This window comes from Melopsittacus undulatus, chromosome 5, assembly GCF_012275295.1.
Source record: "Melopsittacus undulatus isolate bMelUnd1 chromosome 5, bMelUnd1.mat.Z, whole genome shotgun sequence".
Classification (NCBI taxonomy): Eukaryota; Metazoa; Chordata; class Aves; order Psittaciformes; family Psittaculidae; genus Melopsittacus; species Melopsittacus undulatus.
Window position 1 is genome coordinate 9,951,223 of NC_047531.1, and position 72,089 is coordinate 10,023,311.

At 41.7% G+C, this 72,089-nt stretch overlaps 1 protein-coding gene across 1 annotated transcript; it reads left to right on the forward strand.

The window, feature by feature from the left end:
* The first annotated feature begins 21,574 nt into the window (after positions 1-21,574).
* On the forward strand, positions 21,575-43,386 carry SLC38A4 (solute carrier family 38 member 4). The gene is made up of 16 exons (XM_005148052.4): positions 21,575-21,616; positions 23,030-23,260; positions 24,132-24,222; positions 25,682-25,797; positions 28,819-28,892; positions 29,025-29,117; positions 32,113-32,194; positions 32,288-32,370; positions 32,467-32,525; positions 32,889-33,167; positions 33,286-33,365; positions 34,469-34,569; positions 35,539-35,663; positions 38,258-38,402; positions 39,375-39,472; positions 40,888-43,386. Exons 2-16 carry the CDS (start codon positions 23,142-23,144, stop codon positions 40,987-40,989), a joined length of 1,647 nt encoding a protein of 548 aa, XP_005148109.2. The 5' UTR covers positions 21,575-21,616; positions 23,030-23,141; the 3' UTR covers positions 40,990-43,386.
* Positions 43,387-72,089: the final 28,703 nt, after the last annotated feature.

Consider the following 72,089-nt stretch of genomic DNA (forward strand, 5'->3'; position numbering starts at 1 on the left):
AAATGATCTTAATTACGATATAAGTAATGCTAGATATACTAAGGATCAGGCCTCCAAAGGAAAACTGTCAAAATTAAATTCAATGCAAGAAATGCAGGTGATGGACTGAAAGGGAAAAACACTTAAGTAAACAAACAACCAGTAACTTTGTAAATATAGTTTATTTTGTTAATTCAAAAGAACAGCCAATCTAAGTAAAGACAAATTGAAGGGACACATATTAATGGATAAAGTTCAGGATGAAACTAAAAGCAGAATGATAATGAAGAAAAAACAGTCATGCACCTAAAAGTGGACTACAAAATCATTCAGGAGCAAACCTCCTTCCAACCTTTACTGAGTTTACATGATTTTACTGCACATCTTATGGTGAACAATAGCATTTTAGCAAGATCTCAGACCATCAGCAGGATGTGGCCCAAGAAGGATATGTGAGTCTCCCGACCTAGCAGGGAGCATAAGCATCTACAGTGACATTTTGGAGGATCTCAGTAATGTCTTTGTCACTAATTTTTCCATAGTGAGTTTGGAAGTTATCTAAACTTCCATTTTGAGTCAATAATGATAACATAATGAAAATAATGTCCGGTAAAAAAATAATAATTTACACAGCATCAAGATATGCTGGTTTTTGCTATATTGTGTGTCAAAGCATTTTTGAAACACAATTTGAAATTGATAGATGCTTACCTAATATTCATGTGTATTTCTGCAGATGACATCCAGAGGGACCTCGACACACTTGAGAGGTGGGCCAATGCCAACCTCATGAAGTTCAGCAATTGCAAGGTCTTATGAGTGGGTCCGGGCACCATTTACAGGTTGGGCAGAGAAGAGATTCAGAGCAGCCCTGTGGAGAAAGACTTGGGTGTGTTGGTAGATGAGAAAATGAACATGAGCTGGCTTCAATGTGCACTCACAGCCCAGAAAGCAACCGTATCCTGGGCTGCATCAAAAGGAACATGACCAGCAGGTCAAAGGAGGTGATCCTGCCCCTCTGCTCTTGTGAGACCTCACTTGGAGTATTGTGTGCAGTTCTGGTGTCCTCAACATAAAAAGGACATGGAACGGTTGGAACAAGTCCAGAGGAGGCCACGAGGATGATCAGGGGACTGGAACACCTCCTGTATGAAGACAGGCTGAGAAAGTTGGGGCTGTTCAGCCTGAAGAAGAGACTTCAGAGCAGCCTTCCAATATCTGAAGGTGGGCTATAGGGATGCTGGAGAGGGACTATTCTTTAGGGACTGTAGTGAAAGGACAAGGGGTAATGGGCTAAAACTTAAACAGGGGAAGTTTAGATTGGATATAAGGAAGAAGTTCTTTACTGTGAGGGTGGTGAGGCATTGGAATGGGCTGCCCAAAGAAGTGGTAAATGCTCTATCCCTGGCAGTATTGAAGGCCAGGTTGGACAGAGCCTTGGGTGATATGGCTTAGTGTGAGGTGTCCCTGCCCAGTGCAGGGGGTTTGGAAATAGATGATCTTAAGGTCCTTTTCAACCCTGACGATTCTGTGATTCTATGATTCTATGAAATGTTTGCCGTATCTTAGAAGCAGCATATCTGCAATGTGATGCAAGGGTTGCTATGGTGACTTCACATCTCTTATTTAATCATGTACCTGAGTAAATACACATTATATCAATCTCTGTTAGAGCTGCTATTAGTAAAGTTATGTCAGCATTTCTATCAAAAATACTTGTTTTCCTGTTGCAACTTAACCAAAAGACAAAGAAATCTATTCCTAGACCAAACTCACAAAAGTCTTTGCACTGTTCTAGTGTACTTTTTTTTTCATAGCTTTAATCACTTTCTCAAGCCCTCTGTTATAAAAATGAAGTTAAAAGTCTGGATTTATTTCTATTCTTGAGTAACTAGTCTTTTTGACTAAAACAATTATTGAACTTTTCAGCTGGAAACATCTTTAGAAAGATTTCAGTTAGTATTTATTTCACTGTTCCAGTTGGTGCCAGTGGGCACTCAGTGGGGAAATAATTGCATTACTTCTCTTATAGCCCTTCTCTACTGCCAGAGTGGCATAAAGACACTATTGTGTAAAGGAAAACCTTAGATTGTTAGTTCTTGTATTCAATGATGCAGTTTAACTAAATGGAATGAGAAATTTAATTTGTAGACGCCAGTGCATTCTTCTTGAGCAATTATTTTAGTCACTCCCCAGGATAACACATAAGAAGGGAGTGTGCTGCTGGAAGTAATCAAATACTTTTATCTGTTTGACACCTATTTATTTTTCTAATCAATTACTTTGAAAAAGAGTGGGTAGCTTTCTGAGAATATTTTTCTCTATGAGTTCCCCTGTGTATGTCAGGATAACTCTTGCATTATGCATCTGTATAAATTTGTCAGTTGACCTGATTAAAGGTTTTCCTTCTGTGAGCTGTTTTTTCTTTTTAACTAAAATAACATTTGTAGGAAATATCTATATTTGGCAAAATCCCTTACAACAGATAATTATATTTTTGAAACAAAACCTATACAAAATAATTTCTAACTATATACATTTTTACTCAAAATATGGATTTTTAAGGACATGGGTGAAAAAGTCACAATTTACAGAAAATTATGCTGGAACTTGCATATGTGCTTGCGTGTTGACCTTATGAACGCTAAGCCTTTAAGTGGAACAGTTTCTTCTGTACTTCATGTCAGCTAGTAAGAGTGGATACTCATTACTAAATTGGCTGAATAGTGTGGCTGAACAAACACATCTTTCCCGAAAGTCAGTAAGAGCATGGTTGGATGGAGAAACTCAAACATATCCTAAATGTACATTATTAACTGGTAATGAGAAGGGAAGGTTATTTTTTGAGAATTTACTCCTATAGTAAGACAGAGAGAGATGTGATGCATTTCAGATGCTGCCCTGGCACAAACTATAGAACGTGGGGTTTCACACAACACAAATCAAGGCCTTCATATTAAATAGAGTCAAAGAGATCATTGAAATAATTCTGAATGTGTTTGAAGGGGTGGCTCCAATTTTAAGTGCTACAGTATTTGGATTACTGCCTAAATTGTTGCTCAGTTTCTGCAGCACCATATAGGACATATCTAAAGCTCCAAAAAGTCAAGTATTATAGCTCTAGAAGATGAGAAATAGATCATGCACTTTCAACCTTCTGCTGTAAGGCCTTCTTTAGAAATCCAAGCCAGTACTGAAGGGTTAGGGTCACAAGCAGCAACACTAAAAAGTTTAAAAAACAGTGTCTGGTGATATAAACAAAGGAACAATAGAACATAATGAATTCCGCATGTCTTGTGGCACCCACCTATGACTAAAATATGACTAGAGTACAAACCTACCCATTGTTCAAAAGAATTATCATCACAAAGCAGTAGTAATACATCTTTTTTTCCCATTAAGATCCTATATGCATATTTTCCATACCAGTTGTCTTCAGTCATATACATCAACGTGCAAAGAAATCTTTCTAAAACAGCTAGTCAGCATATTCTTTCTTTCTTTTTCTATCTCTCTCTTTTCTTCACTTATATAGAAAAAAAATGAGCAAAGAGGACTTAGAATGAGAGGTCTAAGTTCTGCATTTAAGGGTCTTTATTGGAAAACATTTTTCAGACCCCAAAGGGGAATACCTATGTAATACCAGCAAAGCATGGCAGCTCTGTCAATCTCATTCATAATAAGGCACACATGAGTTTTTCAGATATGTGGATCCTAGAAAGTAGTAGCTGAGCTATCTTGAAAGAAGCAGCAGAAAACAGTAAGATACACCAGTGTGATGTGCTAAGGACAACTGCCCTCTGTACCTTAGGAGGTCAGTGCCTACATGTTGAAACAGTTGACACTTCGATTTCTCTATGGACAGTACCAACCAGAATGCTTTCGAAGTATATATAACCTTGAGATGACAAACGTGTGGACTAGAAGACCTACAAGGGATGGGAAAAATCTTGGTCCAATGTGATATCATTTATTGTGTGCGCAACTTATCTGAGACACAATAGATCATTTTGAAGTTAACTATACATTTTCACTGGTTTTGTTTTGTGATAAAATTAGCTCTTCTTAGTGAAACTCACCGGTGGCTAAGACTTCTTACTATTACCTTTTTTATTTTCTGATAAAAAATCTATCATGTAAATATGGAAATATGATCTTGTGTGTTACGCCTTTACCAAAATTCTTACGAACCACCAGTAAGCCACAGATTCCAGATCTTGAAAATCATGAAACAGACACCCTTAGTACATAATTTGTCATTAGTTTAGTCAATTGGTGTAAATATCAGCACCAGAAAGCAAAAATTCAGAACTGTGGTATGATGTTTCATTGCTAAAATATCATAGTGTTATCCAAGTGTGTAAAGTTCAAAGAAGGGGAAGATTCATCATCTTGTCAGTATTTTGAATTTCACTTTCAAATCATGGAAGGCCCATCCTTGTGTTAAATGTCAGATACTAAACCTGATAGCTAAAGAGTTCAGAGGTTGAAGTAATAAAAAATATGTTATTAAGGAATACATTAAGAATATTTAAGAATATTACACTGAGGTCAAATGTCTGCATTAGCTGAATTTCAGAAAATCATTGTGAAATAGGGAGCTAATTATTATTACACTTTTAGGACCTGAAAAATGTGTCATTTGTCACTGCCACTGGTGAGTGTTACAAGCAGTATTAGCCTAGATTAACATCAGGTCTTAGAATCATAGAATCACAGAATCGTCAGGATTGGAAAGGACCTTAAGAACATCTATTTCCAAACCCCCTGCATTGGACAGGGACACCTCTTTAGCTTGGAGGAGACTGAGGGGTGACCTCATCAATGTTTACAAATATGTAAAGGGTGGGTGTCAGGATGATGGAGCTAGGCTTTTTTCAGTGATATCCAGTGATAGGACAAGGGGCAATGGGTGTAAACTGGAGCACAGGAGGTTCCACGTTAACATCAGGAAGAATTTCTTTACTGTGAGAGTGACAGAGCACTGGAACAGGTTGCCCAGGGGGGTTGTGGAGTCTCCTACGTTGGAGATATTCAAGGCCCACCTGGACAAGTTCCTGTGTGATGTACTCTAGGTTACCCTGCTCTTGCAGGGGGGTTGGACTAGATGATCTTTCAAGGTCCCTTCCAACCCCTGGGATTCTATGATTCTGTGATTCTATGACCATGTCACCCAAGGCTCTGTCCAACCTGGCCTTGAACACTGTCAGGGACTGAGCATTCACAACTTCCCTGGGCAACCCATTCCAGAACCTCACCACCATTACACTAATCAACTTCTTCCTTCTATCCAATCTAAGCTTCCCCTGTTTAAGTTTTAACCCATTACCCCCTGTCCTTTCACTACAGTCCCTAATGAAGAATCCCTCCAGCATCCCTATAGGCCCCCTTCAGATACTGGAAGGCTGCTATGAGGTCTCCACGCAGCCTTCTCTTCTCCAGGCTCAACAGCCCCAACTTTCTCAGCCTGTCTTCATACAGGAGGTGCTCCAGTCCCCTGATCATCCTCGTGGCCCTCCTCTGGACTTGTTCCAACAGTCTTGATGATACGGATTTCATAAATACTATGAACGTTATGATATGGATTTCATAAACACTATAAACACAATTTCTCTATGCACTGTTAAATATGGTAGAGTTATCCCATTTTACATCAAGATAAAGTTTGCTTCTAAGTAAAAAAACAATTCATAACATTGCAAGAAAAAGCATAACAGCTTCCTGCTTACCTAGCACTCTATGACCTTAATTTACAGAGCACTTCTGATTCCTAATATAGCTCATTTTCTCTTTTTTTTTTCTTTAATTAATCCAACCATTAGATCTGAAAATTTAAAATTCATGTTCCAGAAATTAGTGTTAAAAACACTGAAGTGGAGGATAAAAGGCAACGTAAATTAATAAGAATCAGAAAACTCCACTATGAAAACAAAGACTGATATTTAAGGAAAAACTCTTTGCTCCTCAAGCCCACTACAAGTCTAGTTAGGAAGCATGATTTCACCCTTCTGCTGTCAAACCAGATTAGTGAGTAATGTTGCCATTATTGTAACGGAGGGGAGCAAAGTTTCTGGATGCTGCAGGAATAAGATTTTTTAGCATTTCATTCCTTTTACAGTGAAATAAACAGCAGATAACGTTACTCGAACAGATCTTCCTTTGCCAGTAATAAGATTTTAGCCTGAATAAATAGCTCAGGGTTTAGTCCATGTTTCTAGTTTATGGTTTATTGCCCACACATACCAATGTAAGTGAAAACACAAAGCAAATGAAAGAATAAGTGGCTGATGGACATTGTCAATTTTGTTAAAAAAGGTGTCACAGAACTCACACATCTTAAAAGCATGGTTCACCTTGTGCTTTTTGGCTTCTATTTTACTTTGGAAAATGTTCTTTTCTGCTCTGAGAAAGCTTGGTTTTGTGGCACTTATAGTACAGTTAAATTAATTCAGATCTTCCTCCATGTAAGAGCAAAGTTGGTCACATGCATAAACACATGTGACCAACTTCATGAAGGAGTAGAAGAGATAATGGATCAAGTCCTTTCTGAAAACTTACATTGTTGGTCAGTGGTGGAGGCCCACTGATGACCTGCCTTGTGTCACTCCCAATTCCTTTCTTTTTTTAAGCTAGAATGATTGCAGAAACATCTCCAAGTGAGAAGGAGCACTTTGAGAAATTCCTTCAGCTAATTAAAGTTAGGTGTTGACAGGCTGAAGGGATTCCAATCCAGACATTGGCAGAAGAAAGGTTAAAACACAGCCCAGAATGGAAGTGTGAAGTTTGGCTCAGAAGAAACAAACTTTCCCCTCTAGGTCAAAACATTGAACTTAGCCAGGGGCAATCTCTGTTGTCACTCTTGCAGTTCAGGATGCTCCATAAAATTTAGCTATAGCTAGTCCAGTTGCACATGTAATAAAACCCTTGTAATCGTTTCAGTTGTTCGCAGTTTAACGTGAATCAGAACCAGATCTGAAACAAGTCATATATCTTGAACTGGAGTGATATTAGCTATACAGTCATTCTTGTTTCCCTCTTGCCAAAGTGGTGAAGCTAGAGCAGTCTGATCTTTCATATCAAGCCAAATATGGATAAGAAAGAGCTCTACACACGAACACTTCTAGAAATAGTAATATATTAATTTGCAAATAGAAATGTCACTGAACAGTACACACAGACATTGCATCTGTACAAGAATATGGAAGTTTTCCACTTTTATAATTAAATATGACTATAGAAAGTAATTTTCTCACTTACCACATAGCACTGCTTGCAATAGCAAAACAAACTTTATCTTCTGAGTCTCCTTGTTTTGCTGGAATGGAGGTGGGGAGAAATTCAGCTCAGTTCATCAACATGTTTAAATAGTGCCTTTGAGAAAGGATTCAGAAGCAAATATGTACTGTTGCACCGGGCAGCTGCTCTTGCGGGTTTCCAGTTAAATAAACATCTATTGCAAGGTACGTCTCGTAATGAGGTTGTTTTCTCTAGACTTTTTCTAGGGTCATGGTCATCACCTGGGAATTGTGGTTTTCAGATTTACGAAATTACTAATCAATATTTGTGTAGAATTACACAACGGTATAAGAAACAATAGTGGTGTATGAATGTGCAGCACCTAAAATGTTAATTTCCTATGAGAACTGTTGATTTCCAGATTTTACTTCAATCTGTTCTTAGCAGATTCAAGTAGTACAAGTGAAAAAAACTTATGCTAAATATTTTTTAACATTTGCAAAAAAAAAAGACATGAAAGAAAAATACATGGAAATTAATGATGGCAAAATATAAATATTAATGCAGCTCTTTTAATAGTACTTGTATATGTAACTTCTGTTACTTTCAATAGGCATGAGCAAAGTGGAGAAGCATGAGCCTTTGCAGGAATGGACACTGCTCACTGCAGTGTGCTCACACTTGCCTCTGCTGCTCAGTCTGCTGAACCAGGAAAACGCTTTACTGATAGGATTTAACGAAATACTAATGGCTTATTGGAAGTGAAGAATGCTTTTCCTTTAGTACTTCATTTTTTTTATTTATTCTTTTTTTAAGTTAATATACGAGTAGAATTTTTCCTTATTAGCTACCATTTTAACCAGAATGGCAAGTATATTATTTTTCAGCTTCAGGAAGACAAAAATCTCCAATTTGAACTTCTTTTCTGAGTGCTTTTACAACTGTACAGAGTTACAACAGCGTCTCAGCTACTGCCAAGACTCTGTACTCACTTCAGAGTTAGGTTTTCAAACTGCAGTGGTGTCTGGCTTCATCTGTCAGATTTTTAGCAGCTGTGTTTGAATTGAGAACTTGATTGACAATTATCTCATCTTGACAGGAGCTTGATTACTTGGGCTATGAAAAGATTCTTTATTCTATTTCTTGATAAACAGCTACCTTTTTATCCCACTTTTTGGTGCTGACTTTTACTTGTTCCTGAGCAGCCACAGCTACAGTTTTTAAAACTAAGCCAAAACCATTAGGTGGTTGTGGCTGGCATGAAGCTTCAGTGTCTAGTAGTATTACTTCTTGGACTTGCTGATGTTGATGAAGTTTTAACATGGATAAAATTCAAAACCAATTTTTCTCCAACAGTTTTACCGGGCAAAGGCTGTGATAAACTCTTGTTAATTTAGGATTGAAGAGAGAATGAAAAGCCAGCAATAAAGGCCCTTTGATAGCAGTGGGGAATGAGTAATGGAAAATGTTCTTGCTGCAGAGCAGCAGAGTGTAATTTCTAAAGGAACCAGTCTTTCATTAACTGGAAAAGCAGTAAACTCACTCAGTCACAGTGCCAAAATGTTGCAGTTCAGTTGAGGAATTTTATTGAACTAATTGATGTAATTGTTTTAAGTAATGCTGTTATAAAAGTCATTATTAAGAAACATTATTTTCAATATAATTTTCTGAAACATAAAAACTTCTTATGAAGCAAGTGGTTTCCATTAAAAAAAAAAAAGGAGACAACTGTTTTGACTGAAAAGAACAACTTGACTAGGTTGTGTTTCATTAGGAATTATCAGTAGTTGATTTTGGATGTCCTCATGGATAATGCAAGGCACTTACTTTGAAAGTGAAGGGTGCTTTAGCTATGTTTTGACTAGCTTAAATATTTCTAATGTAATTTTCTTAGCATCGAAAATTGATTTCATTTTATCTGCCTAATCTAGACATAATGGACCAGGGAAGTCTGCCTCCCCTTCTTGCACACCCACCCTCCATTCCTCATTAACCTTTTGCAACGTTTTTCAACTGCTGCAGGTTACTCACTAGCTCCACAATCAGTTTAAACTGGAATAAGCAGTCCTGCCTTACCTTTCAGTCCTCTGCCTGGTTACTGCCATTTCTCTGCCTTCTTTCTGCCACATATTCATACAGCCACATAGTGAGTGGGAACAGGGCAATGCTCTGGTTTAAAACTAGCCCCTTCCTCTCCTTTCTTTTTCTCCTGTATGTATTTATATGACTATTTGCAGTCACTGGGAAAGCAAGGAGAGTGAAAACAGTGATTGGGTCAGTGGGAGTTGGCACTGCCTCTTTAAGCATCAGCATTTGCTTATGTTGACTTAAGGGAGTTGTGGGACTATAGCCTTAGCATCGCTCCTCCAGGGTTCAAACACAGCTCGGGTCTCTGGAGCAAGAATCAGGAGCCCAGATATATCAGTCACTTGTTCCCTTCCTTTCCCAACAGTGTTTGAATCGTTTGAAAAACCTGTCTCATTGGCGTCAGTTCTGATGCAATATCTCTTAAATTCAAAAGCAGAGTGCTGTAAGTAACTCTATGGGAATTGCAAGCATGGCGTCCTGACCATATCTGTATAAACTTTCTGGTTCTGTGACAGTCACAATAAATACTGACATCACTGCAAACCAAGGAAACTGGAAGGTTTTCATGCCACAGCAAATCTTTAGTGCATTTCTAGCAACATCCCATTGTTTACCAAAGGGGAAAGTAATGTAATTCGTTAGATCTAATGGCAGAATTCAGGAGGGAACATTCACTTTTCCAAATGCCGGGTCCAAAAGGTAGAGCTTTTTGGTCTTTCAGATAAGCTCCACAATCAAGGAGATATCAACAGTGACTGAGTTCCCACAAGGTGACTTTCGTTGATTGTTATTTGCACTCAGAAAGTCACTTGGCAGACTCATTGCCATCAGGCTGTGGAGTCAGCATGGCTCAGGGTTCCAAAAGGCTCAGTTCAGTGCCTGAAAAGCCCCCTGGCCAAGGTTCTGCACAAACCCATTGCATCTGCAACATGAAAATGGGATTGTCATTACTATTGCTTTATCACTGTTATTTTTACCTGTTACATATGTCTGCTTGAGCTTCTCTTGTTCGAATGCTGTTACAGAAACAATCATGCAGACAGGCAGCACACGACCATTTCTAACATATTTTAGGAAAAGAATAGAGCTTGAAACTCAGGAAATCTCATTAATTAGGACCAGAATTGATGAAGACATCTTCCCCATGGAGTGCCTCTCAGGATTAGGTGTGGTACTGAAAGCGGAGGACAATCTGCTGGGTCAGATACTGGCTGCCATCACGTGAGGCTGTTGAACTCAGCAGATCAATGGCTAGATGAGAAAGGGCAAAACCTTGCAGAATTTTCAGTTTGGTCAGAGCAAAAGTATGCTTTGCACAAGGTAGCAGGAGGGATATAAAAACATGACAGTGTAATAAACATGATTCAGCTAGTATAATAAACGGAATGTGAAGCCTTCAGAGCTGAGCCAGAGTTCTCTTTTAAAAGAGAAAAAATGCCCAACAAGGTATCGTCTCATATGACAAATGATAATAATGAGCAATAACAATAACATGAATCATTGTTAGAAGTCATCTGATGAATTTATTTATTTATTTATTTGTTAAACTATAAAGCATGACAAAAAGTCACTACCATGGGGTTAAGGAGCACCAAGAAGAGAAATATGTGGAACTGACAGAGAGACAAAGCTTTGCTAAAGACAAAGTTTCATCAGAAAAGAAGTAACAATAAGAAACTTTCACTTAGAGTATATTTTTAATCTTTTTAACCCTTTTTGCATCTTGTCTGGTTTTAAGTGGCTTTTGTGTATCGTTCATTCATTAAATACTTTATAAATTGCAGCCAGTTTGCCTTGAGGACCTTCATGCTCCTTTGCTGCTTAACCTTGAATGTACTTACCCCTATGTTGTCCAAGTGAAATAGGGACATACTACATTTCCAGTTTGGCAGATGGAGAACTAGGGTGAGAGAACTGAAGAAGATGGAGATATCTTATGCTGAGCTGCTGTGAGTTTGTCTACAAGAGTTTCTGTGAGTTTGTCTACAAGATGTGTTTTGGGCAGACATGCACTGGCACTGCCAATGCATAAAGTCAGCTGAACCCATGGAATGCTTAAGATCACAGCAGAGATGAGCTGAAGCTTTGTTAGGTTGCCACATCTCATACTGATAGGTTTGTGCTTGGTGTATCTTGAACAGACTGGGCAGACTGAACAGCAAAGAAACCGACTTTGCAGAATCTGAGCTGCACAGGTGCTGAGCTGCTCAGCCTTGCCTGAGCAGTCATTGCCAGACAAGACTCTGTGCACCTTGGGGACCTCCCTAGGGGAAAGTGTCAAGTGTCTAACACACTGGTGTGAGCTCTGACTGCCACACTGGTGCCAGGCACACACTCTACTGGACCAGGAATGTATTGGTTTCACCTCTTTTTTATTGATTTTAATAAATGGGGAATCCTTGTAAGTTGTTAACAGCCATAGGTCTCCAGACCTCCCTGTTTTTCTCTTCTTGTAAATATAAACCTTTGTAAGAGTGGTGTTTCATCCTGATTCCTTCTAAAGAGCTGACTCTGCTCCCAAGGTCTAAGTAATGTTGTTAAGTGCTGCAAAGTGTTATACACTGCTCAGACAGGACAAATAACGGTCTTGCTCTCCTGCAGAGTCTGCTAATGAAAGGGGGATCTAATTGTTTTCACAGCCTGATTTTAATCACATCTAGTTTACATGAACACATTATTTTTATAAACAGAAACATAGTCATGGGACCCTAAAGTTTACTTGTGAAACTGAGTTATCAGTGGCTTTTTTTGCACATTTAATAGAAGCTTTTTACTCCTAATGTAACAGTGACCAAAATGCAAATGATCAAACAATGTTTAACACAAACATAGTGAAGGACAGACCAGACAAATTGTAGGAAGAGCTTGCTCACTTTTTCCAGCTAGGTCAGTGGTCTGATAAAAGTTGTGCCTTATCCCCTTGCCCACCTCTTTTCCTTAGCTCACCATGGGAGCTACAGCTGTGCTTGTGGTCTCAGTCAGGAAGTATCCAGGTGTTGCTAACCCTACTGTGCATCAGCTGTGTTCTGTGTCTCTCTGCCTGCAAGGAGAGCCTGGCTCTCTCTTCTCGTATCCCCGTTAGGCTGTTGTAGACAGCAATAGCATAGAACCATAGAATCTACTAGGTTGGAATAGACATGTAAGATCATCGGGTCCAAGCATTATCTCTCCTTAGCATTCTTTTCTGTGGGCTGATCGACCCTGGCTCCCTCAACTTCTCTTTGTATCCTTTGTGCTTCACCAGCATCTTGCTGTACCCTTTTGGTGGAGGACAAAACTCAAAACTGCCTCTTGGAGGGGAATAATGTCTTCTTCCCTGCCTTTGACCTGCTGGCTGCACTTTAGCTAATATAATCCAGATGGTTTCATGAGACCTTCCAGGCCTTTTTTCTGTGACTCCGAGGTGGGGAGTAGTTATAGACAGGTCTTTTGTCCCAGCACCTCATGCTGGCATATACTGAGGAATTTGAGAGCAGTACACTACTGAACAAATATGGGACTCTCTGGCTTACTAGACATGAACAACACTGTATGTATGTGTTCTCAATGAAATGATGAATAGTGAGGTCTCCCCAGCCAGTGTGACTGGAAGAGTATCTCATAGTAGATAGCCATGGACATATGCCACGGTGGACACACATATCATAAAAAGGCACGAGCATTGGGCCTTAGGAGAGAGAAAGCCACAAGCAGGCTAACCTAGCGAGTAGTCCTGCTAGAAACCTTTCCTTACTCACATCTGAAAAGCCTCCACAGGAGGTAGCAGCAGAGATCAGGACTACCTGGATGAAATGTTCTGACAGGCTGGGTCTGAGCTGGGCTATTTCTGATGAACTGTTTGGGATGCAGGGGACATCAAAGCTGCTGCAAAAGCTAGCCTCTTCAAACAAGGATGGAGACCAAAATATCAAACCAGGCTTAACTCCTTTTCACCTAACAGATCTGGATCTGCCTGTTTTCCAAGTCTTGAAAGAGGTAAAGGTCCCAAAGACATGCCTAACGTGTAGTTTCGGATGCTCCCAGGCACCCCGAACCTCAACACCTCCTACCCATACTTGGGCAGAACATGACAGCATCTATAAGAAATCACAAGAACTCTGTTAATCACTAGAAAAGGCAGTTCTCTACACCTAGTAAACAGCACAGTGTAAAGAGGTTGGATAAATTGCAATATCTAAATCCAAACAGTTAGGTATATTGAGACTTCTTATATATATATCAGTGTAGAAAGGGGCTAGGCTAACGTGATCTAACACCCCAATATTCCTCAGTGAGCTATTATATTAAAAACTTCTGAAACCACGGTATGCATGTTATCCAGCAGTGGCTATTCACTACCCAGTGAATTCATCATTCCTCTGCCCTGCAGCTTTGTTTGCTCAGTCTCATTCCATGTAGAGCATGGACAATATGTTCTTTCTAGCACACGTGGACACTTGCAGAGCAAACAATAGATACAGGCTTGCAGTGAAAATCTCCAGGAAGTCCCTGCTTTAACTCAGACAAGGCATGAAACCAGGAATTGTCCTGACAGTGCAAGATGTTCCCAAATGTGTTCTGGTAATAAGGGAGGGTAGGGGGAGATGGCACCACTGAAGTAATCTTTTTTATGTGGGGGTGTGGAACAACAGAAGACCTGGGTAAAAGTCTAGAGAAGATGGTTTTGTCCACCTCTGACATTAAATAGAAAAAAGGCAAAACATATTTTGCATGGTAAGTCCTTCTTCTTCTAAATAGTCTAAATCAGACACATACCCTCCCCAGGCTCCTACCATAACCCTTTAAACACCTGGCTGAAATGTATTAATTAAGCTGGCTTGTGACCATAAGCCCCTTTCAGATGGGCTGAATCGTTTTCTTAAATGTTCTTGTCTCCTCCACTGAGATGATACAGACCCTATGGCAAATTAACTGCAGTTAAGTGCCTTTTGCTAGCAGTTATGAACCTGACCCTCTCTGTCTTTCTGTCCTACTTAAAAATATTGGGCAGCAATAAATACTCACACACTGCACTGGCAGGAATCATTTCAATAGGCAGATGTGGTAAAGTCGCAAAGAAAATATCCTGTGCCATCTGTAGTCACACTTGATGTACACACTGTCCAAGAGAGCACTAGTGAGGCAATTAAGATATTTTAAATTGTAGCCATGCTTCTGAAACTTGTGTTTGTTATAAGGACTCCTATTTCTTTAAAATGGATCACTTGAGTTTTATTTAATAGCCTATTTTAGCTCTTTTTCAGTTCACTGTAGCCAGTTGCAAATGCAGCTTTTCATACTTGTCCTGTGAAGCTCATTATTGCCAGAGAGACTGGAACAAACTTGGGGGTAAGAAGAAATTGTTTTTGGAAAGGAAACACAGGATGTTGCAATCTTTTTTCAGAACATACCAGTTATTCTGATACAGAGAATTGAGTTCATTTACCAAGTATTCTGTTTGTTTTGCAAAATTTAAGAATATTAATATTTAAAAGAGCACTTTGTGCTCTGCTGTGAGTAGTTATGTATTTACAGTGTATGTGTGAAGATGAAAAGATTTCTTAAGCCAAAACTTGCTGCTCTTTCTCCAGCAAATCTCAAGAAATCAATGGATTATTGAGTTCCTCACTAAGTCCTTTTTTTTTAACTTGCTTCTGACACATGGAGTGTTGTTTGCTTAATGTCTGACCATGTCCTACTTAATTGCATTCCTGATATCACTAGTTTTGAGGGCATCTTTCATACCTTAGTGTTCCTGCCTGTGGCACTAGACAGTTTCACAGACTCATCAGAGCACTGGTTGGAGGGGACAGCTGGTCCAGCCTCCTCCACAGACCAGGGATGCCAAGCACACCAGGTCAGCTCAGACATGGCTTTGTCTTGCAAAGTCCCAAAATCTTCAAGGGCAGTGACTCTGCAGCCTCTGCTCCTTGAGCAACATGTTCCCAAGTTGCACTTCCATTCTCTTCCACTCATGTCCAGCCTGAACCTCCCATGCTCTGGCGTGTGGCTCCTGACCCATGCCTGTGCTGTCTGAATGAAGTGGCTCTGTCATCTTTGTAACTATCATTTGAGTAGCTATAGCTTACTCTCATGTTCACCCTTAGTTTCCCCTTTGACAGCTTAAAAAAGCCCTGCTTTCCCAACCTTTTCTATTCTGAAAACTCCAGATGTTTTAGTCCAGCTGAAGTCATGTGGCTGTTTGGATTTGAGGACCTGGGTGATAATTCAGGGTGCTTGAGATGCAGGAGATGGCATTACCCTTCTTGGCCTTAAACTTTAAAAACCTGCAAAATAAAACCTAGATTTTTTAATGTTCATTTCTAAGGTTAAGACACAGCAAAATCCAGCTCATACTGAACTTGTCTCTGCAAAAAGCATCCTAACCATTTTAAAGTGTGGGTTTGGACTTGTGTGTAGATGTGAAGAGCAGACAACCACAACAAAATGCAAAATGTACTTTTCTTTCTTCAGCATCCTGGCTGCCTCAATGACAATAGCAGTGAGTACAGTGTGAAAACTTCTAGTTTTCAAAATTTCAAAGCTCCAACCATATCTATTGCAACTTCAGAAGACAGTATTTGAGCAAGAAGCAAACACAGACAGACAATATGGCTCTTTTACCAAAAGGAAGGTAGTAGGAGTCAAAAGATTGAGAGCAGTTACTTCAAAATAGGTATAACACCATTATTTTATATTTTTAGTCGATAGGTGAAAGCAGTTTTTACTTTTTTGCAGAAGACAGGAAAAGGAGAAAGGATACAGGAAAAAAATGTGCAAAGTATTTTGGTAAAAGCATTTTCTGCACCTTCGGTACCAATCTGGTTTCACCCTACCAGATCTTTTTGCCAGCCTCAGCTCCAAGCATAGCAAGTAAGCAGCTACAGGGACAACAGCACAGCTCTGACCTGCTTTGCCTAAGCCCAAACCCTAAAGCCTGCCCACTGCAACCCAAGTGTGTAGGGCAGAGGTGGGCAGCAGAGAGCACTGGACTTCCCCCATCAGTGCTTCCCATGTTTGAGGGACATGAAGTACTAAGCTCTGGGCCAGCACCTCCAGTTCACACCACCAGCACCTCTTTGCTCTTTGCATCAGGCAAGGGCTTTGAGCAATGGCTGATTGGTTTTGCTCCCTAAAGAGCATTATAACGTTCAGAAAATGAGACCTGTTGACGTGGCCAGTGTGGGACGTTGTGCCTGGAGCACAAGGACCACTGAGCCCTTTCTAATGGCACTGCTACACCGGTCCCTGAAGAAAACCATTAGTGTGTCTGGAAACACACTTCTAACTATAGAAGATTGTTTAGGGTGGCCTTCTCTGTGCAGGAAATGTTCCATTAGTCCTTGGATCTGCCACGTCTGGAAATTTCTCCTGTAATCAACGGCAGGTATTGCTGCAGCACATGTCTCTATGAGATGGCAGCTAGCCAAAAGGCACCAGAAGAGAAAAGTATAATACAACGTCTACCGAATACCATAGTTCTAGCTGGAGCTGACCTAGTTTCCTCAAGGAAAGGATAAACAGGATTCTGGCCAGGGGAAACACTCCTGGACAGGTGACGGTCAGAGCTTATGGTCCCACAAATTAACAGAGAAAGAAGAGATTTATTTATCATCTTCTTTTTTTATGGTGCAGGTGGTCAGAAGTAGTCCATTTGGCCCTTCTTGAATGTAAGAGAAGCTACACTGGCTGCAGAGTATCTCTGGCAGAGATGTGCTCCACAGAAAGCTAATGCCAGCAACAGGCAGGGTTATGAGGAATATCACAAGGTTGTGCTTTCTTTTGTTCATTGTTTCTGACATTATAACCAAGAATTTAATCCTATTCATTGCTAGAAAACAAGAAAATATATTCTCCTGTGTAAACTCTTGCACAATCTCAAGCAATCCTAGCAAATACAAAGTTTTCTTCAGAAACAATGAAATCAAATGTAGCCATGAAGAAGTCAAGGCAGAAAGGGCTCTGCAGTCCTATGGTGACAATGTGGCTCTCTTCAGTCTGAAAACTGGACACCCACATTTGCTCTGCTGAGAGAAGTCTTCTGGTTAAAATTAAGCAGTGCTTTTCTAGTTAGGATCAGGCATAAAGAACTGGAAGTGTCAAGAAACCCCGTGTTAACACAGCTGGTTCCTCCACTGCAAACAAAATTGCCTACAAACACGTGGACCTTTTTTGGGAGCCCTACCTTTTGCCTTTTGCTGCTTAATATCTTTGGGGCATCAGGTGCTGGGGCAGGGGCATGGCTGAGACCATCAGTCCTGACAACTCCATCCTTCCATGCACTGAGGAAAGACACACACACAAGTACCCTGATGTGGCTACATGGAGAATTGTGCCACCCAGCTTAGGCTCGATGGGTATCAGACATAGACATAGGCATCTGTGGTGTTTGAAAAGAAAACAAACTCCAATCTTTATTATTATTATTATTTTAATCAGGTTCAGAACATGTATCAAAAGTAATTTTCACAGCTGTTGCTGATTTGTTAGTACATCTCTCCACAAATCTCCCTGCTGTTCACTTTATGGTTTGTGATCTTATTTTCATTTGTTTAAAGAAATGTTTTCCTCTCCCCTGTTGTTACATGAGACATCCACATGAGCAACAGCACAATGAGGAAACCGCCTATACCTGCAGTCCTGTCAAGTACTCAAAACAAACAGGCACAAATAGAGCAGGACTGCCTTCCCTCACCCTCCCTGCTGCTCTGCTCCTCTCCCCTGGCAATGGCATAGAGCAGTTTAGTGCCAAATCACAGCTAAGAACTGCTTTAATTCATTAAGGACACCTATTCTTTGTCTTATGTTTAGAAGGGAGAGCCTATTTCCCTCATCAGACCAATTGATGCAGTGGAAAATAGAGGCCGATTTGTCTGAGTCTATACTGGAACTAGGATTTTCCTGGAGGGAGGAACCATGAAACAGCACACCACAGACAGTGCGAGCAACCAGCAGGAGGAAGCCCTACTCATGGCCGAGAGGGATTGGGTTCCCACAGGTTGTCACCCAGTCTGAGCTAAAGCAGGCTGAAGTGCTCCACAGGAAACTCTAAGAATTAAAACTTACATCCCCTCCTTTGCCTTCCTTTCACAGTCAGGCCAGTCTGAGGGCTTTAATCACAAAGCCTACACAGGAGGGAGGGCTGGAGAGTTGTTTGGGTTTTTTTAATTATGGTCATTATGGAACTGGATAAAAGGTTGTAAATTCTGCAGTATTGCAGTCACATTACAGTAAATTAAATCCTTCTCCCCAGGTCTATATTGCCATTAAATGAATAACACTTGTCACTTGACATATAATCCACAATTGTAAAGACAGTATTCAGCTGGGAAAATAAGGCACAGGTCAACCAGCCTATTTGAAAGCACACACTTCCGACCAAGTCCTGTCGCACACACCTCACTGCAAGCACAAGCTGTGGCTCTGCAGTCACAGAGATAAGAGCAGTGCTGGAGCCCTTAGTTATTTCTCCCAGATCCTGTTTTCCAGCCTTATTACGACTGTGCTACTGTAAGTATAACGCACACCCAAAACCGATGACTCCCAAATAAAAGCCTGGGTGAAGCATTCTGCTATGCATTTTGTAATAGCGCTAAGCTCAGAGAGCAAAGAGCTCTGGTAACGGAGATGTTTGCCCTCGGTGTGCTCCAATAAACTGATTTACCTTTCTCCTTTTTTTTTTTTTTCCTTTTTTTTTTTTCCTCTCCTTTTTTTCAAAAAAAGCTGACGCAAGTTTGTCAAAGGGAGTTGTTGGGGTGTAGCAGCTGGTGATTGGCTCCTCTCATACACTCCCATTTGTCTTTAAATCACTGTCCAACTGCTCTAGGTTGCACATGAGCAAATTTTTCATTACAGGTGCAATTCCTAAAAGAGATACAAAAGTGCTTAGCAAGCAAGCGGGAGAACCTGCCTGACTCACAGGTAAACCTACACATTCTTTCTTTACAATCAATTTATTTTAGACACTGGTCACAGCTTTAAAAATGGAGCATTGGAAATGGAAATAATCTGTAAATATAAGTGCAATGCAAAGGATGGGCTCCCAAAGATTTACTGAGATGGTAATTTATGCTGGCAAATATCTTTAATATCTCTCCAGGAAGGGATTTTAATCTTGTTTTGTTGTGGTTTGCATGGCAAATCAAACTTAAGCAATGAGATAAGCAGCAAAGGTGTTTAAAACTGACCAGGCAATTAAAGAATGAATGCTCGCTTCCCTTTGCAACCCTTGGCTAACTTCTGAGATTTGTTTTTCAAGACTCTTGATTTCCTGATTTAACATTTCTGTAAGAATAATAATTTGTGAGAGTAGGCTTTGCATTTTGGTTGTTTATTGCACAGTGACAATACTTACTTCATTTTGAAATAGCTGCGTAGACAATTTTGTTATAAAGTCACTATCATGAAGACAAAGAATGTGGCAAAATCTGCTAAACCTGATACCATGGCAGAGCTTACAAATCTTCATACTGCAAATCCCATGAAAATGTTTGTCATATCTGTGACCTGCCATTATTTGCCCAGGGATTGACCATTCTCTTAATGCCCTAACTGCAGACTGGACAGAAATCAATAACTTCGTGAAATCAGATGCCAAAAAATGTCATCATTTTCTGAATCATTGCTGAAAATTGTGTATGTTGAAGAACAGTACCCTGTACTTGGAAAGAAAAATAGTTTGATAGGGACAAATAACTTCCCTCTAATAACAGGTTAATCTCTTTTACAACCATTATTTCCATTTTAATGCAAAACTTCAAGAAAAGTCTTTTCTCTTCAGCTAAATGCTACATGAGGGAGCAAAATCATCACCATACTGAAGCCAAGTTTAAGGAATCCTGTGAAGCGAAGAGATTTTTCTTGTGTGTTTAGGCACCAAATTCAGAATTCCAAGGCAGAAAGCGCTAAATCCCATGGAAGATAAAGCAGATAAACTTAGGTGTTTCTCCTCTGATGCCATGTCCTAAGCTTCTGGCAGGGCCCACATGTGCCCGACCTTGATGGCTGTGCTCGATCACACCACCATTGCCTTGGTGCTTGGCCATCACCCAGGAGTGGTGGTTCAGCCAGCATGAACCCCTGCAGGGTTCATGCCACCAGCCCTGGCAGTGGGCTTGGGCATGGTACAGCATGCAGCTGTAACCAGCATTTTGTTTTTAGTAGAGCCAGCATCCCCCTTTCTCTAGATAATATCTCACAAGTGGAGCAGCAAACCAAGAGGTGCAGAGCTACCCCATTTCCTCATCGGGTGAAGGGGTGGCACCCCTGCCACTTCTACATTACTTTTGGGGAGCACATGCTACCAGTACATCAGCATCCCCCTAAATCCCTCAGGACTTGCAGTGCGAGGAACCTGGAGATATGGATTTCCACCTAGGACCAGCTCTGTCAGTTGTAATTACAGTTGTTAGGGTTTTCAGGATTCGAATCTAATACCAAGTCCATTTGATGAGTTTCATCCTGCTCACATTCACACTAACAGCTTTCAGCTCATGGCTTGCAGCCCCCTTGAGCTCTACCAACCACTCCTTTAAAAGTGACAACTGCAACAAACCAGGTTGTCAGCAGATTTAATTTTGCCACCTTAGGCTTTGCACCTTCACCAGAAGACATTCAGGAATACACAGGTTTTTAAAAAATAATTAAAAATTACTGCTTTTTGCACCAATTCCGGTCTCTTGAGATGACGCCCATGAATCAGATTACTTGTGTAAATGTTTGACAGGACAATGTCCAGATGATTCTTATGCTGCAACATGTGTTTCCAGTCAATTTTTGCTCCCCTTTCTAAACTGTGTTTGCTGTGCTGCACACACTTTCCTTCTCAGCCTAATCTTTGTGTAACTTAATTCCTGGCAACTTTTTTGCTTACTTTTCCTCTTTCCCAACTCTTTGAAGATCTGTATTTTTTGGACTGCCACTTCTGGAAAAGATGTTTCTCTGACAAGCTTTAGGCAGTGCGCACAGAGGAGATTTTACCCTTTATCAGAGCAAGGCTAAGCGCAGTCAGATTTGTCTGCCTGACTTTTATACCATAGATCAAAAGTAAACACCAGGAATTGGAAGGACTTTTTTTCTCAGACAGGGCAGCGACTGCGCTTGAAGACAGTTCTGTGAATGAAACCACAGTTGGGAGGGCTCTGGTAGGGGGGGTTATTATTTTTTCATGTCACGGAGTTATTCATATCCCAGGAGGGCAGAACCGCCCCCCCCCCCCACCCCAGCCACTGGAATGCGAGTGCTGGCAGCTCTGCCCTGATGCCCGAGTCACTCATTCCCACATACACACTCCCAGCATGGCAGCAGGAAGGAGTAAACACAGCCGCTTGCTCTGGTAGGAAACCTTCTAATGCACATATTGCTTTTCCTTTTCAGTTGTCTGGTCTGGGTGAATGTTTTAGCGAGAAGCTAGGAAGCTGCCATTGATTTCTGGCCCAGGGTCAGTTTTAGCCTCCAGGATGGGTATTTAAAGTTTGCATTTGCATGTTAAGCTCATGCACTCTAACACTTTGCCACTAGGTTCTTAAGAACAGCATGTGATGTCTAGCAGAGGACAGGGAGGGTCTGGTCATCGAGCAAGGACCTATACATCCATAAACGTAAAATCAGAAAAACAGCTGCTAAATAATTGCAAGTTTGGTGTTATGAAGAGACAGACGTAGAAATTACTCATTGCAATGTGTTCTGATCCTGTTATTAAGCAGTACTGGGATGCATTTAGTATGTGATACTTACCAAAAATGTAACGGACCCAGCTGGTGTGCCTGGTTGCAAGGGAGCAGGTAGAGTTCTGGTCCCAGGTGTGCCAGCAATGTGCTATCTGCTCTGTGCTCACTCCCTTCACCAGCACGCCCCTTTTTCTCCACAGTGGTGACATGGAAATACAAAATGCATTAAGGAATATCTTTGGGAAGGGAAAAGTATTTTAAAACTACATCTTTTCTTGCTCAGTGCTTTCCTTGAGTCTGGGAAAGAGCAAGTGAATTTAAAGGTGTATCTGCAGATAAGACTGTAACATAAAGCTGCTGAAATCCCAGAGGTGAAGTCCTGTTTGTAACTTTGTTTTGTACAGTTTCCTTTGGTCCATATGGAAATACAGACTTAGTCGAGCATTTATTCATATGATTTTTAAGAGGCAGGAGTTTTTTAACAAGGTTAGAGGTAGTCGGTCTTATACCCATGTGGTAATCTTTAGTGAGACAGAGCTTCTAGTGGTGGTACAAGAGTCAAACAGATACACTGCCAACCAGAAACCACTGTATCAGAGTTGCACCTCCAAGGTATCATAGAAGTGATCATGAAGAGATGTTCACCTCTGTCAGATCCCAGTGAAAGGGATCTTACAACAAATAATTCAAAGCACTGAGCATTTCCTTTAAGAGCGTGTAAGTTTTGAAGCAGTGGTAGGGAACCCCTGAACAGACTCCCTTCATTTCTAAAAGCAAGCACTTCTGTATCACCTTTCCTTAGAAATCCAAGAAATTATTTTCTTCTGGCTTTGTCATTTTGATGGATGCTGGACATCCACTGTGCATCCTTTGGTCCTTGCACTCTTTACTGTTTGAAGGAAGACATAAGGTCCAAGCACTGGCATATAAAGGGATATTACGCTTGCCCAGAATTTTCCCAATCTGCAATGCTTTCTCCTCTTAATGCTATTACAAAGATCAAACACAAACCTAACTATTCACACTCTTTTATCTAATTTGAGGAAAACTCTAATGATTCTGTTGTGTTTTGTTTGCAGAACAGAGTGTTCCAGCAATCCCCGCATGGTAGAGAGGACCCTCAAGCAGACAGCGCAGTGCTGTTTACCCTGAAGAACCAAGTGCGTGTGCTGGAAAGCGCTGACCGCTCTAATGGATCCCATGGAGCTGCAGAAAGTCAACATCGAACTGGATAATCAGAGCAACAGTGGGGAAAGCCTGGAAGACAACTACACAGAGGTGGCGGATTCAGAAAAGTCTGCAATTACAAGGTAAGCCTTTAAATGGGAAGGCTCTTCCGTTAGGGCTAGAAAGCAATAATCAAAAAACAAGCTTCACTAATGTCATCTGGGACTCAAAACATCTCCTAGGTAATTCATTGAAATTGGTGTGATTGCTTTGCTAGTATTTCCCCTTCAGGATCCCTGCCCTATGCCCTGGAGGATGGTGTGCCAGCACAGCAGAGCTACCTTGGGTCCCCCCCTTGCTGGGCACCGCCTGGAATGACCTCTGCAGGCTCTCAGCTCCAAGAACCTGCTCTGCAGTTTCCAACCACTCCAGCCAAATAGTACACGTGTAAATTAATGTGCTCTCAGGGCAGTGCAACATGAGCACCCCGAGAGGGGGATTGCTTTCCAGAGCAAGGTATGGAAGGCAGCAGTTTAGTGCTCAGGCATCTCCAGCACAAACCATCATAGAACCAGCATCTGGGTGGCCTGAGGAAGACATCTCAAAACCATCCACCAGCCTCCAGCGATCAGTTTGCTGACACCTCCCTCACCCCCCCCAGCACTTATCTCCAACAGGGCATTTGCAAGGCACTCTGCTCCTCAGATGTGAAGTACGTGCTCAGCTTTAGCACATTGCTGGCAATAAGGAACTGTTCTTTTCCAACATCTGCAATAATGTATAATTTGAAGATTACTGGGTTTAAAACTAAATGCCAAGGCAATACAAAGATCTTTTAAATGTGTGATTGGACATGAGAACCTTGCAGGAAAAAAAGGTTTTTTTTCTGAAGGATTTTTAAATATCCATTGCAATGGTCACAGGGAAGTTTCCACTAACAATAAAAGGCTCTACTTGACCAGAACGTGTGTCATAAGCCTCATCTAATATTTTCTTCTTTTCCTTTGTGTTCAGTCCATTTGCTAGTGATGATGCAGAAAGTCAAAAGTTCCTTACAAACGGATATCTGGGTAAAAAGAAATTGGAAGAATATAATGAAGAATATGTAAGTTTTATTCATTTTCAAGGGTTACAATTTATTAATTATTAAAATTAAGGGTTACAAAGAGTTACAATTACAAAGTAAATTTTATTGGCTCAAATCTTTTTCCAAATGTTTCAGTAAACAAAATTACTCTGGAGCTTGATCAGCATTATCTTGGCTTTGGAAAAATAAACACATCTTGTAGTAGCACAGCAAGCCCTTTCCCTAGTCTTGCAGATAAAACTGGATCTTTCCTTCACAAATAATCAGAAAAATTCCTCATATCATGCTTGGACTTCAGTAGCACACATGCCCATGTCATCTTATCCAAGATGTTCAGCCAGGCTTGGTCAGCACCCCTTTTTCTGACGGAAGATTTGGCTCAGGGGAACTTTGTTGCTTGTATATCAGTGTAAGAACTGGGACTTAGCACGTGTGTGATTGTATTGTTTACTTCCAGCATCCATGTAAATGCATCACTTTCAAGAAAGGGCATTCGTGTTTGGCTTTGCAATGCAGAACATTACTGGGTGACAAGGTTTAGTGTGAGGTGTCCCTGCCCATGGCAGGGGGGTTGGAACTAGATGATCTTGAGGTCCTTTCCAATCCTAACTATTCTATGATTCTGTGATTCTATGATTACACTCAGCACACCTGCAACTCTTTAGATAACTCCGTATGCAATTGGAAGCACAGCACTAGCTCCTGGGGTGTGCATGTGGGTGCCTTTCTGCTCAGGATTTAACTTTATTCAAAGTTTTCTTGCACTTGCTGCAAAGAAAAGCATTATTATTTTGGTCATGTTACAGGTTTCATTAGAACTGATCAAATAAAACCAAATAATATTATCTCTAATTGCAAGCTAAGAGCCATATTCCCCCTTTTTCTTTCCCACTTGGTGGCAGATGTGACTTCCTTACACACCACCCACCCTCTCCTAGTTTTCTGTCCTCTTCCACTCTCCTGCCTCCAGCCTGAGACACACAGTGCTTTCTTCTGTTCTCCCCCAGACACACTTTTATTTCCTCAAGAAAGAAGCACATCCTACTTAGAGACAAATTCGATAATCTGTTTGATTCATTTCTAAAAGTAATCTGAATTTTTGAAATAATAAAGAAAATCAATAAATATAATTTTGTAATAATTGGTAAATCTGTTAGGTAGCAGTGTATTATCATAGAGACTGTTCAGCACTGTCAGTAGTGGCTATGTCACCTTAGTTACCTATCCAGGAAGCAGCCCTCCCTCCCCACCAAGACAAAGAGAGTGGGAAGAGTCAAACACCTACCAGCACAGCTGGCTTTGGGGGTAAAAGACACTCCTTATGGTGGCAAGCACTTGTGGAGCCAGGAACCTTGCCAAAGCTCCACCTCTAAGGATCAAGGCAGCAATACAGGGAAAACCAGCAAAGAGGATAATTAGTCTGCTGTGCTCAGTAAAATGTAAATTAATTGCCATTTTCTGTTCTTGCTCCCAACAGCACCGGGGGAGAACTTCTTTTGGAATGTCCACTTTCAATCTCAGCAATGCCATTATGGGCAGCGGTATCTTAGGGCTCTCCTATGCCATGGCCAACACGGGAATTATCCTTTTCATGTAAGTACACAGAAAGAAAAGCAAATAGAATATAAGCAGTGAGCTAGAGCTAAATTTTGTGGTTAGAAAGGTACGTTAAGCTTGTTTTGTTAGCTGAAAACTATCGTAAGATCATCTGTAATGAAAACATTTTAGTTGCACAGCAAGGAACCATCCACTGCTGACAGACCTTTAATTTATTTTAGCCCTGTTTTGTATCAGGAACACAATTGTGAATTGAAACTGTGCAGTCAAAAAAACAGAGGGGAAGAACAGTATACTGGTCCTAAAATAACAACAGCAATCTTGGTGGTTCAGTACGGGAATTCAACAAGGGAAATAAATCATCCATAAAGTATATATTTACATCATCCCAGCTATATAATCACTATGTAGAAATGGAAGAAGAATATTTGCTGTAAGTCTGAAATAGCAGCATGCTTTGAATGCAAAGACATTCACAGATTTATTCAGACTTAATGCTACTCCCTCAAGTCTATTTGTATTAAGTGTGCACAGATGACAGCAATGGTATGTGGCTGACATACAGTATCTATACAAAATGGGCTTTGATGGACAGTAACAGATAGCCATGTGAAGTTTTTTAAACTATGGCTAACCTTGTAAAATGAGACAGACTGTACACAAATAAAATAAAATAATAATAATAAAAAAGGTCTTTTTAATAACTGGTTTTATTTTTAAATGAAGCTTTGAACCCTGTGAGTCTGGAATAAAGCATGACAGTACTGTATGACAATAGACCATTGTTTACATTACTGAAATCAAACAAGCCTTTAAAACAGGTCCCATTGCTATCTTTATATGGCTTCTTTCTTCTGGAAATGGTGTAAGTACGACAGCAAGAGCATTTGAAATGCTACATGTAGCTTCCAGTTGCTAAGAAACACCTCCTGTTTTGCCAGCAGAATTTTCAACTGAAAATTAATTGTAGATGCAAATGTTGTCCTGGATAAGTACTTCCCAGCACCTGCACTCAAACGGTTTAGATACAGTATCTGCAGATATAAAAATGGAAGCTGGTTTTAACATTGACTGCATTACAGTTGAAAAAAATTAGGTTTTGAGCACATATGCTAACAAGTATGGCCACAAATTATCACTGGAAAGAAAACTGTGATACATCAATCTTCACTAGAAAAAAGATAAAGTAAAATTTACCTTTGTAATATCTGCATTTTTAAGGCTCTGTTCATTCACACAAGTGGCTGAAAAAGATTTATTATGAGCCTAATGACGTTATCTCTATTGGCAGTGCTAAAGCAGGGAGTAGTGCTAAAGGAACCCTATAGAGTATTAAACAGCAAAAGCAAAGGATGTTTCCACCCACAGCTCATTTTCTTTTCTGTCCTACTTCCATACTTTCTGCATGAGAACATTCTCCCTTCTGGTAGAGGAAGGAGTTTTATTTAAAAGTATAAAACTGTTTGGGGATATTGTTACCCCCACGGCATGCATCCACTGGCTGGAGGTTCCTCTGTTTTCACAGAGCATGATGTTAGTGTTAGCTGGACAGAAAAATCCCATCTACTAAATGGAAACTGCTGGACCTTAATTCTAATTTAGATGATGCTGGCTGCATTGTCTAAATTTTTGTAATTCACTGTTCTCATGTTGCCCAAATGCTCTCATGCTGGAAGATGTTCTATACGGTGAAGGCAAAAGGAGGGCTTCTAAAACTCAGAAGCTCTGCAGAAGTTCCCATTACATCAGGGAAGGCTTTCAATAGCATGGAGCACACACCAGAGCACCACTTCTACTGCCTTAGCAACCAGGATGGCTTTGGTTTACCATATCTCATGTGCCAGGATACAGAGACCGTGTCTCTCAATAGCAGCTACATGGATGTCCCAATCAAAAAGGATATCGTCTTGGCAGGATACAGTGTGACCTCAGACATGATCCCCCCTTACTACATTGCATGAGGCCAGGGCATGAGAGATGATCCTGCTCACATGAAGTACGTAGCGCTCTCTATCTCACCTGGAGAAAGAAACTTCAGAGAAAACTGTGATGGTCTGGTGGCCATCACCTGGCCCAAGGGCCTACATCTCTTCTTAGACTGAAACTTATTTACTATCTTGGCTGTCGGTGTCTTCCACATCTATACAAAACCACACGTTCAGTGGAGTGGAAAGTCTGGGCACAACCTCTTGCTGTGCCACGCAGTAAGGCACATCCGCATTTCCTAGCTCTGTCATGTTATCATCACATCCCCTTCTACGCCAGCACTCATACAAGCTGATGACAGGATGTTTATGGTAATAGGATATGCTGCCCATGGTGGTGTGCCCTGAGAATGTCATACAAAAGCTACATTTTTCACCAGAGGCACTAGAGACAGAGCTGAAATCACAGAGGACACAAGTGGTGTGTGTAAGGAACATGGCAGTAATCAGATTTAACAAATTCAGGCACAAGTACCTTCAAGCAGAGTAGTCCAGAAGAGTACGCTGCAAGTGCTCCAAGAGCAGGTTTCCCAGGGTCATGAGATGCTTTAGTGTTACGCAAGATTTCTAATGCACTTTGCATAGCAGGCATCTCAAGCTAAACTCCACAACTTCACAATGACATGGCAAAAGTCTAGAGTAGTGACTAGCCAGGAAGCGGCAATGAAGTTGTCACAGTCATAGTTTGGGTTGGGCTTTTCTGATAGCTCTGAGTAAGGATAGAGATTAAAATCAGTGAGCAGGTAAAAGACCAGACCTGACTCTAGCATAGAAATCTGTTTACTTTAGTAGGGTCCTGCTATGATGTAAGATTCTGTCTTAACACAGAATTGGCACTCACCTGGAGTTAAACAAGCCTTGAGGGACTTTTGGCATGTATAAGGTGCAACTGCACTCACAAGTAAGCTACAGTTATCATTTATCTCTGCATTTAGCGCTGCGAGTTCAAAGCATAAACTTGCTGAAAACTATTTACACATCGAACTTCATAAGAATGAGCAAGTGCATGTTCAAATGAACTGAGTGTCTCTGATGTCGTGCTTGGGATTCTGATTTCTGCTTTGTCTTGCAGAGTTTTGCTGCTCAGCGTAGCCATACTGTCACTCTACTCGGTCCACCTCTTGCTGAAGATATCAAAAGAAGGAGGTATGAGGATCAGGCTGGGACTAACAGTTCCTGATGCATGCATGCATTTTAGTTTGGAATGCAATTTGTCAAGTGCATCCAATTCAGGGGCCCATGTTTCTTTTTTTGTTTTGTTTTGGTGTTTTTTTTCAGAATCACTAATATATGAAAAACTGGGAGAAAAAGCATTTGGCTGGCCTGGGAAGTGTGGTGTTTTCATTTCAGTTACAATGCAGAACATTGGAGGTAAGGGGCAAAAGTCTTCTAACTTTTAACACAAGTTCTTCCTCTACTCTGTTAAGCTCAATGGCATCAGAAATGAGTCAGGTACAGTATGCACTATTATGTAATAAGTAAGGACAAAAGGAATTCATCTTCGTTGTTTCAGCTACCTGATGCTTCAGTGTCTGGTGAAGGCTAGCTGCCTATAAGCTCTCCATGACCAGTGAAGACTAAAACATCTTGGCTGACTGTCTTCAAGGAGTTGGCCATTTCTCTTTATTGAGTACAGTTCAGACTACCCACCATCTGCTTCAACTTAGAAAAGATTAAACCTACCTAAAAGGAACAGCACATGGTTCTGTCTCCTCCATACAAGAAAGCCTCTTGAGTAGTTTATTTTCCAGCTAAAATCTCTCTCTAAAGTGATAGTTGAGATGTGATCTGTCTAAGATGTTGAGTGTTTAAGAGTGATTGTTGAAAGTATTTATCCAAAAAGATGCTCCCTGTGAAATATCTATCAAAAAACCTCCGCCTTCTCAGAACCAGAGGCTTTTAACTTACCAGTGTAAGCATTAGGGGTAGGACTGTGCATTCATGCAACAAAAACTATTTCATTTTAATATTTCCTTGTCCTTTAAGAAGCCTTTTAGGAGGCTAGGGAACACCATACTTGAAATATGAATATTTTCAGATATGAACACATATCTGAAGGCTCGGCAGAGTTTATAATTTTTTTCTAGATTTCTTAAGGAGAAGTAGTTGAAATATAAATTAAATGCATCATTGGTCAATTAAATGTATGTAGATTTTCTTGTGATCTTTCTCTTGGAATGTCGTATGTTCTAATATACATCACCAGAACATTACTGTTCTTTTAGAGCAACTTTGCTACCCAGACAGAAGTGATTCACATATCTCTATTGCAAGAGACTTTCTAATTTTGTCCATCCTGTTCTATGATCTTTCTAATATCTAGTGTGGCTCAGTTCAGAAAGGAAATATGCTTCCTTGTTAGAGAGGAATAGCTAGCTGCACCTCTAGTTCTCTTGTCTAGACTGTTTCATAGAATGAATGTTCATCAAAGACCTCTCTGTGGTGAACATAACTGAAGAAAGCATGCCTTCTGACAGAATGTTTAAATGAGTTGCATAGAAGTCCACCCTTCATCAGGACTCTCAACAACTAGTTGAGTTTTTGAATATATAGAGTATTGGAAGGGAGAAGCTAAAAATACAAGGGATAAAGAATAAGGTAGACAAAGAAATTTAGAGGCAGTAACAACTGAAGTTGCTACAGTGTCTATTGGAAAAACATTGCAACAGAAAAGGAAAAAGAAAAGTTGAGTGTAGATTTCATAAAAATCATAGAATAGTTAGGATTGGAAAGGACCTCAAGATCATCTAGTTCCAACCCCCCTGCCATGGGCAGGGACACCTCACACTAAACCATATCACCCAAGGCTTCATCCAACCTGGTCTTGAACACTGCCAGGGATGGAGCATTCTCAACCTCCCTGGGCAACCCATTCCAGTACCTCACCACCCTCACAGTAAAGAATTTCTTCTTTAGATCCAGTCTAAACCTCTGCTGTTTAAGTTTCAACCCATTACCGCTTGTCCTATCACTACAGTCCCTAATGAATAGTCCCTCCCCAGCATCCCTGTAGGCCCCCTTCAGGTACTGGAAGGCTGCTATGAGGTCTCCACGCAGCCTTCTCTTCTCCAGGCTGAACAGCCCCAACTTTCTCAGCCTCTCTTCATACAGGAGGTGCTCCAGTCCCCTGATCATTCTCGTGGCCTCCTCTGGACTTGTTCTAACAGTTCCATGTCCTTTTTATGTTGAGGACACCAGAACTGCACACAATACTCCAAGTGAGGTCTCACGAGAGCAGAGTAGAGGGGCAGGATCACCTCCTTCAACCTGCTGGTCACACTCCTTTTGATGCAGCCCAGGATACAGTTGCTTTCTGGGCTGTGAGTGGACACTGAAGCTGGCTCATGTTCATTTTCTCATTGACTAACACCCCCAAGTCCTTCTCCGCAGGACTACCATGAATTTGAGCATGTTGTTAATTCAGTAATAACTGTATTATATTGTAATAATGAATGTTAGATGTCATTCAGGACATTCTCATAACGTTGCTGGAAGCTGACCTAGTAGAGAGCAGTTCAGCTGAGAAGGTCCTGGGAGTATTGGTAGATGACAAGTTGACTATGTAATGTGCCTTTGCAGCCAAGAGGGCCAATAGCATCCTGGGGTGAATTGGGAGGAATGTGGCCAGCAGGTCCAGGTAGGTGATCCTCCCCCTCTAGTCAACCCTGTGAGGCCATGTCTGGAGTACTGTGTCCAGTTCTGAGCTCCTCAGTACAAGAGAAGGAGCCACTGGAAAGGGTCCAGCAGAGGGCCACAGGGATGATCAGGGGTCTGGAGCATCTCTCTTATGAGGACAGATTGCAGGAGCTGCACCTATTTAACCTAGTAAAGAGAAGATTGAGAAGGGATCTCATTAATGCATGTCAATATCTCAAAGGCTGGTGCCAGAGAGGATGGTGCTAAGCTCTTTTCAGTGGTGCCCAGGAACAGGACGAGGAACAGTGGCCATAAACTGAAACACAAGGAGTTTCACAAGAACTTCTTTATATTGTGGGTGGCAGAGCACTGGAACAGGTTGCCCAGGGAGATCATGGAGTTTCCCTCTCTGGAATCATTCTCTGGAGTCATTCAAAACTCACCTAAACATGTTCCTGTGAAACGTTCTGTAGGTGAACCTGCAGGGGGTTTGGAATAGATGAACTCCAGAGGTCCCTTCCAACCCTAAAGATTCTGTGATAATATCAAGGGAACATACCATCTATTTAATCACACTGTTATTCAAACAAAATTCATTTCTCTGTTTTAATAAATCCTGATTTCCCAAAACAATATATTTTTCATGCAGCATTAATGTTTTCTTCAAACAAATTATTTTTGTTGGAACTACACTGTTTTCTCTGAAGGTGTTTGTTTGGATTTTTTTCAGCAATGTCAAGTTACCTCTTTATTATTAAATATGAACTTCCTGAAGTGATCAGAGCATTTATGAAACTCGAGGAGAGTTCTGGGTAGGTACCTTTGCCCAGCCTGAGCCTCAGAGGAAAAGCATTTCACTTTGCAGTCAGTGGGAATGATTACTGTTTTTTATTCCTCCTCTTTAGAGAATGGTACTTAAACGGGAACTACCTCGTCATACTTGTAACAATTGCAGTTATTCTTCCTCTCTCCCTTCTAAAGAGTTTAGGTAAGCTTAATGCCCCACTTAACCTTATTTGTTGTTTCTGTTAGGATTGTGAGTTTATATGTAGCTGAACTGGTTTTTGTTTTTCTTGCTGCACAGGTTATCTCGGTTATACGAGTGGGTTTTCGCTGACCTGTATGGTTTTCTTTGTCAGTGTGGTAGGTAGCTGCTTGGGTATTGTCTCTAAGCAAATACATAGCCTGTAAACTGCAATGCTGTTCTATTTCTTACCATGACAATTTAATGCGAATGTTAGAATAGCACCTGCAAGTGAATCAAATCAACCAGCCTGTTGCTGAACAAAGCCAGAATTAAAAAGTGCAGGCTAAAAAACACTTGAAAATAAAAAATAAAGCAGGCCAACAGCAGAGGCAGACTAACAACAAATACTTGCAGGCAAAGCAGAAGTAGTAGCACTTGGTTTCTTGCTCCCTCTTTCACCTCTCTCTGTGATACCCTGGATCTAAAGAGTAATCTCTTACAGTGCTACTCTTCTGATGACATTATCTACTGTTTTGTAGGTAATCTTCAAGAAATCCCAGATATCTTGTCCTCTCCCCATCATAGACCATGGGCTTGGAAACTGGACTGCCAACAACAATACAGTGCCAGCACACCTGATCATGTTACCAAATGAGTCTTTCAGTTCTGGTGTGAATTTCATGATGGACAACACTGCTGGGCGCTTGCCAGGCCTTGAGGAGCCAAAAGATACCTCTCCCAGAAGTGGTGTGGAATATGAAGTGCACGGCGACAGTAGTGATATGTGTCAGCCAAAATACTTTGTTTTCAACTCACGGGTAAGGGACATTATGTAGAATTTGTTTCTAGCCATTCGTGCCACAGCTAAACTGTTGCAAGCCAAAAGTCAGAGGTACAGCAGTGACCATTCTTACTAATGGAAGCTTTATTTTACAGACTGCCTATGCAATACCCATCCTGGCATTTGCATTCGTATGCCACCCTGAGGTGCTACCAATATACAGTGAACTGAAAGAGTAAGGTTCTTAAATTTTGTCCCATACTTCCAGTTAACCAGTTAGTTAGCCAGAGATCACTACATGCTCTGCCTTGATTGCTGGTGTGTAGACACCCATCCGTTAATGATTTATTGCTTTCCATAGTAAGCAGATAATGGCTTTGCTTTGACTTAATAGATATTGGTGACAAAGGATCACTGTTCTGATAGCTGCATTGATCAATATTTACTTAGAAAAGGAGGAACGTGGACAGTTCTTCAAATGATGTGAAATATACTGGGGAGCTTGGTTGCACTGAAACTGATAATTCTGGTTTCTAATAATATCTTAATAAGTTCTGTGTCTCGGTCAGCTGCTGCTTACCCTTGAGGTTTCTTGGGATGCCAAAGTTTTGGGTGTCTTAGTCTCTTCACCCAGCCTATTTTCCTTATCAAATAACACTCGCTTATATCAGCACACAGCTGACAGCTGGGAAGGGCTAAAAAATGTATTTGTTCAACAGCAAAAATTACATTATAGGAGGTTGTGCTGCAAAACTCAAGGAGGCCAAAACCCATTACCTCCTATTTCAGCAGGTTTACCCTCAGAAGAAATAAAAATTCTCTGATTACTTGGGAACATGCTTCCAGGTCCTATAAGCTGAAGATTTTCTTATCCCAACTCTTTAACCAAAGGATTTCTAAACAAAGGATTTGCCCTGCAAGAGTTTCCTGAACCTGCAGAACAGCCCTATGTAGATATAAGGGTATGCTCGTATAGAGCTCACTGAAAACTCTTGTTTATTATTATTCCCAGCCCTGTAATTTTAGCCACTCTGGTTTTTATTTAAAATGCACCATTTGAGATTGATCGTATATAGATAATGATATACAAAATAACGTGGCACATTTATATGTTGTCACTAAGTAAGCAACAGAAATGGAGTTTCAACACACTTTCATAAGTCTGTGCAGTTCTGCAGAGCTGCCAAGCTTCAAGAGCTCTGTGTAATCAAGGTAGTTGCTATGAACTTACTAGCCAATGAAAGGATGTCGGTAAAGCTATGACTCTTCTGGGTACTTTTTGTACAAATAGAGGTTTTCTGAGACTAGCACTGTTACTCTCTTTCTCTCCTACTTCAGTCGCTCCCGAAGGCGGATGCAGAATGTCTCAAATATCTCCATCACTGGCATGCTTATCATGTACCTTCTAGCTGCGCTCTTTGGGTACCTTACCTTCTACGGTAAGTCAAAGCATTGTTCTCTGCAGAATTTTCACTCTCATTTTAAAGCAGGTGAGATGGTTCTACCACACTGAGGCTCAAGTTTTCATGTATTACACCTGGGCTGGAATCCAGGTATAAGCATTATTCAAATATAATACACAGTGTGTATCCTAACGTATAAGTGGTGGGACTTATCCAGCTATCAGACCACACGTTCCTCATCCATGAGAAACTCAGAGGCACTTACTAGGGGCACCAGTTTTATATCTCTTGGTTTTGTGATCTCAGGCAACAAGCTGCTGTAAACTTGGCTTCTGGTAAAGGCCAAGAGTGACCATACTAAAAATACTCTCTTGCTCAACAGTTTTGCATAACACTATTAAGGGTTGCCCACCCTGGCTTTGACGCCAATAATTCAGCTTCACGTATGCTGAGAAACAGGTGCAAATCATTCTAGTGTAAAAAAAATACAGATGAGCTAGACTAACCGGTAGGTAAACAGAGTGGACTGTATTAGCCCACTGTTTTATGCAATCACCACTTCTTTTTACCTCTTTAGCTCCTCTGTTGCAGCAAAGAAGTGAATGACACTGCACAATCTGCTATCACCGGGGCAAGAGGGCTCTGTTTGAGAGCTGGGACACAGCAGTGGAGTTTGAAGGGAGCTGTTCCCACTTCACTGGGTTGTTTCCTATTTCATATCAGAGCAATTATTTTCACCTCGGGTTCCACACCCACATTATGACTTTGAGAAAGTCATTTGAGATACTGGAGTACAAAGCATCACCTCAGAGCATCACTCTCATCATCTCTGAATGATGGACTTGTATCTTGTGCTGGGAAAATTCCTCTTTCATGTCTAGCCCATAACATGTCTTATGAGAGCAACTTGGCCAAAGCTAACTTTATCTGGCTGCAGTATAAGAATCCCTTTGTATGTGCAATGTTGCTCAAGTGATTTAACTCCTTTCTGTTTCCTTTTTGTAGGAGAAGTTGAAGATGAGCTGCTTCATACATACACCAAAGTGTACACCTTTGATGCACTCTTGCTGTCAGTTCGCTTGGCAGTGTTGGTGGCTGTAACCCTGACAGTGCCCCTTGTCCTTTTCCCTGTAAGTAACACAGTTGTTGAAGCTGAAATCAGGGCTAATCCATATACACTGACTGTATGTACTCAGCATAGTCAGACTTTAACCTTGAAGGAAACTATACCTGAATTTATACTTGGAAGGGTCTGTTTTGTCTTATGTAATTTGACAAGGACAAGGACCTTAAGTAGTTAGGGTTACACACTTTGAAAGACTGAAATAAATCAGTCTTTATAAATAAATCAGCAATAAATCAGGAACAACTGCCCTGGCTCTCTCTCTCTGTACTATACTTATTAAAGCAGTAGGATAAGTAGTGAAGACTTTGGGGTATACTTACAAGATTTCCTAATACAGACATAGGCACCTACTATAGCATTCAAGCTCAAGACAGCCAGACGCAACTCAGGCCATGTGCTGTGCAGCACTGCCAGACCTGGCTGCCAAGGCAGAGAGGCAGAGGCCATGTGGGCATCTTACATACTTGAGTCTATGGAAACAGGAGGAAACTAAGTGCTGGAAACACAGGCAGTAGAGACTCAGCCACGTAGTCAAATGTCTGTGCAATATTTGGAGCTTCTGGGTTCTGTTCATGGAGAAAAACACAATATCAACAGTAGCAGGGAGTGAAAGACACAACTAAACAAAGCACTCTGCAGAGTGACCATACTCAAGGATCAATCCACACCTGAAGAGCAGCCCTCCAGGCTCCTGAATGTACAGGACTGTCTCTCATGCCTTCCTCAAGCTGCTACGCAGCAAGGGAAAAAATAGTTGACCCTGGTCATTAGGTTTTGGAGGCTGGTGTGCCATCTGTATGGCACGTACAAGCACAGCACCATGCTGCCAGTGGACTCCCAGCAATCTGCGTCACACTGTGGAGTTGCTATCTGATGAGAGCAGTGACCCTGGGTCCTGTTGCTCCGTTGTCCTGGATGCAAACACGAGCTTTGTGTAGGTACTGTTTCCCATCTTACTGACAAATACCTAAGAGCAGTGATCACCATTCAAGGTTGTCTACAAAACAAAACCCAGAAGTTCGGGTATATAACATCCATTGTGATCAGTCCATCTCGTTTAGAGTGTTCTGGTGCTCTGCTTTAAATGTGTGTTTAAACCAGTGCCTAGACTCTTAGTCTTAACTAACTGATCACTCTTCATGGGAAAACAATCTAAGGGCACTGCAAAAGCCTCTGTCAGATGTGGCCTTTTGCATTTTTAGCTTTCTGTATAATCATATTTATATGTGAATCAACCAAGAGTGAAAAGGCTTAGCGGTTCCATACCACAATACTAATCACTCTGTTAAAAGAAAATATCATTTACTTGTAAATCAGCATACAATTTTATATGGCCTATTGGGACAGCCAGCTTAATAGATCTAATTACTTCATTACTCCAAATAAGCAGTATAGTTGTGTCTACTACCTATGAACCCTATGAACTACCACACTTGTATTTTCTTAAAGTAGTCACAGTTTATTATTTAAAAACAAAATCATTGCACCATTAAAAAAAAATATTCAATATAGATCTATGTACCATTAGTCACAGTAAACTTCAGTCTGATAGCTTCATTTTAAGGACTATATCACAGCAGGAATAACGCACAAGATGGTGAGAATAAGCGAACAGGAATGCAAGCAGCAGTTCTTCAGTAAAACAAAGCTGTTTTACACCAACTCAGGGGCTGGACAAAATTTTTGCAGCCTGCCTCTCTCTTCCTAATATTGGCTCACATCAAGCCGCAAAATTCATGTTGTGTTTTCAAACCGTGGCTCCGTTTGACAGAAACGCAATTGACTCACCAAACTCAGCCAGAAACAGTTGTCTGTTATTTTAAAACAACCAAACAAAATTGAGGTTTCAGCTTTTTTTTGGTGTAAAATCATTTTTGTTCAACTTCTACATTTCACATCTTTTAAGTTAATCACGGTACTTCAGAGTAACACTATCTCCAGCCACCAAAGGGATTTGCTTATGACCTTTTTCCTACTTACCATCTTTGCTGATGAAAACGCATAAAAGCTCCCTGTGTGAGAAAGTCAAGAGAGCAAAAAGGATCCTCTGCAATAGCTTTTAGGATTACAACTTCCAAGCAGCATTGAAAAATATGCTTTTATTTTGAGAGAAGAGATATATTTGTATATATTTAATGAAAGTAAAACAGCAGCTTGTTCTTTCCTCACAAAAATAAATGACAGCACTCCTATGGGATTTTCAGAGGGATCAGGTTTAAGGATACAGCAACTCATATTTCACCCATGCATTTTTTCCCTACTGATTTATATTCACAGTAAGGGGTTTCTTTGGGTTTTTTTTTTTGCTGATATTAGCATCTTTCAGTTGAACAGTTTTCATGTCCCTGATTTTACACCCTATTTACTTGACTTTCTCCTACCCTGTAAATATTTGAGTTTCTGCATTAAACTGTGAATCCAGTTCTCAAAAACCTACATCAGAGTGAGGTTACATTAAGGGGATCAAAGACTGAAAACACATTTCTTCAGTCAGAATTTCTCACTGAAAAAAATATCTATCGATATATCACTTAAACAAGTGAAAAAGAGTGATAAAATAATTGCTGATTAACTTCCCCCACTGCTTTTCCTCTACAGATCCGTTCATCTCTCAGTGAACTGCTGTTTCCTAAGAGGCCGTTCAGCTGGATAAGACATTTCCTGACTGCAGCAGTTATTCTTGCTTTTAATAACCTGCTTGTAATTTTTGTCCCAACGATTAAAGACATCTTTGGATTTATTGGTAGGTTTCATAAATACTTTTTTTCACTCTGCTAATCCTGTCCACAACATATTTACATTCATGGACCGAATGACAGTCTCAGCTTGGGTCTTACAATAGAATAATATAAAGACAGATTAAAGTAAGAAAAAACAAGATAAAAAAACCTAAATGGCTGAGACAAAGCTAAACACTAACCAATATTGTTGCAACCTTGCATAAGGCAATAGGAATAAGGAATCCAGAAATCCCAGTTCTCATTTTAACAAAAAAAAAAACATTGGTGCATATGGAGGACAGGGTTTTTGAGCTCTGGTTTTCGAGCATCTATAGCTTGGACAAAATGCATTGACTGTCAGACTGTGCTGCTAGAAAAAGGAGAAATGTAACACATTTCTTTTAACATTCACAGTTCTCTCCCTACTTCTTCTTTTTGGATAGTTTTGGCCTCTGACCAAAACGGTCCATGAAGAGTCTCCATGCTCTGAGCTGCCTGAGGTCTTGGGGATGCCGATGCCCTTGGCAAAGGCACCTCCATGGGGTTTCTGCATATTTTATACTCAGGCAATCACTTTGCTCCTCCCTGATGTTTACACCAGGGCCAAAGTGCTGGGCTCTGCTGCAAGGAGAACAGCAGCCACTTACAGGGCACAGGTCATCCACCTTCTTTTTGACACCTGCTTTCCAGTGCCATCGTGCCCTTGGATTGTCTGTTTGTCCTCACTTCACCAGCTCACATGCAGACATCCATAACACAGGCAGCCACACTGGTTTCAACAAATCCTCTCAGTAATAAGTACCTCTTTGCGCCCCAAGCACTCAAATAAGTGTATAGAGACCTACAGCTCTGCATGAATGCTGTCTATAGAGAGAGCCCTTTGTGTGCAGCTGATCTTGGAAAAGCAGCTGCCTCCCCACACCGTCTCTTTTGCAGGTGTACTATGTTGTTTATGTGTTAGATGACACCATGCTCAGATCTGCTTTCTCTTACAGGTGCCTCATCTGCTACATTGCTGATTTTCATCCTCCCTGCTGCCTTCTATTTGCGGCTTGTCGAGAAAGAGCCCCTGAGGTCTCCCCAGAAAATCGGGGTAAGGGACCTGGCAGCAACTGCAAAAGGAAGTCTGGGAGGGTGTGTGCTTTCCACAGGTCACAAATACTCAGAATGCAATATCTGGCAGTTGCTCGTAAATGGTAGTATCTTGCTCAAGATATAGGTCAGGCAGTGTGATCCACCTTGGTGTAGAGAGCCAGGCTTTACAAGCCAAAGCCTCTGGTGCCCTACTTCTACTGACACACAACAGTAAGTGTCTATGTTAAAGTGTTCCTTAAATCGCTAGTAGAAGGCATTTATTTAATCCAGTCTAAGGTCTAGCCAACACCTCCCTTGCTTAAATAGCATCAAGACACTGTATAAGGAGCTGCTGGCTCATGCTGTAAGGCCAGCTGTGGATTAACAGGAAGATTTGAGGTCACGGGTAAGAAGGAAGTTCTACTGCAGAGATAATTAAGTGATACTGAGTGCTCCACTGAGACAGATCCATACATCTACAGGAAACATACATGAAGATTTATCATTTATACACAGTGTGTGTTTATACGTCATGCTAGACTGCCGCAACAGTACCTTTCATCCTGAACATCAATAGGTATCTGCACATTTAACAATATCACCAACGAGATGTCCTTTGAAAATGTAATCAGAAAATTGATGAAATATATATGCAGGTACATAATGTAAACAAACTTACATATATACATCTATCTACGTGCTTACAAAAGCACACAAAAACATGGAAGTTCAACCGATACATACCGCAAGTATAAAAAAATGGCTGTCATAAAATTATTCCTGATTACTTTTGGAGCTGTTATCAGAGACAGACTGAATATCTGTTCACGTCTCTCTTCACTTTGCATGTTGCTCTGTGCTAGGCACATCTATAATTTCACACCGTGTGCTGAGATCACATAAAATATTCATCTTTGTGTTGTGAGGCAGAATATTGTCGAGTGTGACAGATTAGGGTAAAATAAAGCCCTGTTATAGGAAAGGGTGACTATAAACATCTGAATCACTTACGTATATACAGAAATGCCTTCAGAGAAGAGAGATAGGCTTACCTGTTTGTTATACAGGGATGAAAAGGGTTAACTCTGAAGCTGTTCTTGATATCAGAGACAATGATCATTCATTGGTAATTGGTCAGCTTTTAAAGGAAAACAAACGCTCTTCTTGTGTTATATTTTGTATTAGTGTTCATAGTAACAAAGTGGGGTTTTTTTTCAGATCTGGTGTTGTAAAGCCTGGCTCTCTTGGGCTGAAATTTGCACAAGAGTAACTGATTCACATAGCCCTGTATGACGCTATTTGGGCTTCAGTCACAGAGAATGACTCAAACTTAGGCCCTGGGTGTTACAAAATGAAGTTCCAGTTGGACAGTCTGTGAACCACAGTCTGCTCAGTCACTTGCTTTATTAATAACATGTTATTTTTTAATTGCAGGCTCTAATTTTTCTCATAGTTGGCATATTCTTCATGATTGTGAGTATGACTCTTATTGTAATGGACTGGATTTACAATCCCCCAAGTTCCAGACATCACTAACCTGTGGAGACAACTGAGTGCTTTTTATACAATAAATATGTGCATTGTGTGCTCCAAAGGACACCTAAATGGAACGGTTATTCCTAGCTAGTAACTGCAGTATTTTGAAGACAGTTTCTGGTAAGGTCACTAGAACCCAATGGAGTCCATGTCCTCCTTTTCACTAACGATCGTTATTTATGCATTAGGAACCTGAACTTAACATTTCTGGCCAAGTGAAATGAAATGTGTGGTGTGGATGCTTTCTGTTTTCAAAACCAAAATAACTGTGTACGTAGTCCTCAAAAATAGCTTGGTGTCACCCTTTCCAAACTCCCCCATCATGCTAACAACCACAGTTCCTATAGCCCTGGAAAGGCAATGGCCAGAAAACCAGCTAGAGCCTAGTGTTCTCTCTGAAGCTCAGGAGTGGCTGCCCAGGTCCAAGAGAAAGGGTATGGTTTCTGTAGGGGATCTGAAAGGTAACTGCTCCATATCAACCTATGTATCAGAAAGGTGATGGCTTTGACAAGCCAGTGGACAAAGCTGAGCATCAGATTTGTTGCCCACATTTGTCACCCTTAGCAGGTGATGGCTGTCGTACAGAATAAAGCTTTCTGGAACAGACTCTGTGCTGGGATGTGTGCTTGAAGTACCCTTGAGCATTCATGTTTTGTTGTTAAAGATGCTTGTGCTGGAAACCTCAGGCATTTCTGCTGTGGGGTTTTTTGTTTCCTTTGCTTTTTTAATTCTTGTGTGAGCTTGCGTCACTGAACAAGTTGTATCCATAGAAACTTGTCTTCCACTCTCATGGGAATTTAAGGAGACCACAAGGTGTGGCAAAGCACCCTGTCCAGTATTGTTCAGTACTTGTGTATTTGGTAAATATTCAGTGCAGGAAACTGTAATTTGCTATCTATAAAAAGAAATATATGTATTTATGTACATATTTTTTGTTTTCCTCTAGTTATAAAAACATTAACCTGTGGTAAAGGATTTTTGAAATTTTTTTATGTGTCACTCTGTTTTCATAGCCACACACTTCATATTGTTTTGAAGAAAACATATTGAATTGGTGGGTTTGTAAAAGCTTCATTTTTGTTCAGTAGTATTTGAAATATACCTGTAGCAAGCCCTGTTACCAGCATAAAACAGATGCAGATGTTTACTACTTATGTTACAGTAATTTGCAAGATGTTTTCCTCTTGAGATTTTTTAATACTTGTCCTCAAAGTTCTGTATTGCCATTGTACACCATAAATTTGGGTAACTTGCTCGGTTGCTGTACCTTAGCTTGTCTATGCATATGCTAGCATTCAACAACATACATAAAACTAAGGTATCCAACGGAAAAGATATTACTGACAATCTCAAGTGTATAATGCTGTGCAGCTGTGCAAGATAGAGAAAAAAGGTGAAGTTCTGTGTTATATGGGTGCTTAATTAACACTCAGTGCCCTCCAGACTGTGATTCTGGCTCTGCTGAGGAGAACCCACATATGCTGCCTGTACACACCAAGGAAAAATAGTCAGAGAAGTCACGGTAACTCCATCGCAGAGGGAATGTGTGGGAAGGTGTGACTGCTGGGTTTAACACACACAAATCCAGGCTGGTGTAATTGGAGCTTGCATTTTCCAACTTAGAAATCTGTGGAGCACACACACCTGGGAACTCGGGAAACCTTAGAGCACACAAAAGTTGTCTCTGCTCACTCCTGTGTGCACGTGCGTGTGTATAAATGTGTGTGTGTGTGACTGTGTGCATACGTTCAGGTGAATTGGAAAAGCATATCAAACATATATTCCATGCTGAGTGCCATCTTTCTGAGCAGCATTTTGTGCTCACCTGAGTACTGTATCCTTAATATACTGGGGCACACTTCCTCGTCAATGTTTTGCGTTTATAAAAGGAAATGGTGCTAATTGTCTTTTGCTCTGTTCTAAGCAGACTAACACAAAATATTCTGCATTATTACTGAAGAGACCTTTAACGTGGTCTAGAGTTAATAGTAACACACCCACATGTCTCTTTTCCTGTTACCATTACTGAGAGTTACATGCAGGGAAGAACTGAATGGTAACTGCATCTTTGGTTCAGATCAAAAGCACGTACAGTGATTACAGCTCCATGTAGAGACTTAGGAATTCATGTAGCCCACTTAAAACATACATAACCTTTAGAAAAGTAACAGAAAAACTATGGAACAATGACATAACTTACTGCTTTTTTAAGGCACAAAACTGTCGGTGTCCAAAACAGAGTCTGTAAAATGTCAGGTTTTCAAGTTAAAATATGTTGGTCATAGTGATATGCAGCTGCTGTGCTCACTGGGGAGTAAGGGTAGTATTTCACACTAACTTATTAGCACTGCTGGGAATGGTGGATGTTGGAGTTTCTTGTTCATTTTGTAACGTTAACAATAGGCCTTGTGAGGATTTTTATTACAAAATCATACATGGATGTACAATAAATGAATTTTTCAAAGTGTGTAGATTTTTTTTTCTTCTGTTTTAGGCTATCAGGAGAAGGATTTATTTTTATTTCCTTTTAATCAAGCAGAGTCAAACAGCCAGAAAGTCAAAAATGCAGTCGTAACATGAGCATCGCTGAAACTGAGCTCCCTCTAAAGAGAGAAATTTGTGTATCCAAGTATCTCCAGAGGAGCAAGATGGCAGACACTTCATATAATAACCCTTTTACATACCCTGTTTTGTATCTATTCATGGAGCAGCATAGACATCAACATGTAGAGAGTGGCTAGTATTAAAAGTGGGGCTATCTGCAAGATACTGAATGCCTCATTCTTTGGAGCGTGGGATTAGCTGGGATACACAGTATAGCAGCTAAGTATAGTCACTATTAGGAGTGCACACCAGATGGTACTGCTCTGTATAAATACTTCCTATCATTGCAGCTGTAGGTTTTCCTGCTGTTACATATTTGTCTTGTGTATAATTGTAGCCCAAAATACACTGGTCTATGCGTCTCTCCAGCAGTGATGAACTCATGTGAGAACCACGCTCGCAGACCCAGACAGCATTTGCAACCTGCCCACTAATGAGGGAGGCACTGCCGACCCAGACACTTGCTCAATACCTGCAACACAAGCATCCTACCTGATTTTCTCCTTCCCTTGTGGTGAGGTATCCCCAAATTCCCTGCAGCATCTCCTTTGCTCTGTCTTGATAGTTCTTGAGCTATAAATTTCTTGTGGCAGGAGGTTGTTTTAATCAAATGATTAAATGGTGGCAAGTGAATAAGGGGAGTTAAAGAAAAGGAAAAGGTATGTCTTCAAGAACAAAAAAAGAAAGCAATGGAAAAAAAAACCACCAACCCAGAAGTAATGAATAAATATTTCAGCTCTGGATTTGGAAAGAGGCAGAACAAGGGATATTTACTAGAGAGCAAGGGACACCTCTTAGAGAGCAAAGTCCTCCCTAGTCCATAAATAATCAAAAGTGATGTTAAACAACATCTATTTGAAGGAAGGGCAGCAGGCCTAGATAAGCCACAAAGCAGCTGGCTTTGGCATTAATTTTCAGTAAACCCAAGTATGCTTGGCTAGCTCTCAGTGGCTGACATAACAGTCATGAGAGCTAGTCAGCAGTTACTTACTAGGAGATCTATTGGTGCTATAGGTGGAAAATTTCCATTCCTTTGACTTTAAATTTCAGTGGAAGTTTTCCTGCAAATGTGTTATTGCAACAACATTCTGGCTGAGCCCAGGCAGATCCACATGGAAACCTGCCTGGTTTTCCACTAACCTGCCTGGCAAGGTGCTGGGGAGCCTCCACCTCCGCTGGTGGCTGGACACCTACCCCGGGAGGGAGACCTGCTATCGTGCAGCCCACTGACTCCTGGGGGTTCAGCGTGGGCTCAGGATTGCAGTTTCCTCCCATGGAGCTTGGCCTTAGAGCTGCAGTGTCAATAATTCCATGGTATATTTTGCTATCTAGTAGCATCCTTTTAAAAAGACACATGAAACACACTTTTAGTTAATTAAGTCATCCCTTAAAAGCTTGAACTGGGGTGATGAAGACTCATAAGAGCATGGGAGATATGAAGCTGGAAGGGATCTCAAGTAACCTGCTATTTCACACTTAGATTAGATAACAGTCTTAGGTTAGTGTTTAGAGGCAACAACATTAGCTCTAGATGCTCATTTCAGACATTTAGTAAAGTCCAGCACAAAAACAACCAAACAAACAAATTCTGTGCTAACTGGTCTCACAACCACTAAAGTCTGCAATAAGCTGCTGTTCCCATCTAGCAGGAGACACCACTGACAGCTCACTGAGGGAGGCATTCACAGCTCTGCAGAGCTGCCACCTTCATCAACAAAGTGTAACACTGAAAAAAGTCCCCCCTACTCACCTGGTGACCCAAGTTCTAAACTAAATATAATGACAAATAGCTTTGGAAATCAATACACTGTCCTAATTCTGCTACATAAAATGAGATGGAGACCTTGTTCTGTTGCTAACAATGAAACAGAAGGTGTTTAACATCCAGTAGAAGCAAAACTAAACACAAAACGATGCTCATTTGGCCAGAGTTCTCGAGGACACTTTGAAGTGTATGTTTCAAGTTCCATATGCCCAAATGGAAAGTGTTCATGGCATTCATCTGTCTTTACATGCAGCATGAGTCTCTCCTGGCACATTCATTTTAGGCTTGGGAAAGTTACCCTGTCCTCAGTAACAGATTGTCTACACATAAATTATTACCTAGCTTATTATTCCCGAGAGGAGAATCCATGCCCCCTCTCAGGGGGCCACTCGATGATTGCAGGAAGCAATTCTGCATCAGTCTCCTTTTCCCTCTCTGACCAAGGTGAAACTTCTGCCTTTTTCCACCACAGAGCAGATGGCCCTTCCCACACTTTCTTTCCAGGATCGCTGTGGGTAGTTCTTACACAGGCAGCTCAACCCATTGACCCAGTTCCTAGACTGACACGGTCAAACTAACTCAACAAAGAGTTTCATGTGCACGAGTTAATATAGCTTAGTGCTCACACTAAGACTGACGCTTCTCCTTTGAATCCCTACAGTTAACTTGATCCATCCTGAGCAAATTTATAGGGCTAAGCACAAACCGTTTCTGAACTTCCCCAGGGAGAGGCAGCTGCTGAGGCAGACAGCTTTTCATGTATACCACCTTATTTACTGTTTCCTTCAGGTCACTTGGTAATCTCCCCTTGGCTTGTAACAACACCTCCTCACCATTCAGAGGCACTTCAGCCTAATCTATCACTAGTGGACAGAAACAGGAGCCCTGTTGCACGGGTTAGGGGCCACCTGTTTCCCTCCTTCAGCTACAGAGTGATGTAAGTTATATATATCTGGAACCTGCAGTGAACTGGTGATCTTCATATGGGGCCTGGGCTGCCTTAATACACCCCTTTTCTCTTATGAATACTTTTGCACTCCACAGTTCATTTTATAAACCTCCTGCAAAATGCCATTCAGACCTTTTTTTATACAGCCTTAAAGAAAACAAACATCTGAATCACCCCTGTGAGTAATTGGGCAGATACAGGCAAACCAGAAAACTATATTCAATATTATTTTCAACAGGAAACCCTATGTCAAACCCTAGGCTGCTGCAGGGAATGTGGTTCCTTATATTGCTCATTAAGAGTCTGCAAGACACTGAATACTGCTGCTAACCTCACCCATGGAGAGCTGCGCACACATCCGCACAGCATGAAGTTAAAGCAACAGGATGTAATTAAAGCAACTATGCTCCTAGAAGCTACTGGGAAATTAAAGATAAGATTACTCAGAAAGCAAGTTTCTCTGAAATTGTCTCCAATGACCCAGATCTAATAGTAATATGTGAAATACATCAAGTTGCATTCAGTCTAACGTCATTCATGGTGGGTGAGTCAGAGAGCCTAGTCAGGGGTAACTCATTTCTTTATATACACGCATACACACTGCCAGAGCCTTGACCAGCCATTGTGGTTAAATGGGCATATCTTACCTGGCTTCAGGTGCAAAAGGAAGACAAGGGCAAGTTCAATATTCTTGTTAAAAAAAAAAAGAAGAAAAAGGAGGGTATCACCAGCATCTTCTGGATGGGACCAAAACCGTTTCTCCCCCACAGACACTGTTCCACCAGCAGCAAAAGGATCACATCATTAACTTCAGCAGTTGGGAGTGTGCAGTTAATAACATCCCAGTCTGTGCTCCAGCTGCTTTGAAGCACAAGAGCTACCATGAGGGCCAGGCTACTTACTCAGTAGAAGGGAAGTTTTGTTGTAACACTGGAGTCACCTAAGTGCCAATCATAGGATCATGGAACAGCACAGGTTGTTCTTAGCCAGCATCTTCCAGATTCAACATCAAATCAGAGAAAGACCTCACAGCTGTGCACATGTGTGAAAATGTACTTAGTACAGTCTAACAGAATATTTTGACGGTAAACCCCAGGAAGCAAACTACTAGAATGAGAATAAGAGACATCTCTTACAGTCAGACTGGATTGTTCCCATGCCAAAGGAGATTTTTGTCAGTTTCACTTTCAGTTCTATTATCCATACAACCCATAATCACTGAGTAACATGAACTAAGCAGTGTATGGGTACTAGCAATAAAACGTGAATCCCAGGAGAAGAGAGCCAAACACAGCATTTTCTCTTCCTCTATGAGCAACCAGTGAGAAAGTCAACTTTTTTGCCCTGTTGGACACAAAAAACAAGGAGTTGCACAAGTAGGTATTTCAAATGAGTAGATTACCCTGACTGTCCAAGCCCACCCTGCCTATCACAGAAGGCTGTACTGCATGCTCCAGCCTCAGCAACAGCTGCTAGGAACAGCTTTCTCACTCCTGAAGTTCCAACTAGAAATTGTTTCTTGTAGTCCAGATTCTCCTCCCAAAAGCTAAAGCTAGCTTTTCTGCAAATCTGCCTTTCCTGCACAGTAATGGACAGTAAAACTGAGAGAATTTCAGAGGTTTTGAACATTATTTGTAGTGAGTGGAGAGGAGAGTAGAGACAGCCACTTTTAGCTTCTGCCATACAACATTCAGAATGTGAAGACCAACTGTGGTGTTTGTGCTCCCAGTTTTCACATTCTAAAATTTCATCTGAGCACTAGAAACTATTCCATAATCTTCCCTGATTCTTATATTCTGTCTGTCTTCACCCTCATATTTGCTAGTGTCCACAATGGAGGTTGATGCTGATTATGACATCTATCTAAACATCGTACTTTAGCATCTACTGTAAGAATCCCCAGGGGTTAAAAAAATCACAGTTCTACCTGTCCCTTTAAGGAGCAATTAAGAAAAACTTTCTTATTTGATCTCATAAATTTACCTGTACATTAACATAGGTATATAGCCATGTTGACAAAGTGAGCAGTAAACAAGGGACAAACATTCACCAGAATGACAGGTTCCACCATCTGACTTTCACTTGGATGGGAGCTGTGAAAACCTCTCATTTGGAGTGCAGAAGATGGGGAACTAGGAAAATACTAACTTTTTCCAACATCTGCTTAAATATCACCCTTGTGCTCCTGATTCCCAAATATGAAAATACTCCTCACAACAATTCTTGTGCAACAAGATGACTTACAGAGCACTGATGTACACATTAATTCCCCAGAATGATTGCTGCTGCTTTGTGGACATGTGCAATCTGTGACGGATAACACAAAACACATATCACTATAGCAACACTCACACTAATATATGCTTGTACAAAGGTCCCAGGCCCGAGGGACTCATGCAAGACTTCATGAAAAGTTTCATCTCACCAGTGAGAGACCAGGCCCAGTCCCATGAGATGGAGATGAAAAATACACCATATATTGTGTGAATTACTGGTCTCTTGGAGCTAAAACAAGTGATGGGAAATAGTTTGTGAAAAATCCAGCATCTCATCCAGAACTAACTAAATAACAAACATTTTCATAAAAAAGCAGTTCTTCCTATGACAATTCACAGGAGTCAGTAAGTATAAAGTTCACTGCTGGCCCTGAAGAGTTAGAAAATCTCTGCTAAGGTATGCAGACTTGATACACCATATCCATTACCGCCTGGCATGATGTTACTCCAATAAAAGCAAACAGAGATATTCTCATGCACCCAAAAACAAGTAGCAATCAAATCACTAAAAGGAGCTTACCAAACACATTCCTGAAATAATTCCCCTTCTTCTGTTTTAAGTATTCCCATGCATCATCTTTCAATGGCAGAAGATCATGCCAGCACTAATACAGGTTAACTCTAAGCATGTACTTTATTCCATCATGTCTGTCCTTCTTGTATAAAATATCAGGTACAGCGTAATCCTTTGGGCTTATTTTCTGGGGTATCATTGTTCGCTGATAGTCACTGAAATCAGGAGCATAAAACATGAAGTGTCAAGCACCTGACACACTGAACAAAATGTGCAATATTTCTAACTTCTGAGTCAAAATCACCTTATATTTACATTCATCCTGCACACAGAGACTTGAGTTGAATGTCAAATGATATATTTGGATTCAGTTTCCACTGATCTACTGATAATATCAATATGTTCTTTGAAAGCATCCTGCTCAGTTACATCCAAAGTTCAAATAGATTTTAACCCCAGGTTAAAATCCCAACCAGAAACCAAGAATGTAAAGTAGTAGTAGCAGTAGTAGTAGTAGTAGTGGTAGTAGTAGTAGTAGTAGTGGTGGCAGTAGTAGTAGTAGTAGTAGCTGCTGAAATTTTGTCTCATCTTCAGAAAGTGTATTTGGCAGCTACCCTTTGTCATACCTGTCCATAGTTATATCCTTATCAAAGGACAGGCAGAAGAAAGGCAGGGGTGCAACCTGACAGCAGAAAGGTCATGAATCCAGTCATGAGATTTATGCAGTTTAAGGAATTGTGCTTTACATTTCCTTTGTCAGTGTCTCTCATTGCACTGCTTAGCCCCAGCCTGGAACAATGCCATTATTAAGGCAACAAGCCTAGGTGGGTGGCTATTTTAATATGTTTTTGGACAAAGCTACATATCATAGAGGTCAGAGGGTTAGAGGAAGTTGTAGCCATGTGCACAACATATTGTCAACACAGGGCAAAATGTCTTTGTTTATTAGGCACTGATTAGATCTTTTTTGTGTTAAATGCCCTTTCCTAACAGGCACTGCTCACTGGCATGCGTCCACATGAACTTCTAGCCTCAGCAATAGGCTTTAGCTGAAGGCATCAGGGACAGCCAGACACTTAGAATCATAGAATACTTAAGTTTGGAAAGGACCTTAAGATCATCTAGTTCCAACCCCCCTGTCATGGGCAGGGACACCTCACACTAAACCATATCACCCAAGGCTTCATCCAACCCTGACCTATGCCTGTGGACAATCCCACTGTCACTTCTGTCTGGAGAAAGCATCCAGCCACGTATCTCAGACAGGAGTTTTTAATATTAGCAAAAGAAATATAAACTTCTAATGGTCAGACATGAAATCTTTCACAAGAAGGGAGAGAAGCTAGCCACTTCATATTCAGGGGCACAGAAGGCATCTCCCTGCTACTTTCAGGTTATGGGTAAATTCAGTGCTAAAAATTTGACTGATACCTATTCTCTGAGTTAATCTGTCTATTATAACCAACAACATAGCTTTGTGGACCTGTTGGAGTGAGTCCAGAGGAGAGCCATGAAGATGATTGGAGGGCTGGAGCACCTCTCCTGTGAAGAAAGGCTGAGAGAGCTGGGCTTGTTCAACCTGGAAAAGAGAAGGCTCCAGAGAGACCTTAGAGCAGCCTTCCAGTACCTAAGAGGGGCTACAAGAAATCTGAAGAGGGACTTTTTACAAGGGCAAATGGTTTTAAACTGACAGAGTGTAGATCTAGATCAGATATTAGGAAGAAATTCTTTACTGTCAGGGTGGTGAGACACTGGCACAGGTTGGCCAGAGAAGCTGTGGCTGCCCCACCATTGGCAGTGTTCAAGGCCAGGTTGGATGGGGTATTGAACAACCTGGCATAGTAGAAGGTGTCCCTGCCCATGGCAGAGGGGTGGAACTTGATGATCTTTGTGGACCTTTCCACCTGTGATGATTCTATGATTTGATTCTTTGTGTGAGGAAAGAAAATTTCTCTTTGACATTACTGGCAATATAAAACAGCTCTGCATGCAGTAATAAACAATGTGCACAAGAGAAATAAGCATTTTGAAATAATCTTCACATTATTTTTTGTTCCCTGACTGCTCACAACAGTTTGTGCCTGTGTAAAAGAGGAGAACAAGTTCTTGACTTCCTGCAGAGCATGACATGATGCTCACAGCTACCACAAACAAACTGATGAGGAATATTTCCCATACCCCCTCCTGTCCCTTAAAGCATCACTTTCAAAGTGATAAGAATAATAGCCTAGTATGACGACAGATCATACACAGCCAGTGCTGCCCTGTGCCACCTTGCGAACAGCAGCAGGTGCTGTCTGTCCAACCCTTCGACTCATGTTTCAAGGAAGACTCCATGAGCTGCCGCATCCAAGATAATTTCCAACAATTCCTGAGGCATGAGGCAGTCAGCAGAGGTGGTGTGGCAGCCACAAAGCTGACTTTAAAATGACAAATTGACCACAATAGATGTTAGAAGGAAAAAAAAAAAACAGGTTTCCCCATTATAAGGAGGAGGAAATGCCAGGCCACTGCCTATGTAATATACCAATGCACTGGGAGGAACCAGGTGCATCTATCTTGACTCTGGGAAGAAAACAACTTCAATCTGACTGTTTTCAGGAAAAGAAAAAAAAAAAGAAGAAGAAATAAAAAAACAACACAAAACTTTTGGTGGGATTTACAGGTAGAAAAATCCCATAGAAGGGTGGTCCGTAAGCTCAAGATTTCTATCATTATAGTTTTAATTACTACCACAATGAGTAGCAAGAAAGATAATAGAACATGAAGCAACCACATTCAAGGGCACTAAAATCCTGTCTTTGCTTTCACTGGGAAAATTGCAGCACTGAATTCGATAGAGAAAAAAAGCATTATAAATGGCACTGAATTGCTAATGTACCAAGGCTAAGCTCATTACAATAACCATAATACTGGGAGAACTTATTCATAACCAAAGCAGGATCATCACATTTGTCCCACAGGAGAGAGAATTCACACAGGCATCGTTGAGACCTTCCATGAGCTGCATCTCAGGGTAAGTTTAGGGAGGATGCTAACAGCCGTGCAGACTGGGCCACAGAAGAAGTGAAACCTGAGCAGTCCACCTTCTGAATGCATACCAGGACACGAGGCCAGTGCTGCAGCCCATGCTGCCCATGCTGCTGGGGCTCACACCAATGACAGTGCCTGAAGTCAAGCCACATAAGGTGCAGTCATGCTGTGGAGCAGAGTGACTCTGCAACCAAGCTTACTCTCAGGAGCATGTTCTGTTCAGTCTGCTTTTCTGTTACCAGCCAGCAGGTTATCTCCTCTGCAGATAACACTGCCTAGCACAGAACTACCACAGCTGGCTCTACTCAGGGCAGCGTGGCTATGGCTACACTAGCACAGAAAATGTGTCTGAGCAGTACCACATATCTATTGTCCATGCAGACATATTTGCTTACATCCATCAGTGAGATGGCCATGTCCATCCTGCCTCCAGCCCATGCTTTCCAAACTGTCCCCATCCACCCTGGTCTGCAGGAGAGTTAACTGGAGCGGAAGAAAATCATACCAAGAAGTTCATGAACAATGAACTGTCTGAGTTTATACTCTGGCCCTAATATTTTTAGTACTGATGTGGTACCTAAGTCAGGTTCATTAGGATCAGGCACAGCACTGCTCCCACTGAGCCAGCTGGAAGCAGCACATCTGCAGCACTGGTGAACCTGAGCTGGCTTCACACCTGGGCTGCACCCAGCTCCCTCTTAATCCCTGTTCCATGAGCTCAGGACAGATGCCTCTGATCCCATCTGAGCTGGCTTCCAGCACCCACATGGCAGCACATGTGAGCTGGAAAGCCCTCCCTGTACGAGTTTGTCTGGCAGTGTGACACAGAAATTCAAGCTAGCTTAATGTGGAGCCACCCTGTGAAGCCATAGTACCTGTATTATTCAGGTCTTCCAGACCCACTTTCCCTTGGATAACAGAAAGCTGACGGAACATAATAGCAGTAAGGAAACAAGTAAAAGCTTAGGCTACTGGCTGTCACCGAGCAAAGCACCTAAAATAACACAAATGAAACTTTAATTTGCACTTTTAGCTTCCATTGCAGGACTTTTGATTGGTACCAGTTCTCTGTCCTTCACATGCATTGTAAATAACGCGGGGCTTGATCCTGAGCTTTTATGATTCTCTTATTTTGATTGCCTCCTCCTGCAAGAAGGTGTGGCACGAACACACCTGCAAGACTAAGGTCTAAATGACAGATTCCATTTCCTTATCTGTATAATATTGATCATTTCTTTGTATTTTTGCTGTATTTCCTTGGCAAGACCTTTCAAAGATAAAGGAAATGAAACAATACTTCCCTCTACTGGAAGACCAAGGAATTCTGGAAAGGAACATGAAGGGTCGAATTTTCTGAGCTACTTTTGCTAGGTTGAGAAGACAGACATAGCACCAGGGCACAAAGAAGATAAGGGAGTTAGATTTTTCTTTGTTTGATTCTTAACCATGAATTAAAGCATTGGGGATCTCCTATATAACTCAGTCTTTTTCCTCCAAGTTTTAGCCTGTGTGACATGTTTATTACCTTAATTATCAATGAACCTCTAAAAACCCTCAAGCCAATCAGCCTGGGTGCTGAGATGTTTTAAGTCTCACTGTGCATGTGATTTGCTGAATCTGCCGCATGGTTGTTAGGTAGATTTTCTCAAGCTGCAATTACATTGCTTATTCCAGGACTCCATGAGAGGTTTGGGAAAAAAAAATCAACCAGTGCCAAAGAACATCTTTGAAACTCCCATTGGGGGTGTGAATCGATGGCTAGCCAGGGAAAGGTTCTAGGGAACATGGAAAAATTCACTTGTGGCTTATAGATCTTGTTGAGAGGCTGTTCCACAGGGCTGGAGAGGGTGATTCCCACCGGAGTCATGGGAGCCTTGAGATTTCCAGCCTTTTTTATAAATCAGGATCATGCAAAACAAGGTCAAGCACCAGCTGTCCCATTCCTAATTTCCAGGCATCATCTACTGGCAGCTGTCCATAAGCTTTTCTATAGATAGATGGTTTTCTACTGGTTGTGGAGGCCACACTGAAATTTGAGAATGGGGAAAATTTATACTGAGTGATTCCCAGATATCCCTGCTCCCAGTTTTGTCTCTGCCAAGTTGTCTTCCAGTCTCTCACAGGGTTCTGCTTAATAATTACATCACCTTCCATACCTTGTGATTATTCATAACTTACTTCTGTTATCAAATTAGACCCACAAAAGTAAGTCTGATCAACAGGCTTAACATCTACAAACATATCTTCATGTGAAATCCAAAGTGTCCTGAATTTAACTGATGTTAAAGTGCCCTCTTTAACTGATAAAGTATCGTTGTCTAACACCTCTTTAACAGATGAGGTAACAGATGAGGCATTTCAGCCCTAGTAAATGTTGCCATTTGTGGGCTGAAACATAGAACTACACAACAACAAAACTACTGGCAGGAAAACAGCCACAAAACAGCCTTTTCAACTGAAAACAGAAAGAGTTACAGGTAAGATCTCCATGGTCAGATCCTCAGACCACCTTTATTATGCAGCCAGCTTTTACTGAAGGAAAGCGTCTACCAGCTCAGTAGTGGTTACTGCTAAGGGATGGCGGCTCTAATCCAGGGCTCACACTTTGCCAGCCCTCTGGAATTAACACCTGCTGCTTTAGAAAAAAGTACTGTTGTATCTCCAGGGGGCTAAAAGAGGTCAGAATGCCCTCCTCTGCCTCCCAAGACCCACTTGAATCACCGGGTTAGCAGGCTGGCTAAAAAAAACCCAACAGATAATAACACAACCTGATTCATGTGTTTGACATGCTCAGCTGAGGGCTCTTCCCCCTGTTTTTGTTCAGTTAGTCAGTTCTGTTTCACAAGGGACCGCAGATGCCATGTTTCTTTCCTGCGCACAGGAACATAATCGCCCTGAGTCCAAAAAGGAAGGAAAATGCGCTGTTGCTAAATACAACCACATCGTCACTTCAGGCAGGTCATGAGCTCTTTATGCCGGCAGCTAAACAGTCATGCTCCTCTAGCTCCAGTCAATGAAATCAGGTTGCATGTATGAGTAACTACTTATTCAGTTGCACATGGAATTCAAAATCTGGTCATTTAAAGTCAGCATCAGAATTGAGGAGGCCATAGCAGATCACAAGGCCTAAGTCACATTGTAGGAAAGGACTTTGTGTTCTTAATTATTCAGAGCGCTGGGATCTCAAGACTTGGCATCTCGCAATAAAAAAAGGGCCTGGCTTTTTTTTTTTGGAGGAAAGCAGCACACCAACCTCCCAGAAACAACATAGCTGCAAAGAATGGAACTGGAGAGATTTCCTTTTAGGGCAAATCTCTCAGCCATTCACTGATTTATTATTAACATTTGTACTGCTGTAGTGCTAAAAGGCTCCAGCTAGCTTGGACTCCACTAAGCTAAGTACCACACTGATGACTTTATCTGCAGCTCAAGGCTCAAGTTCAGTCTGCAGCCCTAAATCCAAGATCACTGATAAGTCACCCAGCTAAAAGGTGACTCGCTGGTCCCTTAAGCCAAGGAACTTGGACAGAGCAGGAGAGGTTCCTAAGTGAGGGCTGTCCTTCCAAGTAGCCTGGTTACTGCTAGTTCAACACCTTTCGTTCTGAAATTGGGACCAAATTTGAGAAAAATAAGTGAAAGCCACAATCTGCAGACTTTCACATTTGATTCTTCAGAGCTCTATGCCTTCGTGCTGAATACAGAGGTCTGTCATTCCCCATGTATAAACAGGCATTTGCAGAATGGGGTGAAATTTCAACCAGCTTTATGGGATAATCCTAAGGGCAGCAGAAATTGCTTTTAAAATGCCTGATAACAGCCCACTGCATTTGTGGCACTGGTCTCACACTGGCTTTGATCACTGTAGGTAATAATGTAAATTCAACCATTGCAACACATGGGGCTTTTTTATTCATTTGGTGACTGTTGGTCCCATATTGAACTTGTTCAGTCATGCTCCTCAGGCATTTGGACTGACACATCCTCAGTATGACTGGAAAAAAGTTGTGCATCCTCTATGTGGTACCACCTATGAGTGTTCTACATGGTCTGGACAAGGTTTACACTCCCAAAAGGCACAATCTGAGGCAATAAAGTCCGAGAGCAGTTCTCTGGGAGTAAAGACAAGGTCATATCATCAACAGCAGCAGAGCTGACTTCCTTCTAAGGTTTTATTTCAAGGTGGTATGCCCTTCTGAAACAAATGCCCTAGGTAGCCACTTGGTATCAATTATGAAGCAGGTTTTCCAATAAGGAATTCTGAGGCATGTGCTACCCAAGCTAAATATTCAGTGTAACTCATTAAAATAACCACTCTGTATGTTACATTTTGTCTATCAGTTGTCTTAAACAGAACATTCAACCCAAATAATCACATATTTTCTTCAGCCTTTTTCACAGGGTCTATTTTCTAAACCTTCAGGAGTTTCTCTTTTGCTCACCTCTGGTTATCATCTAGTCTGTCTGCATTTTCTATTCCATCTCTTGTTCATATACTTTAGAATCACATGTGCAGCCTTAAAATTGCTGAATACTTGCTTTATACAGCAAGTCCATGGAATGGGAGAATAGGTAAGCAGTCTGTCCCAATGCTTAAGTTATTTTATTGCATGCATAGAGTAAGGGGAATGCTTCCCCATGCTCTGCCTCTGCATATGACTAATGCTATCTGGTTTGTGCTCCATTAGAACCCTTGCTTTGCTGCTGCATAAACATTTGCACCTTGTTGGTAATTCTGCATTTGATTTTGCCTCACTAGACACTGAACTTCCTTTTACTTGTCTTGCAGTCCAACAGATGAAGTTTAATACTGACCTTTCCTAATTGGTTTAATTTGGAATTCTGTCCTCCACAGTGACACCCATCCCCCTTAGACTGCTTAGGTCTTGTGCCTCTCCACCACCCCATGACAAAATTCATCAGCCTCTGCTAAGACAACTAATTTAACAAAATATTTGCTGTTCTAGTTCATGCCCTGAGCTCCCCCATGGGTAAAATTGTGTCAGAACCAGAAGTCTGGAAAAAAACAAGTGCAATATTTCAGCTGCTTCTTATTCTTCACAGACTGGTCAAAGGAAAAAGAAATCAGGTGTTGTTTTAACAAGAGGAAGTATTTCTTCCTAAGACAAGGAAAAGTTTTCAGACATCATCAAAAGTGGTTTGATGAAGAGAATTAAAAAAGACTAGGGGATTTTAAACCTGGATAATCTGGCTGCAGAAATGTGGATGAACTAGGAACACAGGTATTCTGCTGGGTCTGTTACAGTTCACTAGTCTTCCTCATTAAGACATTAATCTAAATGCTTCTTCCTCTACTTCAGTTTTGTTTCTAGAATTTTTAGGTCATCTCTAAATTGTGACTCAAGTTCTCTTTCCCTTCTTATTCCATCTTAACTGACATATTTTAAGGCTAAGGACTGCTATCTGCCCTCCCTGGATTCTTGGGAAGGAGGGTGGATTGGTGGAAATCAAGCTCTGAGGTAAAGATTTCTAATGCTGGAGCACCTACCACTGCCATAAGCAAGCAATTCCAAGGATGCTTGCATTATGGCAGTTAAGTAAATGGTGCCTTGTCTACCTTGACACAAGTGTCTCATAATCCAACAGCAGTATCATCAGGAGGAGACCTTGGCTGCCTCATTGCAGTGTCTGCCTTGCTCTTCAACACCACCACCTCTGAAACTCTAGTCCTTTCCAATGTGCTTCTTTGGCTTTAGCTCTGCGTTTGAATCTGAACACCACCTACCAAGCACTATTGATTGAAACATTATGCTATCATATCACTTTCAATACCACTCCACTCCAACTCAAAATAGCATTTGCCTTTGATCCTCCATACCAGATGTTTTCACTGACCTATCCACAATGACATTTGATTTCCTGAGTGACTACAAATCATATGCAACTGCAATTACCCTTCACGCACGCATATGCAGCATTTAATACCCTACTGTATCATCACGTTGGGTGGCTTAGCTTGGTTTTTTGGACTAGTAAGTCACACAGTATTTTTATTAACCCTAATAAATGGTTATCTGCAAGATTTGTGTCTGATCTTCACTCCCTCTTCCACCAGCTTAAGAATACAATTCTTTTTAAATGTGGATCAAGACAGATCCATGTGCTATCAAGTCAGCTCCTCCTGTTTTGTAACCAGTTGTACAATAAGCCTGACTTTTGTCCACTTGCTTACTGAACAGCTATTTCATAGAATCATAGAATAGTTTGGGTTGGAAGGGAGCTTCAAAGGTCATCTAATTTGCGGTGACTTTTGTCAAAACCCCTATTGAGAAGAAAGCATATACACTATCACTACATCACCTTGTCTCTCTAAGGAAGAAGTTGACACCATGATAGTAGAAACTTCCCATTTCTTCCTGGGCATCAAGTTGTTGTTCATCTCCTCTAGGGTACAGAAAAAAGAGAGGTGGTTGGAAGGATAAAACAAGCAAAGATTATTTAAGTTGTCTTACATATTAATTATTTAGAATATAAACACATAAACATTTTAGATAGTCTGAAGCAGAAGATCACATCAAGTGGAAACTGTGGTCCATCATTAGTATTTGCAGGATGGGGCCTCAATGCAGTAAGAACTTTTCGAGTTGCATAAAAATGAGCACCTAAAGAGAGAAGTGATCCAAATCAGAGTCTTTGCCAGAGGAAAGGTTGCAAATTGCCTCTGGCTTCTTTGGTTACTTGGCCATATCTCCAGCCAGATACAAAATGCCTTGCCTCTTGCCCAGACAGCAGTTAGGGAAAAGGGCAGGGTGCTATAGATAGGTTTAAGAAACATGGTGGGAAAAAGAAAACATTGCCAAGACTTACAAGGAACTTTATTTCTGCAGACATTAAGGAGCAGTCCAGCTCAGTTAACACAAAGGCAGCTGCTCCCATCTCCCCTGGGCTTCCATGTCCAGCAGGAACTAGGAGCATTTGAGGCAAAATACAATACCTCCAGCAGAGCACTAAACCACCTTCACTACCTTCTCCCACTGCGAATTCTGCCTTTTCCATTCATTCCTTGAGTGTGTCTCCTCGTTTTGGCTGGGACAAAATCAGTTTTCCCAACCCACTGGGGAGACAGGGCATGAGCAGCTGTGTGGTACTGAGTTGCCTGCTGGGGTTAAACCACAGCAGCATGAGTGGACACCATCAGAACCACTTCCATAAAGCCACAGGGGCAAAGTTTGGTTTTGCCATGCTGTGTTTGAGGGGTTAGGAAATGTCTGTTCCTGCCATAGGAGGAAGAGGAAGGATTGGCATAGGTCAGGAGAGCCAGGCTGTGCACTTCTGCAGCCCGCTGTGATGAGGCAGTGGTGGAGTGACATGGAGACGTGAGCTCACCCTCTACCCCAACACATCCCTAAGTGGTGGAAAGCATGAAACCTGGCTCCCTAGGATAGTCTCTGGGTCCAAGCAGGTGATAATACCAGAGGCTGTCCTCAGCCTGGGTGCACAGCCAGAGCTGGGTTTCCCCCAGCAGACAGCAGCTGCTGCTTCCCTTCTCTCTGGATCCCCAAAGCAGCCTTTTACTTTGACGTCCTAAAACCTGCTTTCTGAACTCTGCAAGGAGACCAGGGAGGGAGGATGTCCTCAGTGAACCTTGTAGCTGCTCCACACTTTGCAAGTCAAGGGGAAGACCTGGACTCCAAACAGCGTGGATCGTTAAAGAAAAACAGTTTTTGTTGGAGATGTTCAAAACCAAGTTTCCTGATGCAAAACACTGTGCAAGCAGAAGCAGAAATAAAGTCATTTTCAGTCTTGATGTCTCCCAATGCAGTTAATAAATCCAGCCAACTGGTGTCATTTGAAGAGCCTCAGACATTCTGAAGAGTTTTGCTTGCCCTCTTCAGGGGCAACAAAAGTAGGGGGAGAAAAAGCTTTTCTACATCTGTTTAATGAAAACACTGCATAGTGCTTGATTTCACATTTGTGGGAGAATTATTACAGCCAAAGGTTTGATATGTGTTTTTGTAACACAGAAAGATATTCGGGGGGGAGAGAGTGAGAGGGATTGCAGCCACACTCCATTATCTAAGAAGCTGACTCATTATTCCTCAATGTTAGTGTTATGACAAATTTTTAATTGGGAGCTTGTGTTGATAACAACTAAAAGTGCATCATCTTTTCCAGGAAGCCAGCCTAATGCAGAGATCCATTTGATCTTATGATTTCTCTATCGACTTTGTGCAGAACGCCAAAATAACAAGTCATGCCTTCATGTCACCGCTGGAAATGAGCTTAGCCAGAGTTCATCTCCAGACAGAAAACATACCCAGAGTCTGAAGGGATTTGAAATCACTAAATCATAGGTCAGGAAACAGCATCCAACAGCAGAGTTTGGAAGAATTTGGGAGGATGGGAATCAGAAGGGGGAAAGGGGGGGGGGGGGGGGGGGGGGGGAACAAAGAGCAGGAAACTGCAACGGATCTTAGAAAAGGAGATCAATACAAGCACTTTAAATGCAGTTTGGTTATGATACTTTAAGTAACCAAGGGCTACTGAATGTGACAGGAAGAACTTGTGCCAATATGCTGAAAACATCCAGAATGAGTGTGCTATTCCCAGGGCTCATGGGGAAGGGATGTTAGGGCTGGTGAATTATCTCCACTGAGCACCACCCTGCTGCGTGATGCACCTGGATCCCAGCCAGCCACAGGGATGCAGAGGGCTCCGCCTCACCTCTGCAGCTTAGCTTCCTTATCTGTTACCCAGGCAAAGCTCTAAGTGTTACTCTTAAGGAAGAATCTCAGTCATTCACAGTGAGCACAGTGAAAAATTTTGGATAGTTTGTTCATTTGTAAGAATATATTGAAGTATTGCAATAACAGCTTTCCAGAAGCCTCTTCGGCATGTCTAACACCAAAGGCTGAAGCAGACGGCAGTGATGCTATGACTTGGCTAACACATATAGTGCTACACATTATAACCATGGCTTGGAGGACACATGCAATAGCCCTCTTTCCTCCAAGATACGTACTCCAAGGCCCTTTTCTGCTGCTTCTCCTGAAGCTAGGCAGAAGGATGTCCCATTTTGCACCGCTGTGAGCCTCTGCCTCAGGTTTACCGCTAGAGGACACTGAATCAACACGAGACCTTGCCGGACGGCTGGAGCCGGTGCTGCTCGGGGGGCTCTCTGGGCTCACAACACTACTTTATCCCACTTACTAAAGCCCTAGGAAAGCTGGAAACTGGATGGGGAGTTCTCAGCTGCACCAGCCGTGGTTTGCCACTGGAGGCTGTGACTTTTTTACGTGTCTTCCATCCCATTGGCATTCTTTCATTTTATGTGTGAGGTGCATTTTTTATTCCGAGGAGGAGGAAAACTGGGAAATCAATGTTATTTTGTATTGTGCAAAGCTCTATGTGTTTGTTTATGATGGGCTTTTTACTAGGGAGCCCATTGAAAAGGAATTGTGAAAGAAACCAAACAGGAAAGGGTGGAACAATGATCTCGATAAGAAGCATCACAGGCAATGCTCAAACACAATAGTCAGATTTACAGCCTGGAAGATGTGAGGGCTCTGCCTCAACCCCAGTGAAACTGTTTTTCTAAGGCTGTAGATCCGGAGATCAAAGGATGAATATCAAGCCTGCAGAAGGAGCAGGGGAGAAAGGGCTGCCAGAGCTCTTTTAGGCTCATGAGGCTGACAGAGGCATGAAGTCTGCCTTAGGCAAGCTGTGACTTGGTTTCCAAGAGAGCAAAGTCTCATCGACTTGTACAAAGTCACATCTACTCATGGGCATGAGTTGAGTACTGAGTACAGGATGGCACCATGTAAGTATATTTCAGTGTCTCAGATGTCTGAGTACTTCAGACACATAAATCATTCTCTGTTATGAAGAAGCTCTTTAATGATAGGCAGCAATCCATAACTGTCCACATATGTTCCTAGGAGGGACTATCTACCTCTCCATGGCTGTTGGACAGTGATGGGTATCACCCCTCGTGAGTGTTTATCCCCCTGGCGTCTTTCATATCCCAGCATTTGGAAACCCATGATGAGTTTGTTGGAGGACTGATTCATAGCACCATGGTGGGCACAGAGTGCCTCGGAGCTGGTTCTGGAGACAGGAAGTCCTTTATGACACTTTTGTGTCTTTTCCTTTGAACAAATGCATTAGGACAGAGCCAATTTTTGCCCAGGGGGGTTGTGGAGTCTCCTACGTTGGAGATATTCAAGGCCCGCCTGGACAAGTTCCTGTGTGATGTACTCTAGGTTACCCTGCTCTTGCAGGGGGGTTGGACTAGATGATCTTTTGAGGTCCCTTCCAACCTTTGGGATTCTGTGATTCTTCACCATTAAGCACAGTACAGCAATCTTTGCACCAAATATTGCTACTGGGAAAAATCTCCAGCTACTAAAACCTGCAGGAGGGAAGAGCAGTAGGACCACAGGAATGGGGCTGTCCTTCCCAGCAGCTGTCTCGTGATGGGTGTGAGCTGAGGTACACTGAGAGCAGGAGCACGGAAGAAGAAATCAATTAATCTTTTTAATTGCTGGCAAACATTAACCTTTCTTCAGTTGCTGTATTTTCCATGCCATTAGGCAGCACACTGCCACTGCAGAACCTGAAGAAGACCTTCCTCCAAATTCCCTAATTCCCAGCAGATAGAACAAGCTCACAGGGCAGGAACAGGTCCAATTCAGAGGAGGATTGCAAACCACTATCTCAGGAAGCATCCCAGCAGGAGACTATGGAATGTTTGATGGCAGAAGGGAGAAAAAAGGTTGACTCCACCAGTTGCCCCATAACTCCTTGGCTTTTTTGGGGGGGGAACTTTCTATGTAGCATATTTGGTTTATTTCTGAAACATCGAACAAAACCAGGCACTTCTAAGCTCTTCCCTGTTCTGTTCATTCATACTGTTGCCAAGCTTGTCCTCAATCCATAGGCATCCACTGAAATTGCATTTGCAGAGTACAAACTATTTGATGAGACAGAAAAAGGAAAAATCCAGCCTGTTTAATATCCAAATGGATTTTAAGACAAACAACAATGATTTATTTTTTTCAAACACAGACAAAAAGGGAAACTTTAAGAAATGAGTTTCTGGAAAGCTTGCCCTTGTGAAAATCCTCACAGCCACCAAGAGGCATGAATACAGCTCTAAATCACAGCATGAGACAGGAGGGGCTGCACATCCTTGTCACGCATAGCCTGAATCAAGAGCCTGGAAAGAGTCTAGCTAAATCCCATATGGACATAACTGATACTTTCTTTCACCTCCCCAGCCCCATCCCTCAGGATTGTATCAAGGAAGACTCCCACTATGTTATCCAACCTTTGCATTACTCAGTCCTGTGTGGATGCACCCCCCACCTCACCTACCCCTCACCTCTGCTCTCTGGCCCCAGTGTCCAGGGGAGCTCAAGGTGGAGCCTCTTGCACACCTCGAGTCTCACTCCAGTGACTGTAATGACAACATCTGATGCTTGTTTAACTTCTGGGATCGACCAAAAGAGCTATATTTAGGAGAAAAATCTAAAAAGTTGCCCCTTTGACTTGTGCTCTCAGGAAGTTCCTGGCTCCTGCAAGTCTCACTGTACCAAAGCTAACTATTAAGCTCTTGTTATTGCAGCCCATTTTCAGCAACTGCAGTTGCCCAGTAAGCATTACAGTCAAACTGCACAAGCCTTCTGGAATTCACATTAACATACAAAGAACATTTTGCTCTATCAAAACACTTTCACTTTATTTTCTGATGTTGTTCACATACCTGAAATAGACATCATTGGCAGCCAAGAATAAGTTTCACAACTTCTAAAGGGTAGCAGTCGTACTAAATATATCAAATACCTTCCCAGGAGCATGTGCATACACATTTTTTAGCATTTATTTCTGGCTTATTTAAAACAAAATGGATTAAAATTGGGACACCTGCTGGTGTTCACCCTCTACCTAATTTCAATTATTGCAAGTGCATAAATGAAAAGCAAACACGGGCAGTTTCAAATAGCACTAGCATTTGTGGTCCTAGTCCAACTCTTGCTTAAAAATATGCTATCTGGAATAGGCTATTTTGATGGGAAAAAAAGTTAATTTTATGTTCTGATTAACCTTTTGTTGCAGAAGATAGAGATGTACAAGACTTTAAAGACTCCCAAATTGAAGAGTTTTACAAGGCTGTAGCAGAATTATGTTACATTGAATATTCAGCAGCAAAGAGGAGCAGATTATGGGAGATATTTAGAAGTGTGTAGTTATCAGATGAGCTTGAAACCACCATCTTGAAATTATGAGGATTAATCATTCCTTGCTTGCCCCAGTCTGAGCTTTCGGTGTTTAAAACCTTCTCAAACATGCCAAAAGGGTTAAGTGCACAAAATAAACAGGCTTGCATTTGTTTATTTATTTGTATATTTTCCAGGGGGATTCATATGTAGAAATCAAAGCTGTCTACGGCTGTGCCATTGTACTATTGGCTGCACTATGAACTCAGCCACCAGCCATGCTTTCCTTCCCCCTTCTCCAGTCATTTGGTTTTTTCTTTCTTCCTAATGGGGATCAATAACTCCAAGCTCACAGCCTTTCCGATGCCCAAGGCAACCTCACTCATCTGGAGAGAGACTCAATCCTAGCAGTATCTGTTAAGGATGCTCACAGATGTGCACCAGCTCACAGTACACATGCCTGATCTGATACTACAAATATCTGAGTAGATTATACACCTCCTAACCTCGTGCTAACTAATGTGCTCTGGTAATACCGCACAGGCCATAACAGCCCAAAATCCTTCCATTGCAGTCTCACACAAGCCTTTTTCCTTTGGGAAATAAGTTCAGGGGTGGCTGCAGAAAGCAGCCTCCTGGTGCTGACCTTCTACAGAAGGCACAAGCCCACCGTTCAGCACTGAGCTGTGAGAACAATGGCAGCTGACCAGGGACTCCCTGGCCCAAAAGGAGATGTGGCGGCAGCTGCAGCAGAGCAGCAAGGATCTGAGCAGGCGAAGAAGAGGGAAATGGCTCATTATCTAACGACAGATGAGCAGAGAGGACAGGCTGGCAGCCCATTCAGTGGTTTGAACCAAAGGGCTCTGCAGAAATAAAGCATCCAGAAGCAGGCGCGGGTGGCTGGGAAATGATCCTGGCAGTGTCCAAATCCAACACTGCGGCTCACCAGCCTCACTTTTCTTTGAAATCTCTTCACATTGAATGTGGAACTTGCTTGGAGGTGCTTCAAACCCATACACATATTTTCTCATTTTGCAGCTGTTTTTGTTGCTCTCTGTAGCATGGCTGTTTAAGAGGGCATGTTAAATAAGCACAGCTTCAAGTGACTCTGCTTTTAACTTTCTAACAGCACAGGTGTCTCCTCATCTCAGACTGCTGTGAAACATTATCTTATACAAGTGCTTAACTAAAATGTGCTTCATCTTGATGTTAGTGTTTGTGGTGTGAGCAAGTCCTCGAGCCTGACATTAGCGGGTGACAGGGCAGCTACCAGACATGTCTACACTGAAGGATCTCTTCAAAACTTATTGCACTCCCAGTGAGGGTTTGGTCTTCAAATGCATTAAAACCTCTGCAGCAGCCAGAGACCAGAGGCAGGTAAAAACACACCTTTCTAATTGTAGACTGTTTATATTTTTCCTAAACCAGCAAAACTAAGTTTTAGAAGATGGAGTGGGAGGCATCAGCTGCAAATGCACACTGGGAGATGCCAAGGTGAAGGTATGCAGCACCTCTCCAAATAAAACTGTGGTTCGAAGTACATCTGCAGTGAGACGGGCAGTCTATCAAAAAATGCCTGGGCCTTAAGCCTAAAGAGACAAGATGGGCAGTGAAACCTCTATGACCTTTTAAACTGTTTTGAAAAATTATAGATTAAACAGAGGAAAGAATTTTAAGCAGGCTTTTAAGCCATTTATTGAAATAGTATAAACCTTCTGGTTGTAACCATCCTCAAGATGCAGAGGCCTGCGTGCATCTTAAAAGGGGATGGAGAAGGGAATTACTGTGGAGTTTTTATCATAAAAAGTAGAAGGAAAAAACAAAAGAAATAAAAACTCCTACTTAATGTCAAAAAGGCAATGGCAAATGGGTTCTTGAAGAGCCTTTACGAGCAGTCCTTGGAGCTTGGTGGCATTGCCATGGCTCCTCGTAGCGATTTCAGCAACCATCAGGCTGTCACCAGTCAGGACCAGGAACAGTGGCGGTATGTTTCCCAAGGGCTTTACAATTACTGTCAATGGTGAGTGGGGAAATCTGACAACATTCAAGAGAGGAGCAAGAGAAGAGAGATCCTGCTTCATTACATACAAAATATCACACCCTCTAGCTCATGTCTCATCAGAAGACCCTTTTCCTGTGATGTCTTATCCTGTGAGAACAGTTGAGATCTTTGGGGAGGCTATTCAGCTTAAAACCAGCAGAACAGTGTTTTAAAACCTTCTGCAGTGCCTATGAATGTCACAAGCTGACTCTCTGGGAGACTATGTAAGAGATGACCTATGGTCCTCACCTTGCTAAAGGCATCCTTCCTTTTACTGTTTTCAGTTCCAGTGCCATCTAGGTTGTGCCCTTCAGTGTTGTTTCTCCAGCCCTGCAAGGGGCTCAGCATTCACACAAAGCTCTCAGATGTCTCATAGCTCTTCGTTAACAACCAGTATCCACACAAAACTCTCAGATGTTTCAGCTCTCTTGGTTAACAACCAAGAATGTGTTGCATTTATCTCCCCATTTCAAGTCATGACAACAGAAACCCTGATACCACTTGCTTGTGCCAAATGGGTAATTTAAGAAAGGCAGCTTGTCTGGCCTTTGAGAAAAGTGCCACACAAATGCCATGGTTTTGGCAAACACAGGCTCCTCCTTAAAAGGCACATAGAAGTCTTCTGCGGGCCAAATGCCAGCGTTGCGCCTCTTCTTGTTGCCGCATGCAACAGGGTAGTTGTGATTTTGAGCATGCAAAGCACTGAGGACTTGGCAAACATCCTTCTTTGAAGGAAACTCTTTCCTTCCATGTGTTCACAAGCCCAAAGCACTTTTGACAGTACCATGGTGGATCTGGGGAAGCCAGGAATACATTCAGTGGTGTTGGCTACATGCAGTTTTGGGATGGGGAGACACTGTTCCTTCACCTTCAATTGCTCAGTGGGAGAGTCCTGTTGGAGTGTTTGACACCCTTGAAGTCTCAGCTCTGTTTTGATGACAGTCTGAGGATCTACATCTTCTTTGCTATATTCATGGTGCCATACTGGTCTAATAGATTTCCCTTTTCTGAAAGAAATCTGGTAACAGCAATACCCAAATGCTTTTCAATGGGTCTCTGCACACTTTCTCCAGCTAAGCTCATGGGAATAGCTTCCTTCACATCCAAAAGCTCCAGGTTTGTCAACATCTGTATAATCATTTACAAATTAGCATCACTCTTGAAGCTGCTACTTAGGAGCTTGGAGTATTGCTGGTCTCCCTCAGGTCCACACACCTCCAGAGCCTGTGCTGAGGAAGATGACAAGTTCTGTCTAAGCCCCAGTTCTCCCCTGAAGTTCCCCCCTCATCTGTGAATTTTGCATCTTTCTTCTCCCTTCCAACCCCCGTTAGTGAATATCTGCATCACTGCTGTATGTGCTATGAAATACACGTAGCTATGCTGGTCTCATAGTCTAAAGCACTTTTTTCAGCCCTAAATTGTCCACCAGACATGCCACATTTCTTCATGTATTCAAAAAGTCATCTTTATCATCAAGGCTTTTTTACAAAAAGCATCAATGTCCACTGTACAATAGTCAAGAGAATCATTTCCATCCTGGGTCACTGGGGCTCACTTACCTGAAAATAGCACACATCACGATAGCAGCCACACACTTACACAGCCTTGGCTCAAACAGGACTGTCACCGAAAAGGCATTTTTTCAATGTGTATTTATACACATTGTGTATTTATATGTGTATTTATACACAGCAGAATAAAAGGCACATAATTCAGGGCACCATAGATGTCCTCAGTCTGTCAAATAAACTATTCTAAGGTATCTACCTAAAACACTTTATTTGCTAGAGCTGCACATTCCTTCTTGCCAGCACATACTGTCCCAATAACAGCCTCCAAGCTTATGTTATTGTGGCTACAGTAATATAGTTGGTCTTTCCCTGGTCAAGAAACATCTTAATTTCTTCAATACATCTCTCATCCTAACTAGGAAGACTGCAGGTGCTTTTTCACTGGACTCTTACAAAAGCAAACTGACTGATCAGTTCTCACCCATACCATTAGATTACTACATGCGAGAGCTGATTGTTTTTCATGAATGTAGATAATCATCCTTCCCATACAGTTTTAATGGCTATCAGAAATCACAATTCTAACAGCGTTTATTATGCTCACAACTCCAGCTCTTATTTTTCAATCACTACACCCTTTCACCACAGTTTTTTTAAATCTGAGGTCTTGCCACAGAGTTGCTCTCATGCCTCTTAGGGTGTGGAAATTCACTTCTCTTTATGGTCATAGAATCATAGAACGGTTAGGGTTGGAAAGGACCTTTAGATCATCTAGTTCCAACCATTTGGCTCCCCAATATAACCAGTGTCTACATAGAGTTATTTGATTCCCAAATACAGTTTTCCAAACCACTTATGCAACCTGTATATGATGCAAATGTTCCTGAAAGTCTAACTATTTTTAACAGCAGTTCTAACAGCAGTTCATCAGGCATACCAGGCACCCCTGTTTTGCTACAAGATGGGAATCTCCCCCAATGGCAGACCAGATCCTGCATTTTTCTTATCCTAACGCTTTGGAAGTGCAAATCACTTCCTTATAGGATACATCTTCTGAGGCCATCCTGCTGTGTTAGAGTCTGAAGAACCAAGCCACTTTGTCTTTTAGGATAGCAAATGTGATCAGCACCTCTGGGCTTGGTGAGTACACGGAGAAGTCACACTCCCTCAATACCAAAATACTCAATACTCAAAACCTTCTAGATTCCATGAAGAGCTGAACTTGCATCAAAACATGATGAGATTTGGTTGTTGATATTTTTATTGTCTGGGGGGAGGGAAGGGAGGAAGATCTACCAGAAAGAATCTGTGAGTAATGAGACCTGGCAAGCCACTGATGAATAGTCAGTTATTACTTACTATAATTGCAGTAATTATTAATTACCTGCTATTCCGCTGTGCCAGAGAATTTCCTTTTTCTGATAGTCTTTTCTCCTTTGAGCTTATTACTGACTCCTGCCAACAAACCTCTCCTGTTTTGTCCCTGCTATAGCTGAGATTCCCTTCACATCAAGAAGTCTAAAATGTTTTAATAAATCTTATCATTACTTTGGAGAAAAGCTTCAGACCATATAAAAAGCTTTCCAAAAGCATGGTTTGAGTTATAAATTCACAGTGACCAGACTCACAGTTCCAAATCCCTGTTGATCCTAACCCAGGGGGTTCCTCCTTTCCGTGTCCCCAGCACAGAGAGGAAATCTCTGTCTTATTTTATGTGCATGCATCTCTGCATGCCTCGGACACCACATTCTAAACTCAGTAGGAAAACCAGGCAAGCAGAGCAAGGGGGTCTCTCAGTCTTGTTGTTATGCTCCATGTAGGGTCCATACCCCACATGCAGGCAGGATCAAGCTCCCCACCACATCATCAAGCAGGTCTGTAGCACACTGCCTCTCTGCACCACATCCTCTACTCTCAGGCGGATTTTGGTAGTTGGAAGGATAGAGAAATATCTACAGACCCTTGCAAAAAAAGGCATTCAGCCCAACTCGCTGTATCTAGAGCACACAAACACATATCTTACTCATACTTATGGCATTCACTTCTGAGAAAAACCCAACAACAAAGGCCATAAATACAGCTTTTTAAACTACACTAATGCAGTACACACAAACAAACACACACTTTCCAAGCACGATCCATGAAAACAAAATATTTGTTATGGGCTGAAGACATGCTAGGATGTGAATTTCTTCTATTTTCACCCGCTCATACTCAAAAGCTTTGGTTTGACTAGTAATAATAACAGTAATGAGCATTACTTCCTAACCACTAAGTTTGTTACGCTTACCTAAACAAAACCAGACATGTTTTAAAATAAGACTCTGTAACTGTATGAAACAAATGTGGGCTTAAATCAAAATTTCACATTAATTTGACAAATGCCAGTGGGAAATCGTCCCGTCCTTGGGAGATGTATCACCTGACAATAGAAACAGGAGTTATTGCTTGGGATACTGTCTGGTGTCAATGCAAAAGGCAGCTTTAATGCCAGCTGTCTCAGGAGCATCCATCCAGGCATAGCTTCAGTTGAATTCACCCTCTGTAGTGGGCATGTTTTGGACATCTCAACTTTACCCAACACACAACTGATCGGACGAAATGACGTGCTCAGCCATCCCCACATGCAACTGTGAACTAAAGAGCCAATTCTAAGGGGGTGGGCTGTTCATTTTTAATATTTTGATGGAAAAGAGCATCCAAAGGCTCACAATAGGGCCCCCCGCACTCCAGGACAGACCCTGGCCACAAAGACCTACTTGAGTTTCTGTATTCCAGGTCTGAAAACATTTCTTCTGCTAAAACATGCTGAAGTGGAGAAATGCAGCCCATGCCACCATTTCTTGTGCTGTCAGTACAGTAATCACCACTTCAAGAACACCTAGGCATTTTAGCATGCATTTTTCCATGGCACTTTTTTATTGATTTTTAAGATTTGATTGGCACTGGTGCTCTCCAAAACTTCCCAACTCAGAGCCAGGCATTCTTTAAGCAAGTGTTTTACATAGCACAAGCAAGAGCCACACTCCCTGAAGTCAGGAAGGGGTCTTCAGTTCAGCTAAGTCAAGGCAAATATATTAGTGCATCCCAGGTCAGGGTCAAGGGATCCAGAGGCAGCACCATTATTCCTAGCCACGTGGCACAGAAAAGCTTTTATCTAGTTTTTGTTTAAAGTGTGAGAGGCTGCTTGGCTTTAACCAGCCTACTTAGTTGAGCCACATAGTTTCTTTATGTAAAGTCTAAAGACTTTGCATCTTATTAGACACTTTGGCAGACACTTCAGCTCCTTTGCTCCGTAACAGCTCTCTTTTCTTCAGGACACAATAGCAGAGCTGCCTCAAACTTCATGTATTTAACAGACACATAAAGGACACCTCTCTCCCTTCAACCACCCTTTTTCTTTAGGCTCCTGAAACCTTGAAACAAGGGCACAGCTTGTAACAAGCAGCCATCCTGGCTGAAGTTTTATTTGCTGTCTGATGGACAGACTGTCCCCATTGCCTTGCAGGCACCAACCTCACCACAGCACAGCAGAGCTGTTGCTGCTGAGCCTATGGGGGCACCATGATGTCTCCAGTCCCTCCAGCTAAATCCTGCAGGGACCACAATGCATGTTCCCATGGCCTCGCTAGGATCTCATGCTAGCACAGAAAAAGTCCAGGGAAGTAAAGAACAAACTTGCTTGATGAATGTGCTTGTTCTTCATGTTACTGTCTCCCCTTTTAATTCCTGTAATTAAGAAGCAGCTGATTCTCTGCTGTAGATGGAAGCAGTAGATTTGGACACATTTTCTCTGTTGTACATGAGGAAGCAGCAGGCCCTATGGGGGAAAAAAATACAACAAAATTAACTGATTTCCTCTCTGGTGAGACTGTCATCATTTCTGAGGAGTACCAGTTTTAGCCAGTTGTACAGTTTGGTTCAGTCCTGCTTTCCCTAAGGCTTACTGGGGGGATAGGGGAATAAAACATGTTAGAGGCTGCTTTTGATTTTCCTTTTGAGGTCTTAATCTCTGTGTGAGACAAGTGATTAAAACCAAACAAATACACAAAGATATCCTACCAAGACCCTGGGGAAAAGCAAAGTACAGTGTGATGTGCTCCACAGCACCCTGCACAGGGGGACGTGCCCCCTGCATACTCCACATGTTGCAGTCCCTGCGAAGCCAGGGCTGCTGTGGACAGCAGGAACACAGCATCTGTTCCTAGTTAGGTCCCTGAAATGCATAAAC

Coding starts and splice junctions, on each gene's coding strand:
- SLC38A4 (XM_005148052.4), top strand. CDS start 23,142: ATGGATCCCATGGAGCTGCAGAAAGTCAACATCGAACTGGATAATCAG. Junction 28,893..29,024: donor GAAGATATCAAAAGAAGGAG/GTATGAGGATCA, acceptor GTTTTTTTTCAG/AATCACTAATATATGAAAAA. Junction 33,366..34,468: donor ATATACAGTGAACTGAAAGA/GTAAGGTTCTTA, acceptor CTCCTACTTCAG/TCGCTCCCGAAGGCGGATGC.